Source organism: Macaca nemestrina, chromosome 1 (assembly GCF_043159975.1).
Source record: "Macaca nemestrina isolate mMacNem1 chromosome 1, mMacNem.hap1, whole genome shotgun sequence".
NCBI classification, from domain to species: domain Eukaryota; kingdom Metazoa; phylum Chordata; class Mammalia; order Primates; family Cercopithecidae; genus Macaca; species Macaca nemestrina.
Window position 1 is genome coordinate 84,706,536 of NC_092125.1, and position 60,948 is coordinate 84,767,483.

The 60,948-nt window shown below is 45.0% G+C and overlaps 1 long non-coding RNA gene and 1 pseudogene across 1 annotated transcript; one reads left to right on the forward strand and one right to left on the reverse strand.

Moving 5' to 3' along the window:
• Window positions 1-25,607: 25,607 nt before the first annotated feature.
• On the forward strand, window positions 25,608-56,980 carry LOC139356647 (uncharacterized). Its single transcript, XR_011608831.1, has 2 exons — window positions 25,608-25,704; window positions 56,823-56,980. It is a non-coding gene; the product is annotated as an uncharacterized lncRNA (long non-coding RNA).
• Window positions 38,516-38,963, reverse strand: LOC105478618 (CDKN2AIP N-terminal-like protein pseudogene; annotated as a pseudogene).
• Window positions 56,981-60,948: the final 3,968 nt, after the last annotated feature.

Below are 60,948 nucleotides of genomic sequence, written 5' to 3' on the forward strand. Positions count from 1 at the left end.
AGTCCCGCTCTGTTGCCTGGGCTGGAGTGCAGTGGCCGGATCTCAGCTTTCTGCAAGCTCCGCCTCCCGGGTTTACGCCTTTCTCCTGCCTCAGCCTCCCGAATAGCTGGGACTACAGGCGCCCGCCACCTCGCCCGGCTAGTTTTTTGTATTTTTTTTAGTAGAGACGGGGTTTCACCGTGTTAGCCAGGATGGTCTCGATCTCCTGACCTCGTGATCCGCCCACCTCGGCCTCCCAGAGTGCTGGGATTACAGGCTTGAGCCACCGCGCCCGGCCGGAAAAGTCTTAAATGAGATCAAGAGTTTCTCAGGAGCAGAGGCTGGCAGGGAGGGGAGAGGGTGATTAAGGGTGGGTACCTCTGTGGTCTGCCCAAGGGGCTGTAGTGGTTTCTGTCACTGGTCAGCTACAACTGGGCCATCGGCTGGGCTGGGATGTTTTCTCCTAAAATTTCAGTGTTGGGTTAGTAAAGGCCTATCCGTGTTCTGTTCTGCTTCCCCATTTGGCAGAGCAGCCCTGGCAGGGGAGGCCCCAGGCCAAATGGGCAATAAGGCTCGTGTGTGTGTGTGTGAGAGTGTGTGTGTGTGAGTGTGTGAGTCTGTGTGTGTGAGTGTGTGTGTGTGAGTGTGTGTGTGAGAGTGTGTGTGTGAGAGTGCATGTGCACGCGTGTGGCTATGGTTACAGCCTGGTCTGTACAGCTCTGGTGCCCTGCTTGTTAGGCTGTGCTGAATGGTGAAAAAAGCTCTTACTTAGGAGTCCAAATATGTGGGCTGAAGCCCCAGTACCATCAGAATGGTACTGGGCCAGAATGGGGCTGGCCTTTCTGTTATGAGCCTGAGTGTTTCAGGTAGAAGTAGACACAATGAGTCATTCCTTTCTTTGACAGCATCTTTAAGGGATAAAGACTAAAACTGCCTCCCTTTCCTCTCCAACCCTTTTCCCCAGATGTTAGAGAGCTTTGGGTAATGCATAAGAATACTTGAAGTTCTTGGACAAGCTGTTATTACATTTCCTTTGTCAACTTCATGTCTGCAAAGCACTTTAAGATAATAGTGAAGACAGCAATAACAATTTGTATGTACAGAGGGCTTCTAATTTTAGGGAACCTCTACCCTATTATCTCATTTTAAACAGTCACAGGATTCCACTAGATGACAAGTTTTGGGAGTTTTTTAAACCCACAGTTGATCCATTCAGCAATTTAAGGAGATTTGAGTTGTTTTCAATTTTTTCTTTCTTTTATTATAATTTTAGTTGATACATAATAATTGTACATATTGATGAGGTACAGTGTGATATTTTGATACATGCATACAATGTGTAATGATCAGATCAGGGTACTTAGCACATACATCACCTCAAGCCTTTATCATTTGTTTGTGCTGGGAACAATGGCAAGTTGTTATGGGGAAGGGCCAGCAATTCTGGAGGTTTACTGGGTCCCAGGCACTGTGCTGGTGCTTCGCACGTGTTCTTATGTAATTTCCACAGCCTCACACCTGGTTACCATGACACCTGGACACCTCTCATCTGGTGTCAGGAGCCCAATTTGTCAGAGGAAGAAAAAGATTCAGAGAGATTAAATGTTCTTGCCTCACCTCAAGTCACTTTTTTGCAAAGTGGCAGATATAAATTAATCAATACAAATAAAAGCCACTCACCCAAGGCAACCCTGTAGAATCCTCGACCCCCACAGTTCTGACTTGGAGCTGGGTCGCATCTGAAGACACACTTACAGAAACAGAGTAAATAATTGACGAATAATTTTCAGCTTTGAATCTTCTGAAGAACATGTAGGAGGATCCAATTTCTAATTCCCAGCTGTATCTCTAGTCACTCCCGTTTCACTTTCTAATTCCAGTCGCCTGATACTCTCTGGAACGCCATGTTCACCCCAAAACTGCTACCCTCCTCTGGCCCAGCCACATCTTACTCCCCCTTTTTTCTTTTCTCTTTTGTGTTCTTCTTTTTTAAATATTTATTTATTTATTTATTTATTTATTTATTTATTTATTTAATTTTTTTAGACAGAGTCTCATTCTGTTGCCCAGGCTGGAGTTTAGTGGTGCAATCTTGGCTCACTGCAACCTCTGCCTCCCAGGTTCAAGTGATTCTCCTGCCTCAGTCTTCCAAGTACCTGGGACTACAGGCATGTGCCACCATGCCCGGCCAATTTTTGGCCATGTTGACCAGGCTGGTCTTGAATTCCTGACCTCAGGTGATCCACCTGCCTTGGCCTCCCAAAGTGCTGGGATTACATGGGTGAACCACCGCACCCAGCCAGCTGCAGTGCCTTCATGGAGGTGTTGAACGTACCAACTGTGCGCCTGCTATGGATAGAGTAAGAGGGCCACATGTATCCTCCACTGACCCGCTGCTGAGACACATCCCTCATTCCTTACCCCCAACAGCTGCCCTCCAGGGCACACACATGCGCTACCCCCTGCCACACACATGCGCGTGCACCACACACAGCCTCCACCCCAAGAACCAAGCCTACCTTTGGAGGTCACCTTTTCCTTCTCTTTCTGCAGATTGACTTGGCCTCTCTCTTACCCTCTGTCCCCATCTCCCAGGGCTTGTCTAGACTTTCTGGGTACCTCCTCAGATTCCTTCTGCAGTACGGGAAACCTCATGGTTAGTCTCAGGGCCTGTCACAGAGAATGGCAGATTCCGCTGGCAATTACAGGCTCTCTGGGGCTTAGAGGAGGGGGCCTCTGTGAGGATTTCCCTCATCCATTTCAGTTGAGAGATTCATTCAAATCCAGATGTCTTTGAGTTAACACTGAGAGTCTCCTCATTGTCCTCAGGACCCTTGTATTTATGGAGCAGCTGTGGTATGTTCAGTGCAGGTCTGGGAAGGAAGAAAAGGGAGAAAGCAAGCCCCAAGAAGGACATTGTTTCTTTTCTTTTCTTTCCTTTTTTTTTTTTTTTTTTTTTTGAGACAAGGTCTTGCCCTGTCACCCAGGCTGGAGTGCAGTGGCGTAATCATGGCTTCACAGCTCACTGCAGCCTCGATCTCCTGGGTTCATGGGACCACAGGCGCACGCCATCACAACCGGCTAATTAAGGTTGGTTTTTATTTTTTATTTTTTATTTAGAGATGGGGTCTCATTGTGTTGTCCAGGTTAGTCTCAAATTCCTAGGCTCAAGTGAACCTCCTGCCTCGGTCTCCCAAAATGCTGGGATTACAGGCATGAGCCAACCACACCCGACCAAGACATTGTTTCTGTTCTCAAGAATTTCCCATCTAGCTGGGAACCCAAGGTTAACACAATAATGCGAATATAAATAAAAATAATCTCCTCTATTTGTCTAGCACTGCACAGTCTACAAAGCATTTTAACATAATTCTGTTTTTTCAGCCATTCCCCAGGAGCAGTCCCTAGTAGCCCAGGCACAGGATGGCAGAGGATGGTGATTTTGCTCTCCGGTAGTATTGCCCAGTGTGGCTTGTGTGCAGGTTTCAAATCTCTCTAAAGTCTGCTGTTGTCTTAAATACTCATAGGGATTTCAACCTGTGTTGGCATAAGTATAATAATAATGTACTAAATTGTTTTCCTTGGAGTAAAACTGAAGTTCCTGCTGATCCTTTAGTTTGAGACAGGAAGATACCCCAGCTAACCTCAGCCCAGGGCAGATGCTTACTACTGTTGAGATGCATGTGATCACCCAAAGACTCCCTGGGTGAAGGATAACTCCTCCCATGTAAACAAGACAGCTAGTTCGCAGAGAAGGGACCAACTCAGTGCCCCTGGCTCAGCGGGGATGGGGCTGGCAGCTCAGTCTAGGTCTTCTGGTAGAAGGCTCTTTGCATGTGCAACCCAGCCTGATGGGCAGGGAGCCACAGCTCTGGGCTCAAGAACCTAACTAACCAAGAAAAGCTTTAATGTAAGGTCTGTAGGGGGCCCTGCCAGGGCTGCCATGGAAGAGGGCTCTTTTTTCCTCCGTCTAACACAGTGAGTTGAGCAGGGCAGATTCTTTTGCCGAGTGATGGGGAGTCAGTGACTTTTTCTTCCATGGTTAAGGTACGTTTGCAAAGATAAAAGACAAGCCCTCAGCCATTTGGTTTTGATCATCTCAGGAGCTGCCAATGGGCTTCCAGATGCTTGAGTGGCAGGTTTTGATCATCTCAGGAGCTGCCAATGGGCTTCCAGATGCTTGAGTGGCAGCTTAGAATGGAACCTGTCTCACTTTCCCCCAGTGGCTCTGGCCGCCTGACCTCATCCTCTGCAGTCAGCAACCCTCAGCCACATAAACACAGTCCCAGGCGCTGCTTCACCAGCTGCTGGCTGGGCCCAACAACTGCTTCAGGTGTGCTTTTGTCAAAAGGCAACATTACAGCAAAGTTTAAAGATCTCAGCTGGCTTTATTTGCGATTGTAGAATCCATAAATAGAATAAATGCCCCAATGAGTTGAGCAGAGGGGGTTGGTTTTTATGGACAGAAGAAGGACTGAAGGAAGCAGAAACAGAGAACAAAAAGTGGATTGGCCGTTTCAAGTTATTTTCGTTGTAAGAGAGGCAGAGCCAGACAGAACAATAGAGAAAGAACTGTCTGGTTAATACCAGGTTACTTCAGGTTAAGGACTAGCGCAGAGGGAACTTTGTTTTGCCCACTGAAGATTGAAACTGGCCTGTTTGGGAAATTGGCTGTTCTCTCTCTCTCCTCACTTGTTGAAAGGTTAGATGACAACTTAGTTTAGGCTTGGTGACATGGAACTTTAGCATAGGTGACTCTATTTTGATTTTTAGTCTGATCTGTTGGGGCAAAGTGCAGGAGCTTAGTAAAAAATGATGTCTTCTATAGGAGTTTTTAAATTTTTAATTTTTAAATTTACTCCTAGAGACAGCGTCTTGCTCTGTCTTCCGGGCTGGAGTGCGGTGGTATAATCAGAGCTCACTGCAGCCTCTAACTGCTGGCTTAAGCGATTCTCCCATCTCAGCCTCCAGAGCAGCTGGGACTATAGGCCGTGCCACCATGGCTGGCTTACAGGAGTTTTTGTTTAACATGTTCAAGGCAAATGTTTGGTAGAGGCCCTTTCACTCAACCTCTGCTTAGCACAGTCACCTAACTGACCTTCACTCCCAGACCCTCTGTAAAGGATAACTGCCCACAGCCTACTAGACCTGGCATGCTTTTGCTTCCATAGTTGATATGAATTATTTTTTACCAAGAATTCATTGTTCCCAAACCTGATTATGCCAGTTGGACTTGTTACTACACTTACATAATTTAATTTAATTAATATGTATAACCTGAGTGCAAACATTTTTCTTGGAAAACTAACCTAAAAGCGTTCAGAGGATTTAATAAAGGCAAGTCAAATCACACACACAGACAAATTAGATGTGGATGAGAGAATTTAAAATATTGAGGAAAAGATATTGAAAAACTAGGCTTCTGAACTGGGATTGCCTCACAAGTGTCTTCACCATTGATAGCGAACAGGGCTTATTTCGCTCGTTGCTCAGCGTGCCAATCACTGAGACTGTGAGTTTTGCAGCAGAGAAAGGGTTTATTCACAAGTCATCTGTGATGGTTAATATTAAAGTGTCAACTTACTGGATTGAAGGATGCAAAGTATTGTTTCTGGGTATATCTGGGTGTTTCTGGGTGTTACCAGAGGAGATTAACATTTGAGTTCGTGGACTGGGAGAAAAAGACCCATCTTCAATGTGGGTGGGGACCATCCAATTGGCTGCCAGCACAGCTAGAAAAAGTGGAAAGAAGGTGAAATGAGCTGGCTTGCTGAGTCTCCTGGGCTTCATCTTTCTCCTGGACTGGATGCTTCCTGCTCTTGAACATCAGATCCCAGGTTCTTTGGCCTTTGGACTCTTGGACTTACACCAGTGGTTTTCCAGGGGCTCTTGGGCCTTCAGCTACAGATTGAAGGCTTCCCTACTTTTGAGGCTTTGGAACTTGGGCTGGGCCACTGCTGGCTTTCTTGCTCCTCAGCTTGCAGATGGCTTGCTATGGGACTTCACTTTATGATTGTGTGAGTCAATCTCCTTAATAAACTCCTCTTCATATATACATCTATCCTGTTAACTCTGTCCCTCTGGAGAACCCTGACTAATACAGCATCCAAGCAAGGAGGTGGGAGAACATGTCTCAAATCCATCTCCCCAAAGATGGGTTTTTAGGGATATTTATGGGATGGAGCACCTAGGCCCTCTTAGGCATCAGAAATGGTGATGGGGGTAAGGAAAACAGAGATAATTGGTGACCTCCGTAAGCTCAGTCAGGCTTTGTGGCTCTTCATAGGTTGCATGTTCACAAATGGCATGATGAGCATGGTCTGAGGGTGGGGTTTTGGTCTTCTGGTGTTAAAAGGTCACCCACCGGGCACTCACACAGGCCCAGCTGAAGGGTCAGTGGTCTTAGCTGGTTTGAACTGGACAAGAGCTGACCCCAAGTTTCAGAGAAACAACTTAATTACTGTGGTGACACATATGTCAGAGATGTTATCTATAAGGAAGCTAGCGGGGGTTTAGATATATATTGTTTAGCTACATGACTTTTAATTATATAGGTTTTAAAATAAACTAAAAGCAAGTGACTAAAATCAAAGGAGGCAAGTTTTAAGTTCTGCAGACCCAATCAAGTTAGCCCTTGGTTTCACCATCTCCCTTTACTTTAAAGAAGCAGAGGCTGGAAATCCTCAGGGATAAATAGTAGGTCTGCTTCCCATGAGAAAGAGGACTCTTAACTCCACACTGCAGATCTATGAGCAAGGAAGGTACCCTAGCTCCACACTGAAAGATTGGAGGAATATTTACACACACACACTATATATATATATTTTGGACGGAGTCTTGCTGTCACCCAGGCTGGAGTGCAGGGGTGCAAATCTCAGTTCACTGCAACCTCAACCTCCCGGGTTCAAGCAATTCTCCTGCCTCAGCCTCTTGAGTAGCTGGGATTACAGGCACACACCACCATGCCTGACTACTTTTTGTATTTTTAGTAGAGACAAGGTTTCACCATATTGGCCAGCTGGTCTGGAACTCCTGACCTCACATGATCCTCCTGCCTTGGCCTCCCAAAGTGCTGGGAGTACAGGGGTGAGACAGCACACCCAGCAAAAAATAAAATGTTTTAACAGATATATATATATATGTGTGTGTGTGTGTGTGTGTATGTGTATATATATGTGTGTGTATATAGTATATTTGTATATATATGACACACACATATATAATTTTTAGTGAATTCACTCTTCGACTGTTTTAATTAACATACCAACTTCTGTATATGATTGTGATGGATATGAGAGCTCCATTCACTACAGTTATGGGATGACAGGGTGCCGATCTACTGAATCACTGGACTTCAGAGAGGGAGGTGAATGGGAGCCTGAAAAATCAATGGTATGTAGACTTCTTCTTAAAGGAGGTCAGATCTGGGATTGTAATGTTGATATTACACAACTATAGGCGCCACTATTTTCATATGTGTTTGCTCCCCATTGCATCTCCATAGTGCCTGGCACATAGGAGGCTCTCAACTACTGTTGGCCCAGTGAATGAATAAATGAAAGAGTCTTGTGAACATTAGAGAAGTTCTTGGGTTACCTGTGTTTTAATAAGTCCAGATCTACATTCCCTGAAGGTAGAAGATGGAACAAGAAGAAATGTTCTAAGAATTCTCCCTTGGAGCTGTCTGGGAACTGCATGATAGTGGAATAGCTACTGATGTTTCACTTATCACATCTGGCAAATGGAGATGAAAAAATAAAGTCACTTCCCCTTCCCCGATTTAGCATGTAGAGCATAGGAACTCACGCTGACCGAAGCCCTTTGGTCAACATGAAGTGTTATACAAAAAGGTGGAACAAATATAAAGTATTGATATATTAAGTTATGGTGCAGTCCCTGACTTAAGAAAGCTCATATTTAAAAAAAAAAATCAGAGTTAAGATAGACGAGGGAACAGTTGTTTGTATTACAAAAATGTCTTCACTTTGCAAATAAAGTCAACAGAAGTGATTTAAAATTAATTTTGAGCGCTTTAAAATGCAATGCAATTAAAAATAATACAATGAAAAATATTTTCCAAATTTAGAAATGGTTGTAAGGCCAAATCTAGTCAGGTCAATTGATAGTTGTGTGTGTGTGTGTGGTAGGTGTTCCTGCAAAGGCTTTTGCCTCACCTGACGAAGTAAGCTTCTAGAGGTCATAGACTCGGTCTTACCCATCTAGAGTGTGGATCATCTCCCACATAGCCTAGTATATCTGTAAAATGTGCATAATAGAATGATTTTGCCATGTTCTTGGGAAGGTATATGTGTAGTATGCTGAATAATGGCCTCCAAAATATACAGGTTCCAAGGATTAGGATCTGATATCAGATCTGATCTAATACCTGCAACTTGTAAGCTTTACTTTATTTGGAAAAAAGACCTTTGCAAATGTGATTAAGTTAAAGATGTCAAAATGGGGTGATTATCCTGGATTATCTGGGTAAGCCTTCACACAATCACATGAATCCTCATAAGAGGGAGGCAGAGGGAGATTTGGCCACACACAGAGAAGAAGGTGATGTGAAGATGGAGCAGACAAGATTTGAAGACTCTGGTCTTGAAGATGGGAGTGATGTAGCCACAAGCCAAGGAATGCTGGCTTGTGAATTCTTTCCTAGAAGCTCTGGAGGGAGGGTGGCCCTGCTGACACCTTGATTTTGGCCCAGGGATACTGATTTCAGGTGTCTGGCCTCCAGAAGTATGAGAGAATACATTCATGTTGTTTTGCTTTATTTTTAAAAAGAGAATGTTGTTGTTGTTGTTGCTTTTGTTTTGAGACAGTCTCTCTCTGTTGCCCAGGCTGGATTACAAACCTCTGCCACCCAGGTTCAAGCATTTCTTGTGCCTCAGCTTCCCGCATAGCTGGGATCACAGGTGTGCACCACCATGCCTGGCTAATTTTTGTATTTTTAGTGGAGATGGGGTTTTGCCATATTGGCCAGGCTGGTCTTGAATTCCTGGCCTCAAATGATCTGCCCTACTCGGCCTCCCAAAGTGCTGGGATTACAGGTGTGAGCCACTGTGCCTGGCCTACATTTCTGTTGTTTTAAACAATCAAGTTTGGGGTAATTTGTTGCAGCAGCCATAGGGAACTCTATATGATATGCAAATTAACAGGCACAGTGCCTGGACCCAAAAAGGTTTTAGGAGTCTGACAGATCTTGGTTTGAATTACCACTTCATCTATTGCTCTGTGCTTCAGGTAAATTACTTAATCTCAGTCTAAGCATTAGGTTTTTCACTGTAAAAGAGTAACAACAACTGTTTCATGGGATTGTTGTGAGGATTAAATGAGAAAATGTAAAGTGCCTAGGATAGAGCAGAATTTGCCAACCTTGGCACTATTGACATTTTGGGCTGGATGATTCTTTGTTGTAGAGGGCTGTGCTGGGCATCGTAGGCTGCTCAATAGTATCCTTAGCCTTTACATATTCAATGCCAGTAGGGTTCCTCACTACAGTGCTGATGGTAGGAAAATGTTTTCAGACATTGCCACCTGCTCCCTGGGGGCAACATCACTTTGATTGAGAAGCACTGGTACAGAGTTTGGCTCGTAGAAAGTGCTCAGCAGATAGTAACAATTATTATTTACTGAATGAATGGGAGGCAGTAGAGTATGGTGCTTAGAAGCTTGTGCTTGGGCCTCTGACTGCCTGGATTCTAATCCAATCTCTACCACTTACCAACCCTGTGACCTCAGTTGTGTTATTTAACAACTCTGTGCCTCAATTACTGGTATGTAAAAAAGGAAATATAATAAGATGTACTTCATAGGGTTATTGTAAGGATTAGATGAGATCATCCAGATAAAGCATTTAGAATAGAATCTGCCATATTGGCCGGGTGCAGTGGCTCACACCTGTAATCCCAAAGCTTTGGGAGGCTGAGGCGGGTGCATCATTTGGGGTCAGGAGTTGAAAACCAGCCTGGCCAATATGGTGAAACCTCCTCTCTACTAAAAATACAAAAATTAGCTGGGCGGGGTGGTGCATGCTTGTAATCCCAGCTACTCGGGAGGCTGAGGCACAAGAATCACTTGAACCTGGGAGGCAGAGGTTGTAGTGAGCCAAGATCATGCCTCTGTACTCCAGCCTGGGCGACACAGTGAGATTCAGTTTCAAAAAAAAAAAAAAAAAAGTCTGGATTATATTACTGAGAAGAAGGGGAGCATGGGTGCTGGGAAAGGCAATCAGCAGATCTTGTCCTAGAGGGTTGAGTAAGTTTTCCAAGACAGGGGCAGTTTCTACTACTAAATACTGTGATTTTACAGAAGAATTTTGAAGTCCAAACTTGTGAACCAGAGGAGGTACATCTAGGAGATGACTGGGGAGCAGATGGTAGAAGGAGAGTAAGTGAGGCTGTCAAGCTGTCCATATACTCTCCAGCTAGCCATTAGAAATCGACATTTCCCCCGTCTAACCTCAGACCAATATCAGATTAATACCCTATCCAAGCATCCCTTCCTTAACACTAACCCTAATCGCAATCTCACACCAACCCTAATTTTCTTTCTTTTTTTTTTTTTTTTTTTTTTTTTTTTTTTTAAGACGGAGTTTTGCTCCTGTTGCCCAGGCTGGAGTGCAATGGCGTGAACTTGGCTCACCACAACTTCTGCCTCCCGGGTTCAAGTGATTCTCCTGCCTCCACCTCCTGAATAGCTGGGATTATAGGCATGTGCCACCATGCCTGGCTAGTTTTGTATTTTTAGTGGAGATGGGGTATCTCCATGTTGGTCAGGCTGGTCTCAAACTCCCGATCTCATGTGTTCGACCTGCCTTGGTCTCCCAAAGTGTTGGGATTACAGGTGTGAGCCACCATGCCCAGCACACCAACCCTAATCTTAACCTGATATCCATGCTGCCCCTGGGCCTGTGAAGATAACATCCCTAATGTGGTTTTGTACTCTCCTCCCCATTGTGCCAAGGCAAGGATCCTTCAATCTAATTGGTATCCTAACCTTAACCCTAACCATAGTCCTAACCCCAACACTAACCCTAACATTAACCGTAACTGACTCCAATCCTAATCCTCACCCAGACTCTAACCCAAATCCTGACCTTAACCTTGATACCAACCCTAACCTCTAACTCCCCTTCAATAATAACCCCATCTCTTACCTCAATTTTAACCTTGTTATCCTATTTCCAATCTTAACTGTAATTCCAATGCTAACTGTAACCCCTTCCTTAACCCTAAATTTAACCCTAAATGCAATCACAACTCCAAATTCAGCCCAAATTCCATCACTGATCCAAAAAGAGCCCATTCTCCCTACTAAGGCAACTTTACTTCCACAGATGGGGTGTCTAAAAGGGCCCAATTGGGTGGTGGAGAGAGTCTAGACCTTGGGCCTCATCCAGCCACCCTGCCTTGGCTCACTGGGGTTAACAACATTGGCCATGCAGGAATCATATTGGAATGTTATCATCTCAGACCCAAGACTGAAGCGTGAACACTGGTGGGAATTGCTCTATAAGATGGCAAAAACCTGGAATGCCATTTCACCAATTTGGTCTTCCCATTGAGTTTAAATATAATTGCAGCAAATTGTGCTGATTTGTATTTCACAGGCTTGGATTTACTGGCTTTTGAATTCATCATCTAAATGTGTGTAAATTATCCACTCTGGCCCAGAATCCAACAATTTTTATAAGAGGACTGTAATTTTTGTAGGAGGGCTTTAAGCCACCTCCTACTAGCACTGACTAACTGGGCATGAGGCCAACTGAAGATTAAAATGAAGCATGAAAGAGCATTACTGAAATTCATAGGAACAAGGACCGCTTTTTAGAGAGCAGAAGAAAAGCAATAGATGCTCTTGATTCTATACAATGCAACAAATGTTGCAGTGTAAGGCACTGGGATTGGCACTGCAGGAAATCAAACACAGGAAAAGATTGTTATTAGGCATCCGGCATGGGAAACATGGGGAGGGGAAGCAAGACCCACGCAAACCATGTCTCACTCCATCAGCTCTCTGGCTTAATGTTACAGTACAAGAAAGGCCATCTTGTGCACCTCATAAAAAACGACCACCGTGCTGCCTGAGTCACGGTCCCACAGGAAACAGAAGGTACGTTCCATAGGGATTTTGAAGAGCATTCACGAAGAGGTGGGAGAAGGAAAAGGCAACTAACTAGGGACACTGAGGCTCCCAGGAACCAGCATCATTGAGAAGTCATTCCCAATCCTGGGCCGGAAGGGTAGGAGAAGGGCATGGTGTATGTGCATCTAGTTGCAACTGAATGACAGAAGAGGCTCTTCTGGATAGAGCTGTAATCCTAGAGGGATGCAGCCCTGCCTGAACTGAGGGTGGGAGTAAGTAGGGAAGACACTCCTGGATCTCCCTCTCCTCTCACCAGTGGTGTATTGGAACTGACCCATACTGGTTTATGAGGACTGATTGTATGCAGCGCATTCTAACTCCAGTGTCAAGTTGGCAGTTTGGAGTCTCTCATAGTGGGAGTATTTGCACCACAGAAATGGGCAAATACTACAAATCAGGACATTTTTTTCCCTGGAGAGCTGGCTGATAAGCATTGACTAGTGCACCACTGTGTCCAATTCACTCATCTCCTCTTCCTGCCTCTCACTGGCTGAATCCAACAGGAAGTTAGAGGGCAGGGGAGCTTCAGCTAAAGTCATTATGGGTCAGCACCTGCGGTCACAGAGCTCAGAGGCAGGAGAATGGATGGGAAGGAGGGGCAGCAGATGGAGAATAACCAACACGCCCCATTGGCACTTTTTAATTTTCTTGCTCTGCTTTAATTTTTTTAGGAACTTATCACCTTCTGCCATATTGCAGAGTTAATTGCTTACCATCTCTCTTCCTCACTAGAGTGGAAGCTCCATGAGAGAAGGGATTCTTCTCTAAGGTGTCCCTGGCACTTGGAGCAGTGTCTCACAGCTAGCAGATGCTCGGTAACCTGTTGAATGAAAGACTACAAGGCAGAATTTGTTGAATGGCTTCAGCAAAATTGGAAGTGCTGGGTTATGTGGGGGAGATATTCCCTGCAGTGTGGAATGTGAGGTTCCCGTGGAACACCCAGAGATAAATGTCTAGCAGACAGTTGGAAATGCAGAGATTGGGGCTGAAGATACAAGCTTGAGCAGCTGATTGTAGAGGACACCAGTCTGCTAGATGAAGGGACTGTTGGAAGAGGAGACAAATGACAAGGATAGAGACTTCAAGAATTCCTATACCCAGGAGGGAGCAGGAGAAGACCCAAGGCAGCACACAGAGAAAAAGGAGAATGAGGATGAGGTGCGGAAGTTAAGGAAGGAACATCTCAGGGAGAGGAGGTGAGTAATGCCAATGGGAATTGGCATTCAGTCAACACTCGGCTGTTTGTGCTGAATGAGGTTGAAATGAAGCTTGAGAAATGGCCACTAGACTGTACGATGACTGGTGGCCAACACCAGGGTCATTTCAGATGGCTTAGGTGTGTTCAGGGTGGCATGGCTGTAGACAGGGTCATTTCAATCAAGTGGTGGGTTCAGAAGCATGATTCCAGTGAGCTGAGGAGTGAATGGACTACTTGAAAAAACATGATGCTGAGTGTCAGCAGCAGATGAGAAAGATCACATATTGTATGATTTATTTACATGAAACTTCCAGAATAGGCAAATCTAAAGAGACAGGGAGTAGAGGAGTGGTTGCCCAGAGCTGGGAGCATGGGGTGAGAAGAAATGGGGAGTGACTGCTAATGGGCAAAGGGTTTCTTGTTGGGGTGATGAAAATGTTCTAAAATTGATTGTGGGATGGTTGTACAACTCTGTGAATATACTAAAAACCATCAAATTTTTACTATATTCACACTTTAAATGGGTGAATTGCATGGTATGTTAACCTCAATAAAGCTTTTATTTAAAAATTAATTATGAAGTACTTTGTATATATAAATATATACCCTGTATGTAGTCTTCTCTAAGCTACCATTGACTGAGTGTCAGAAGTATCATTATTTTATGTACCACAAAAAGAGATAACACTCTACGAAATAAACTAAGGCTATTTTTTTTCTTATCACGTTGATGTGAGATGCATCCCAATTTCAGAGAGGTTAAATTTAAAAAATGTGTACCTTAGAACAGATGAAATAAGGTGCATAGCATATATGTATGGTTATGGAGGGGAAGGTGGGGCTGGATATAGGCGGTGAACTAAGCAAATATCAAAGAATGAGCACCCAGGATACCAATAGAATGTGCAGCAGTATAGCTGTAGCCCTTCATGTGTCCTTCCCAGTTCTATCCCTCCCCTGTGGTGGCCACCATTCTTGATTTTGTTTCCTTAAATGTGGCATAAGTATGCATAACAGAAAATTCACCATTTTAATCATTTTTAATTGTGTAGTTCAGTGGCATTAAGTCTATTAATATTGTTGTACAAGCATCACTCTCATCCATTTCCAGAACTTTTTTAGCTTCCCAAATCAAAACTCTGCACCCATTAAATAGTAACTTCCCCTTCCTCCAGCCCCTGGCAACCATCATTCTACTTTCTTTCTCTGATGTGGTTTGAATGTTTTGTCCCCTCCAAATCTCATTTTGAAATGTGACCTCCAATGTTGGAGGTGGGGCCTGGTGGGGAGTGTTTTGTCACGGAAGCAGATCCCTCATGAATAGCTTGGTGCTGTCCTATGAGTTCATGCGAGATCCAGTTGTTTAAAGAGGCTGGCACCTCCTTGCCCTCTGTCTTGCTCCTTCTCTGTTGCTGGCTCTCACTGTGTCATATGCAGGCTCCTCTTATGCCTTCTACCGTGATTGTAAGTTTCCTGGGGTCTCACCAGAAGCAGATGCCAGCATCATACTGCTTGTACAGCCTGCAGAACTGTGAGCCAAATAAACCTCTTTTCTTTATAAATTACCACGTTTCAGATTTTTTTTTTATAGCAACACAAAGTAATAGTTTCTATGAATTCGACTATTCTAGGAACCTCAGATAAGTGGAATCATATAACACCTGTATTTGTCCTTCTGTGTCTGCCTTACTTCACTTAGCATAATGTCTTCATCACAGTTTATCCATGTTGCATTATGTGACAGAATCTCCTCCCTTTTTAAGGCAGAATAATATTCCATTGTATGTATAGACCACATTTTGTTCATCCATTCGTATAGTGATGGACGTCTGGGTTGCTTCCACCTTTTGCCTGCTATGACATTGTGTAAGGCTGGGCACAGTGGCTCATGCCTGTAATCCCAGCACTTTGGGAGGCTGAGGTGAGTGGATCATTTGAGGTCAGGAGTTCGAGACCAGCCTGTCCAACATGGTGAAATCCCATCTCTACTAAAAACACAAAAATTAGCCGGGTGTGGTAATCCCAGCGGGTGCCTGTAATCCCTGCTACTCAGGAGGCTGAGGCAGGAGAATTGCTTGAACCTGGGAGGTGGAGGTTGTAGTGAGCTGAGATCATGCCACTGCACTCTAGCTTGGGTGACAGAGCGAGACTCCATCTAAAAAAAAACCAAACAACAACGACAAACAAACAAAAAAAGACATTGGTGTACAAATAACTGTTTAAGTTACTGCTTTCAATTTTTAAAAATTATTATTTTTTATAGAGACAGGGCCTTGCCATGTTGACTAGGCTGGTCTCAAACTCCTGGTCTCAAGTGACCCTCCCACCTCAGCTTCCCAGAGTTCTAGGACTACAGGTTTACACCACCATGCCGGCTTCAATTTTTTGTGTGTATATACCCAGAAGTGGAATTGTTGGAGCAAATGTAATTCTACATTTAATATTTTAAGGAACTGCCATTCAGTTTTCCATACGGCTGCACTATCTTGCATTCCCACCAGCAATGCACAAGGGTTCCAACTCCTCCACATTCTCTCCAACACTTTTATTTTCAATGAGTGTTCTTTAAAATACTAGTCATCCTAATGGGTGTGACTGCCATTTTGAACACACAGTTCCTTTGTTCTTCTTCATGATTTTACTAAATATACGTACCTCTAAATAATACATTGTTTAATTTCACAAGTTTTTGAACTTTATTCCAAGAACTCAATTCAACAAATATTCACAGAGCGTTTGCTGGATGAAGGCAATGGCAGTGAATAGGATGGGTGGGCAAGTCCCTGCCCTACGGGGCTGGTGGCCTGGTGAGGACAGTGTTGTTCCTATAGGGAATTACGAGAAGGATGCAGTTCCAAAGGAGGTTTGCAGGAAAGAGTTGCTGGGGGTTTAACTTAGTTCACAGGGTCAGAGAAGGCTTTGGAAGAGTCACATTAAGTTTGATGATAAAGAATAGGAACCGAATAGAGAACAGCTGTGTGGAGGGGAGGCTGGATCAAGAGGTCTTTGTTTTTGGAAGAGGAAATCTGCCCAAAAGAACAAGAGAGGGGGGGTGTGAACACACCCTTGTGTTGCCCAGGTCCAGAGGAGACAGGCAGGTGGAATGTAAGTCACTGACCACATGGCCGGCTGCCACCTTTCTGCAGGGCTCTTAGAGGAGTTGGAGAGGTCGCCTCCCAGAGACACTGATTCTAAGGCCTGAAGGGACAAGCTCACCCCATAGCCTCACTCCCAGAGGCCTTTGCAGGATCTCTGGGAACATGGAAAAGCCAGATTCTGAATGAAGCAACTCTGTTCAAGTGGGCTGAGGGGTTGGGAGGAGGGAAGGGGAAGTGGGGTGCCGACAGCAGCAGAGTCTCTCACAACCACCCAAAGCACGATTGAGAGCCACTCCACCACCCCCTGCAATCTGCCGCGGCGGTCACCTTCTGCCTGGTTCTATTGATAGGCCCAGGGCATGTGTTCTCCTTCAGGATAAAAACAAATTGGAGATCATTAAAAGATCCTCTGTGTGCTGTGAATGGGGAGCTGTGGGGTAGGAAGGGCTCATGCCTTGGGGTTCCTGCCCTTTTCCTTTAACCTTTTCTCTTCCATGACCAATGTGCTGGCAGTCTCACAGCGAGTCCAAGGTTCAGGCCCTTTTCCACTGTGCTCCAGAGCCTGTGGGGTGGAGCTGGAAGGGAAGGGAAGGGAAGGTCAAAGATGTCTTGGTGTTGAGGAACCCGGGACACCTCTGGAATGACCAGGACCTCTAAGGGAAAGCCGCACACTGCAGCATCAATTGGTTGAACTGATTTTGCAGCCAGACTTAAGTTCGAATCCTAGCTCTTCCACCTCTCAACTGTGTGACCTCTGGAAAGTTACTTAACTTCTCTGAGTCTTGCTTGCCTCAACTATAAAGTGGAGATCACAGTTCTCTGCAGATCAATTTGAAAATGAAAAGAGATAAGATATGTAAACTAATTGGTATAGTGCCTGGCATGTAGGTAGCACTTAATAAAAAATAGTTATGTTCATATAATAGGATACCACTCAATAATAAGAAGGACTGAATTGCTGATATATGCAGCAATGTCGATGAATCTCAAAATAATTATGATGAGTGAAAGAAGCCAGACCAAGAAAGAATACAAACTGCCTGATTCCATTCATATGAAACTCTAGAAAATGCAAACAGCTCTAGTGACAGAAGGCAGATCAGTGGTTGCCTGAGGATGGGAATATAGGCCTGGGGAGGATTACAAAGGGTCCTTGGGAAGCTCTTGGGGGTGACGGCTATGTTCATTATCTCGATTGTGTTGATGTTTTCATGGTGCGTACATGTGTCAAAACTTACAAAACAGAAGACCTTAAATAAGTGTGGTTTATTGTATGCAAATTATATCTCAATAAACATTTTAAAATCAACTCAAATGTAATGATGAGGGTGATGATCTTGTTGAATTATCCTTCCCCCACCACCCTCTCCACCCTCCATACCTAGAGGATCACCATTCTCAAAAACCACAGAACTTCTCCTGAGAGGAGGGGCTGACATAGAAACATCAGCAGAACTCCTCCAGATTCCTAGCAGGGAAGAGATTTGGAGAGAAAGAGCCCCAGGGGAAATTCTATGGGTTTCTGGGATGTGATCCCTTTTCACTGAGAACTACGGGCAGGAGGAGCCATGAGTAGGGGCTCCTGTACCTCTTGGGAGCTCACTCATCAGTTTATGGGCAAGAGGCTGTTTGGGGGGATGCAAGGGGGGCACTTCTACCCTTTAACTTGGGGGCTGTGGACCCACAGATGACAGCTCTGGAAGTTCCCTGGGCCCCTTTAGAACTGTGCTTCTCTTCTGTTGTTTGTGCTCTACATATTTGTTAGATAATAGTGGCCCACTATGGCCATGATTGTAAGTCTGGAGCTGAACCTCGAGTGAAGGATCATTGGTTCTCATCAGAGAAGGTGTGAAGTGGAAGGACCAGATCCAATTCAAGTGCCGCACCCCCCACCTTTTTTTGAGACAGGGTCTCACTCTGTTGCCCAGGCTGCTGTGCAGTGGCACGATCATAGCTCACTGCATCCTCTCTCTCTCTGACTCACATGATCCTCCCCACTCAGCCTCCAGAGTAGCTGGGACTACAGGTGTGCACCACCATGCCTGGCTAATTTTTTTGATTTTTAGTAGAGATGGGGGTCTCCCTATGTTGCCCAGGCTGATCTTGAACTGAGCTCAAGCAATCCTCTTACCTCAGCCTCCCAAAGTGCTGGGATTATAGGCACGAGCCACCATGCCCAACCAAGCCCATTTTTGCTCAGGGGAGACAGAGCCCCAAGGAAGCCAGGAGATTCTAATTCTCATGACCAGCTCCTCCTGCTCCTCCCTTGTGTAGAGGCTGAGCTGCCCAGTGTCAGGCGCTGTGCTTGGACACAGGCTTCTCCCTGGCAGCCATCTGCGTGGAGCTCCTCGCTCTCAGCTGCCTAGCTCATGTTTGCCACTCTCCTTGCCAGGCTGGAAGGGCAGCCAGCCCATTGTCAGGTTCAAGGACTCAGTCAGGGATGCAATATCCCTGGGGTGCTTCTTGAGCTTGTGTGTGTTCATAAGGGGTGGTGGGACACAAGGAGACCTGGAAGACTCTGCCATGGCCAAGTTTCTAATCCCTGAAGGTGGCGGGATCCTGGTCTCAGAGCTATGCCAGGCCCCAGGCACAGGGTGCAGACTGGTGAGAGGCCCACAGGCTGATACAGACTGATTGGGTCTGGTCCACACATGTGTTTGTTTTTGTTCTAATTACTTTAGCTGCGGCATTAATCAGGGTTTGCCAGAGAAACAGAAGCACTGGAATAGGTAGATGGATGGATGAGAGAGGATTTGCTAAGGGAACTGACTCCTGCAATGATGGAGGCTGAGTGCCGCACACCATAGGCCATCTGCAAGCTGGAGAATCAGAGAAGCTGAGAGTGTGGCTCAATCCAAGTCAGAAGGCCCCATAACCAAGGAAGCCAATGGTGTCACTCTCAGCCCAAGGCTGAAGGCCTAAGAGTCCCTGGGAAGCTGCTGGGGTAAGTCCCAGAGTTCAGAGGCCAAGGACTGGGAGTTCTGATGTCCAAAGGCAGGAGGAAAAGGGCATGTCACTCTGGAAGAGGGAGAAAGCATTCATCCTTCTTCTGCCTTTTTGTTTCTTCCAGGTCCCCGGCTGATTGGGTGATGGCCACCTAAGTTGAGGGAGGATCTTCCCTCTCAGTCCACCCACTCACACTCCAGTCTCCTTTGGAAGCACCCTCACAGACACAGCCAGAAACAGTGCTTCACCAGCCATCCAGGCATCCCTCAGTCCAGCCGAGTTAACACCTAAAATTAACCATCACAGTTACTAATATGGGAAAATTGGGGGACTACTAATAAAACTCAGATTCTCAGCTTCTTTGGATGATTGGAAGATCTGACATCACTGTGCCCAGCCAGCTGAATGACAATAGTTGTCTGGGACCGAGTAACAGCTGCCCTGCTAATAGTAGGAATAATAAGGATGGCAAGAGCTAACACAGAGCTCTGACGATGTGCCAGCATGCTTCCCATGCAATTCACTTACCATGGCCTCCTAGGGCCCACTTCCCTACTTAGGTCTCAGCCCCAGCATGTAGGAGGCTCCAGGTGTTAACCTCTGCCCCAGTTGGCCTCCAGGTTGCTGCCCTGGGCTGAAAGAACAGATCTTCTTACCACTATGCCAGTCACTTTTCAGATCCATTTTAATCTTCTCAGTCCTGCCACTTGGCAGCTGCCGTCATACTTTACTCTCTGCCTGCTGCCTGCTACCACTGCTCCTTGTCACTTCCAAACACCATCAGCCTTTTGATCTGGCTTTCAGGAGGGCAGAGGAGCTCCTTGATTGGGGCCAGACCCATTCACCACATGTGACAGTTTAGGCAGAACTTGGGAGTGAGCTTGCTGGACTCATATTGGTTTATTACTTAGGGAGCTTGGGAGGAAAATCCTTGATGAAATCTCATGCGGGGATGTAGCCTTGATTTTAGCAAGGCATTTGATGAAATGTCTCAAGTCCTGCAGCCAAGCTGAAGAAATGTGAGCCAGCTGGTAGCAGGATTTAAGTGGATTTTTAACTAGTAGAAAAACTGCACCCAGACAGATGAGATGATTGGATGCATGTCAATGTGGCTCACTGGAAAGAAAACAGAAAATATGTTTGCCACATGTTTAGAGAATAAGCCTTGACACACCGAGGTGGAGAGTCTCCATCCAGAGACAGCAAAACCCCCTTGAAATACCAGCTCTGCCACACACTGGCGGTGTGGTTACGGGCAGACTTCCTCTACCTCCTGGGGGCTGGTTTCCTCATCTATACAATAAGGATAATAGCAATACTATCTCCAAGGGGTGCTGTGAGGATTAAATGGTTTAATGCCCAGGGGACGCTCAGAAAGTGTCAGTCACTATGGTAGTGATCACGTTTGCAATGACAGGTTGCTATGGAGAAACTGAGACAGAGAACTAGGCTCTGAGTTCTAATTTTTCTCCTAGTTAAGTTAGGTAGGTATGTGTCTACCCCACTGCTGCAAACGCTAAACTCTGTTGTCCACCTGGGACAAAGGTAAGTGGGAAGGATACTCACAGGTCTCAGACCCTGTTGGGCACACAGCGACATGACTGAAGCCCAGATGATCACTGGGTGAGAGGGAGAAAACAAATTGTAACTAAGAATAAAATGGAAGCTAGGAGAAAGGGGACAGAGAAAGATGAGTGACAGCAAGGGAGGGAGACACAGAGGGGCTCCCTAACTTTGTCTGTTCATGGGGGAAGGTCTTACGGTTTGACAAACAATGACCTTGAGAGGGCTTGGCAGTGTCTCAGAAGGTATTGATGAGGTTCTATTTATTTATTTTTTTTACTTTTTAATTTTAGTATTATTATTTTTTTGAGATAGTCTTGCTTTGTCACCCAGGCTGGAGTGCAGTGGCATGAACATGGCCCACTGCAGCCTGGAACTCCCACTTTCAAGCAGTTCTCCTGCCTCAGCCTTCTGAGTAGCTGGGACCACAGGCGTGTGCTGCCACGCTCGGCTGTTTTTTTTTTTTTTTTTTTTTTTTGAGACAGAGCCTCACTGTCACCCAGGCTGGAGTGCAATGGTGAGATCTTGACTCATTGCAACCTCCACCTTCCAGGCTCAAGCAATCTCTTGCCTCAGCCTCCTGAGTAGCTGGGACCACAGACACGCACCACCGCTAATTTTTTGTATTTTTAGTAGAGATAGAACTTCACTATGTTGTCCAGGCTGGTCTCAAACTCCCGGCCTCAAGCGATCCACCTACCTCAGCCTCCCAAAGTGCTGGGATTACAGGCATGAGTCACCATACCGGGCCCTGATGAGGTTCTAGAAGGGGTGGGTGACTGTGATAAGGTGGGTGCACAGCTGCCACGGCTGCCCCTCACTTAGATCCACTGGAAGGTAGGACTTGAACACCGGATAATTTCCCAAATCCCCAAACTTGGAGGACGCCGCTGCTGCTGAGCTGCCTGTTCTCTGAGGGGGTCAGCAGCCCATTTCTCTGCTGAGTGTCTGGGAGGACTGTGCTCATGTTTGAACTCATACATGAAGAAGGGCAGGTGGACTATTTTGCCTGAAAAGAGAAGTGCTCCTTTTCTCAAAAGCCCCAACTTTCAAGCACCTGACACATAGTAGATGCTGGTTAAACATTGAGAAAAGGAAATAATGAAGCCTAGAATGGAAGTAGGGGTGGCAACTCAAAAGGGACTTGAAAGTCTGTTCTGATGGTGGTGAGGACAAGCGGGGTTCTCAGGTAGCCAGCATCAACCCCTGCAGAGATCACAAAGCCCTTTTTTATAGCTATCAAACTATGATGTACCATGTTTTTTGTTTTTTGTTTTTTTTTTAAATCACAGGGTCCTAAAAGACTTAAAACAAAAGCAGTAGATCCTTGCACTTTCCTGTCCCACTCCATAGAGACGACACTATTATGACTCCCCTCAAAGATACTTATTCCTGCATTGTTTGTAACAGAAGAGGTTTGAAATGAACTAGATGTCCACAAAAAGGTCAATGAATGCTATGCAGCAGCAGAAAAACAATAAAGAATCTATGCACCGATGGAAAATGATCTTGCTATATATTACCTGCAAAAAGCAAGATGCAGACGAGTTTGCAAAATGTGCTACCAGTCATGAGAAAAAGGGGGAGAAAGATATGTGTGTTGCTACTTGTGCGGAGCACTCACAGGAGGCCCAGGCAGCAACGTCACACTTGAGCAACGAGCTGAGAGAGTGCAGAGTGATTCATGTGTATGGGCGTATGCATTATATACATTAAATCATTTTGTTAGATTATGAAAGAAACCCATCATATCTGTTGCCTCCCAGGCGAGAGAACAGGCTAGGAAACAGGGTAGGAGGGACTCATTATACTCTTCTATGTATTTCGGATTACTTAATTATAAAAAATAAAAGGTTAATAATCTCTTTGTGGCCAATAGGCTTTAGGGTGGTCCCAAAGATCCCCCTATCCTGGTGTTTATGCTCCTTGAGTGAGGACAGGATTTACATGGTAAAGGTGATGGGATAGTACTTCCCTGATTATGTTATATTTTACACAACTCCATCTTAGCAGAAGCAGACTGGAGGCTCTCTTGGGTGAGGGTAGGAGGGGGCATGATAAAGTCAGTAGCCATGTTGGAGAAGCAAGGAACTGGGGGTGGCCTTCAGGGACTTTGTGTGGCCCATAGACCTGAGGGAGGCCTCCAGCCCACCGCCAGGAAAAAGCAGGTACCCTCAGTCAAGCAACTACTAAAAAATGAATTCTCGGCTGGACATGGTGGCACACACCCATAGTCCCAGCTACTGGGGAGGCTGAGACAGGAGGATTGCTTGAGCCCAGGAGTTTGAATTCAGCTTGTGCATCACTGTGACACCATCTCTAAAAAACATTAGGTTAGTACTAAAGTAATTGCATTTTTTGCTATTATTATTTAATATTTAAAAAAAGAATTCTGCTAACAATCTGCTGAGCTTGGAATAGGATTCTTCCTCAGTTGAGTTCTAGATTAGAAAGTGGCCAGGCTGATGCTCTGATTTCAGCTGGGGGAGGAACTGTGGAGGACCTCACTTGAGCTGTGCCCAGACTCCTGACCCACAGAAACTGCGAGACACTAACTACGTGCTGTAAGTTGCTAAGTTTGTGATAGAAAACAGATACCCTCTTTGAGCTGTTTCTTCTGGTATTTACCTCTGTATTTCAAAATAATGTGTTTATATTGCTTTTCTTGATTTATCAAGTTTAAAAATTATCTACTGATGTCCTGTTATGGCAAAGAAGGGTGTGTTCTCTTCCCATCCCACTCCCTCTGCTACTGAGCAAAAGAGGCTAGCTGCCTAATGTGCTAGAAGCCAATGCTAAGACACCGGGTTTTTTTTTTGTTTTTTTTTTTTTTTTTTTTTTTTTTGAGACGGAGTCTCGCTCTGTCGCCCAGGCTGGAGTGCAGTGGCCGGATCTCAGCTCACTGCAAGCTCCGCCTCCCGGGTTCCCGCCATTCTCCTGCCTCAGCCTCCCGAGTAGCTGGGACTACAGGCGCCCGCCACCTCGCCCGGCTAGTTTTTTTTTGTATTTTTTTAGTAGAGACGGGGTTTCACCGTGTTAGCCAGGATGGTCTCGATCTCCCGACCTCGTGATCCGCCCGTCTCGGCCTCCCAAAGTGCTGGGATTACAGGCTTGAGCCACCGCGCCCGGCCAAGACACCGGGTTTTTAAGAAAAGCTTTTTATAGCAAGTTGACTAACAAGGAGACAGGAGTCCTGCTCTAATCTGTCTCCCTATGCTGGCTCTAAGGCAGTGATTTTATTCAAAAAGGTTTATGGGTGGGTTTTGGGATTAGCAGTGATTGGATGGAAGGAAAGGGGAGGACTAGAAAGGCATGCATGCTTTAGATAAGCGATCTCCCCTTTCCTCCATTCCACCAATCCCTACCAGTGCAAGGAAAGGGGAGGTCCTCGGATGTGCACAGTTATCTCTTCCTGCTACTTCATGGATTGCATGTGTGAATTTGGGGAGGGTTACTCTGAAACATAGTGAATATTCAGGCTGTGACATCAATAAGTTCATTCTGTGCAAACTCCAGTTGGCCATATTAGTGCCCATCAATTTCAGCCAGTTTTTTTTTTGTTTTTGTTTTTGTTTTTTTTGAGATGGAGTCTCGCTCTGTCACCCAGGCTGGAGTGCAGTGGTGTGATCTCGGCTCACTGCAACCTCCACCTCCCGGGTTCACGCCATTCTCCTGCCTCAGCCTCCCGAGTAGCTGGGACTACATGCGCCCGCCACCACGCCCGGGTAATTTTTTGTATTTTTAGAAGAGACAGGGTTTCACCGTGTTAGCCAGGATGGTCTCCATCTCCTGACCTCATGATTCGCCTGCCTCGGCCTCCCAAAGTGCTGGGATTACAGGCATGAGCCACCTCATCCAGCCAATTTCAGCCAGTTTTAAAATCTCACAAGTAGAGGGAGTTTCAGCGTGTCAGCAAGTTATTTCTTTTTCTTACCTGCCATCCTGCAAACTCAAGAATTTCTGCTGGTCATTGGTTTCCTTAACTCTTTGGGCCTGGTTTCACCTCCTCCTACCCTCCCAGGATAGTGACTTTAATATCTTAATTAAATCAGTGGTCAGTGTTTAACTATTACAACAGTGTACATATTGTTTATGACAGACCAAGTCATGTGCAGTGATTGTATTTCCTTTCTTCCTTTGTTTGTCCTAGGATTAAGAATGGCCTCATCTAAAAGTTTATTTAGTGTTCTCTGTACTTTGCCTTATCTTTTCTCCAGTTGCTCCTGTAGCTTGGGCAGATGCCTGATGATCTTGTTTCTGAATGGCAAGACCTATCACTTCATGTACTGATCCCATATTCCCCCGGTGATCTTCCTCCTGCTCCAAACTGAGCAGCTTGCTTTTGAGGCCTGAGCACAGCTGTCATCCAAGGACTTGAATTCAATGCTCTGCTGACTCCCACCTCCTGTTTCCTGAGACCCACCTCTTCTTTCTTGGTCTACAGCCTAGTTTTAGTGGTGTACAGTCTCCAGCAGTTTCTTAAGACAGAGTGCATGAGAGGTTGGTCGATTTGTTGTGAGTCCCTGCACATCTGAAAAACATCTTTATTCTACCCTTGCACTTGCTGACAGTGGCTGAATGTAGAATCTCAGGTTGAGCAAAACGTTCCCTCCCTTTAGAATGTTGAAGATGTTGTTCCCTAGACTCCTGGCTTCTAGAAAAGCCAATGCCATTCTGATTCCTGGTTTTCTTCCTGTGCCCTATTTCAGCTCCCCAGAAGCTTTTTGGATGTTTTCTTCATCCTCGGTGTTCTGAAATTTCAAAATTGGGGTAGGTCTTTTTAAAATTTGTAGTGATGGGCCCAATTTCCAATTGGGAAATTCATTTCTGTTCTAGGGATACTTTATATATATATTTAAAAATTATTTCCTCCTGTGATGGCTAATTTTAGGTGTCAACTTGACTGGATTATGGAATACCTAGAAAGCCGGTAAGGTATGATTTTGGGGTGTGTCTGTGAGGGTGTTTCCAGAGATTAGCTTGGGAGTCTTAGTGGACGAAGTGGGCAGATCTGCCCTTGATGTGGGCAGGCACCACCCAATCTGCTGTGGGTCAGAGAGAACAAAAACAGACAGAAGGTGAGTGTATGGAGCTGCCTGCTGGAGCTGGGAGGCACTCTTCTCCTCCTGTCCTTAGATAACACTTCCAGGCTCCCTGGCCTTTGGACTCAAGGACTTAAACCAGCACCTCCACTCCCCGACCTCACCCTGGTTCTCAGGCCTTTGGCCTCAGGCTGAGAGTTGTACCATCAGCCTCCCTGGTTCTGAGGCCTTTGGACTTGGACTGAATCATGACACCGACATCCCAGGGTCTCCAGCTTGCGGATGGCCTGAGTGGGATTTCTCAGCCTCTGTAACTGCATGAGCCAATCCCTCTAATAAATCCCTCTCCTGTCTCTCTCTCTACAGACATCCTATTGGGTCTGTCTCTGGAGAATCCTAACTAATATACCTCTCTCTGTTTTATTTTTCCTCCTTGTCTTTTAGTTCTCTTTTCTGGCAGATTTCCTTTTATTGAATGTTTATTTCAATGGTTATGATTTTTAAAATGTCCAAGAGTTCTTTCTTGTTCTCAGATTATTTCCTTTTCTGTAAAGAGCAAAGTCTTCTTTGATTTCTCTGAAGAGTTCTCACTAGAGTTCCTTTTGAAATTTTTTTCTGGTCCTTGCACTGTTTCTGACATCCTTTGACACTCACCCCACTCCTGGCTTTGTTTGGATCTTTTCATGTTGGAGTCCTTCCTCAAATATCTGCTGATCTGTGACTGTTTGTGTTTCAGAGAGACCCGTAAAGCTGATCGGCAGCTCTGAATGCTTTCACAGAGCGTGAGAACTCATAGGGATTTTGACACTGGAAATTGCCAAATGCTAGTAGGTAGAGATCTTGCTCTCTGGGGCATTCATCTACTCAAGAGAAGAACCCTTCTTCTCTTGGGACAGGGTTGATTCCCAACCCTTGCCTCGCGGAAGGTTGCAAGCAGCAGAAGCAAAACACGGGACTTTGGAATCCACTGTGAAATGTCTAGACTGCTGTCCTGAACCTAACTTTCCCCCTACCCTCTCCCCACCCACCCCCTGCCCCCTGACCCCCGCCTCACTTTGCCAGGTGTCCTGAAGTTGGGAGTTCTCTCATCTGCTTCACTGCAGAGCAAGCTTTGGGCTCTTGCCTGGGGCAGGGGGAAGAGAAAAGCCAGCTGCCCATCTGTGTGGGGTGAAGGAGGGAACTGGGGGCGTCTAGCTCAGCACACAGACTTGCACTTGAGCCCCTCTTCTTGGCCCTGCACTTGACCTTAACTTCCCCCTGTACCTGTTGCCTCTGAGTTCCAAGCCTCTCGGGCTTTCTGCGGGGCAAATCAGTTTCCTGCTCATCTGGATCCCCCTTTGCAGGCACTTTAGCTCATATCTTCCTCTGCTAATGTTCCTCCTCCATCTGCTTTCTGTCTTCCAGACTTTGCTGAAATCTCTTATCTATAATCGTCTCCTCTTACATTCTCCTAGTCTTTGGGTTTATGCTGTCAAAAATGCATTTGCTTTCATTTTAGTGGGGTTTTGGGAGAAAGGATAAACACAGGTAGTTACGTTTAGTAGGAATCTGCATTTCTTATTGCTTCAGGCTTCTCCCCCATCTCCTGATGGCTCTGAGCGGAGATTGTGCTCTCAAGGGTTATGGCAGCTGCAGTCTCAATCCTGGAGCCCTCCCAGCACTCCTGATGGTGTTGTATCTTTGGAGTCTCATATCAAAAAGTTAGAACTTGTAAGAAATAAAATGCCACCTTTTCTCCCACCCTGGGGACATTGTGACAGTGATGAGCAGAAGCCAGCAGCCTTTGCCTGTCAGGGCCACTTCCAGAGTGATGATGAGGCTGCTCATGAGTGTCTTTGCCTGGACTTGGTCTGGCCTGGAGGAACCAGACAACAGAAGCTGCCCCCAGAGCAGGTGACGTGAAGGATCCTGGCATCTGATGACAGCAGAGGCTGGGGAGGCAGGGCTGGTGGCCCCCAAACATGCAGCTGTCGTGGAGGTGGAGGTGCAGACAGCAGGCACTGAGCACTGGGTCAGGAACATATGGTAGCAGGCGGGGCTGGTGGGCTGGGCTGACAGGCAGTTGGCCTCGAAGAAGTCCAGCCTCCGGTGGGGGGATTCAGCTCAAGGATTGGGGTCTGAGTCTGGGGAAAGGGAGGATGCCCATTCCCAGGGGATGGCTCAAGGCAGGGATACGCAGGCAGATTGTGGTAATACAGGGGACATTCTGGGGACTGAGACAGGAGCGAAGAGGGACAAAGGGACAGGCAAGGGCCTTGGCATCTGAGCTGGAATAACAGCAAGTTGGAAAAGCAGGCCCCCTGGGAGGGCCTGGGACAGGGTTGATTCCCAAGCACGGGTCAGAATACTATCCTGAGCTGATGTCAGGTGGACACAAGGACTTGGAGGCAGGTGATTGCAAAGGAGCCTCCTCCTCCACCAGTACCTGAACTCGAGCAAACTTGCACCTCACAAGACAGAGGTTGGGGAGAGAATCAACTTTGGCATCTCACTAACTCTGGCAGGATGGGCAGGAGGGAGATGCACCACCCTGTGCTGGGAACCTGATCTGTTTGGTGCTGACACTGATGGTGTTGATGAGTTGAACTCAGGGAATGAGTTTTGTGGAGCAGGCACTTTACAGGCATAATCTCATGGATTCCTCACATCAGGTCTCTGAGATGGTCTTGCCACCCCCGTTGTACAGATGAGGAACCAGGGCTCAGAGAGGTTGATCAGGTTGATCAGGATCACACAGCTAGAGAGCGGCAGAGCCAGGATTCAAACTGTGTCTGCCTGAAGCCAAACACAATCTCTTCTCGATCCATTTTACTGCCTCCCGAGAAGTGACTCACATTCCTTCAAGATATGAGTGGTTTCAGGATCTCTTGTAGAAAGACCCAAAGCAGCCATTGACATTGCACAAGGCCTGGGATCAGCTGGGGGAAGGGTCTGCTTCTCTAATGACACAGCTCACCCTGGAACCCTGGTGTGTCACAGGCAGCTAAGCACAAGTGCTGTGTCTGCCTGAGGGTGTGGGAAGCGCCCTCAGTTCTCTGGAGCCAGTAACAGGATTTAATTTGCAAGCCTGTCCTGAGCTCTCTTACGTCTGCCAAGTTAATTGGGTCTTGGGCATCTGTGAGCTGTAATGAAGTGTCTACATCGTGCAGGGAAGGCTGGTCCTGCTAGTCCTGTTAATGTGTCCAAAGCCCCAAACTCCAATCCATCTCCAGCTGTTGCCTGGAACCACGTCTGCTCAGGCTGTGAGGGAGATTCAGATAGAGGGAAAAGCTATATAGAGAGGTGACGATATAGATGTAGAAATAGAAATAGATATATGGATGTAGATGTAGGTATAGATACAGAGACAGATATAGACATAGGCATGGATATAGATATAGAAATGTGGATGTAGATGTAGTTATAGACATACATGTAGACATAGATACATATATAGATACATAGAGATCACCAGAGACAGCCCAGGCAAAGGTATACTTTGAAAATAGCTACCACTTACTGAGCTCACTTAATCCTCACAGCAACCCTGTGAAGTAGGATTTTGTTTTGTTTGTTTGTTTTTGTAGAGGGGATCTCACTATGTTGCCCAGGTTGGCCTCAAACTCCTGGCCTCAAGTGATCCTCCCACCTTGGTCATGCAAATTGTTGGGACTACAGGTGTGAGCCACCATGCCTGGCCAGATAGGAATTTTTATCCCCTTTTCTACAGATGAGGAGCTAGGGCTCCCAGAGGTTGAGTGACTTGCTGAAATCACACAGGGATGGAGATCAGGAAGGGGATCCCGATGGATCCAGGTGTCATTGCATGAAAGCCTTGTTTGCGGCCACAGCCTCCACTGCCCCCAGACCTCCTGCTCTCAGCCCTGCCAGCCTTGCTTAGCCTTCCGGGGCAGCAGAGAGGCAGCCCAGACTCCATCCTCCATGTAGCCTCAGTGAGGGAAGAAATGAGGTCCAAGGGGGGAATGAGCAAAGTAAACCATGGGGAAAAGAGTTCCCAAAGGAGAGCATGTCCTAGCCCAGTTCTGCTTGTCACCCCTGCCCCTGTTTCCCCTTATTCTTTGGTTAAAGAACTGTTTTTCAGCCAGGTGCAGGAACATTCAGGATAATGGCATTTCCCAGCTTTGCTAGCTGTGCTGTAACTGAGTTTTGGGTTGATGGGGTGTAAGTTGCAGTGGTTTGTGCAAATTCTAGGAAGTATCCTTAAAGGGAAGTGTCTTTTTCTGCCCCCTTGTTCTTTTAGCTGCCTGGCATGTGGATGTGATGGCTGGTGCTCAAGCAACCATGGAAGCCACGTGTTGAGGAGGGCAGAGCAGTAACAGAGGAGGTGCCTGGGTCCCTGGTGATGGTGCGGTGGCATACTGCTCCAGGCTGCCTGTTTCCATGAGAGACAAATACAGTCCTACCTTGTTGAAGCCTCTGGGTTTTCTGGCACAGTCAGGCAAACGAATCCTAATATTCAAACTGTTTAATTCCTTTCACTAAAGCTTACATCCCTCATTACACAGGTCCCACTGTTGTCCTCTAAATTTCAAATTTGTCTGTTTCAGATCTTCTCTACTTTGTAGGTTAAGTGAATGTGTTCAAGGTGGGTAGAGGTGGGTAGGAAGAAGAAAAACGAGTTAATTTTAATTTGGGAAAGCCAATGTGTGCCCTGAGGATGCAAGAGGGGCAGCCAGAAGCAAGGGGTGCTCAAACTCCATCAGCACCTGCCTGATCCCGGGTACACCTATGGCTGCCTCTCAGTGGCGAATCTGCAGGCGCTCTAAAACCTGCCTTGGCTCTGGGCAGGAAGCCTGTGAGGAAGCCTGCCAGCTCAGGACTGAGCTCCGTGCTCCTTGCTGTTGTCCCTTGACTGGTGGCTGAGCTGTGCCTGGCACAGGGTGTGTGCTTGGTGGTTATCTGTTGAATAAATGAATGAATATGAGGCAGCCAAGTAGAAAGGGGTCACTGGAGAACCTCCTACTGGCCCGCGCGCCGGAAGGAGTGCACACTGGGATGGAGCCTCGGGAAGTTCCGCCATTTGCAGAAGGAGGAGCCTGTCCTCCCCTGTTGTGGGGTGGAACCTGGGATTCAATCTGTGAGGCGGGAAGCTTATACTAGCGGCGCTTTCGCTACATGCGCACAATGTGTGGTGAGCAAATCAGGGTAACTGGGATAGCCATTGCCTCAAAATTTTAACTTTTATTTGTTAGGAACATTTGAATTATTTTCTTCTAGCTATTTTTAAGTAGATAATACATTATAATTAATTATAGTCAACCTCCTGTACTATCAAACACTAGATCTTATTCATTTGATCTAACTGTATTTTTGTTCTCTTTAATCAACTTCTCTTAAACCCCACCTTCCCCCAACCCTTCCCAGCCTCTGGTAACCACCAATCTACTATCTCCATGAGATCCTCGTTTTTAGCTCCCACATGAGTGAGAACATGCGATACCTGTCTTTCTGTACCTGGCTTATTTTACTTAACATAACGACCTCCGGTTCCATTCATGTTGCTGCCAATGACAGAATTTCACTCTTTTTTATGGCTGAAAAATATGCCATTGTGAGTAGGTATCACATTGTCTTTATCCATTCATCTATTGAAGGACACTTAGGTTGATTCCATGTCCTGGCTGTTGTGAATAGTGCTGGCAAAAACATGAGGATGCAGTTATCTTTTTGATATATTAATTTCCTTTCTTTTGGATTTATACCCAGCAGTAGGATTGCTGGATCATATGGTAGTTCTATTTTCAGTTTTTTGAGGAACCTCCATACTGTTTTCCACAGTGGCTGTACCAATTTAACATTCCTACCAACAGCGTGTAAGACTTCCCCTTTCTCTGCATCCCTGCCAGCATCTGTTGTTTTTTGTCTTTTTGATAAAAGCCATTTTAACTGCGGTGAGATGATATCTCATTGTGGTTTTGATTTACATTTCTCTGATCACTAGTGATGTTGAGCATTATTTCATATACCTGTGATTCATTTGTATGTTTCACGAAATGTCTATTCAGATCTTTTGCACATTTAAACATCAGATTATTTGTGGTTTTTTGCTGTTAAGTTGTTTGAGTTCCTTATATTTTCTGGTTACTAATCCCTTGCTGGATGGATAGTTTGCAAATATTTTCTCCCATTCTGTAGTTTGTCTCTTCACTTTGTTGTTTCCTTTGCTGTGCAGAAGCTTTTTAGTTTGATGTCATCTCATTTGTCTATTTTTGCTTTCCTTGCCTGTGCTTTTTGAAGTCTTACCCAAAATATCTTTGCCCAGACCAGTGTCCTAAAGTGTTTCCCCAAAGTTTTCTTCTAGTAGTTTTATAGCTTCAGGTCTTAAATTTACATCTTTAATCGATTTTGATTTGATTTTTGTATATAGTGAGAGACAGGGGTTTAGTTTTATTATTCTGTATGTGGATATCCAGTTTTCCCAGCACCATTTATTAAATAAACTGTTATTTCCTTAATGTATATTTTTGATGCTTTTGTCAAAAATAAGTTGGCTGTAAATGCATTGATTTATTTCTGTTTTCTGTATTGGTGTCTGTTTTTATGCCAGGATTATACTGTTTTTGTTACTATATCTTTGTAGTATATTTTGAAGTCAGGCAATATGATACTGCCAGCTTTGTTCTTTTTGCTCAGGTTTGCTTAGGCTATTAGAGGTATTTGTGTTTCTGTACTTATTTTGGAATTGTATTTTCTATTTCCATGAAGAATAGCATTGGTATTTTTATTGGGATTGCACTGAATCTATAGGTCACTTTGGGTAGTATTGACATTTAACAATATTAATTCTTCCCCTTCAAGACCATGGAGTATCTTTCCCTTTTTTTGTTTCCTTTTCAATTTCTCTCATCAGTGTTTCAAATTTTCCTTGTAAAGATCTTTCACTTGTTTGGTTATATTTATTTCTGTGAGCTGGGTGTGGTGGCTCACACCTGTAATCCCAGCACTCTGGGAGGCCAGGATGGGCGGATCACTTGAGGCCAGGAGTTGGAGACCAGCCTGGCCAACATGACAAAACCCTATCTCTACTAAAAATACAAAAAATTAGCCAGGCATAGTGGTGTGTACCTGTAATCCCAGCTACTTGGAAGGCTGAGGCACTAGAATTGCTTGAACCTGGGAGGCAGAGGCTGCAGTGGGCTGAGATTGCACCACTGCACTCCAGCCTGGGTGATGGAGTGAGACTCTGCCTCAAAAAAATATACACATAGTTCTATGTATTTTATATTTGTTGTAGCTTTTGTAAATGGGGTTGCATCTTGACTTTTTTCCAGACTGTTTGCTGTTGGTATATATAAATACTACTGATTTTATTATGTTGACTTGTATCCTGCAACTTTACTGAATTTGTTGATCAGCTCTAAAGGTTTTTTGGTGGAGTCTTCAGGTTTTTCTAAATAAAAGATCATATCACCTGTGAGCAAGGATAATTTGACTTCTTCCTCTCTGATATGAATCCCCTTTATTTCTTTCTCTTGCCTAATTGCTCTGGCTGGGACTTCCAGTCCCCAGCTCTTTATTCCCCATTTGCCTCACTTGGGGCCACTGACTGTACTTCCTCTTCTCCCTTGCCTTCCTGTGTTGACTCAGCCCTACTCGGCCCTTTGCCAACTACTGAATTCAGGCTGAAAGAATTTAAGTAGACTTGTCCCAATATTCTGTGACTCAGTATCAGGCCATTATTGGTGGCAATCAGTCCTGATTTGGGGCCCCACTTCTCATGGGTGGGCTTCACCTTGTTTCCAAGATTCAAACCCTCCTCCAACAGAGTCCCATTTTGGAGCGCTGGACTCCTGTTTTGTTCCTGGGACCTGAGTCCCACCAGGGTGAGTGGCCTAGGCTGGGAGGCCTCTGCAGTTTGTTCCTTCCTTGTTCTTGGCAGGTCCTCCTCCCTTGGGAATGGAGTCCCGCTGCCCCCGGAAGCCCTCCCTGCCCTGGACTCCCTGGCATCTGGCCCTGTCCTTCTCTTGGGGCCTTTCTAACACCAATAGTTTAATTTAAACCATTCCTTTATTAATGTAGCTGAGTCATTTCTACATATCAGGAACTTCTGTGGGCACTGGTGATACAGCAGAGTATAAGACAAGGTGGTCCCGGCCCCTGGGGAGCTTATAGACAGCAGAGCAGAAATAAATTAAACATAATGCTGTATGGTGGTCAGTGCCATGAAAATCCTGAGGGCTGTGTGCATGACCACACTTCAGGTAGCCTTGACAGAACCAGTTCTTCCTCCTTTCTTGCTTGTATTTCTCAAGAATAACTGTGGAAGGTGCTGGGAATGCAACATCCTGAGATAAGGAAGAACTGACCAGAACAGCCCAGGATCTGTTCCTGGCCTTCCTAGAATAGGATGCCCTACAAAACTTTAGCCCAGCAAATCAGGTTGCTGGTGGGGTTTAAATCCGCTTTCTGAGGTTCTGTAGCTGTGGTGCATGTGAGGGATGTGTAGACAAGATTCCATCCACCCTGGACAACTTTCCTGAGCCTCTGGGGACTGGTTCACCACAAATCTCAGGTTCCTACTGTCCCTTGCTGCTTGTGAGTGATAAACTTGCTTTATTTAACTTGCTGTGTGAGTAGTCTATTTCACTTGACTCATGCAAGTGGTAGAAATTGCGGCCCAAAACGTGGTGGGCTGAAGTGGTAACCAGAGCACAGCAAGCCTGCTTTGCATGGTGAGAGTGTTTTACAGGGGAACCTGGGCAGGTCTGAGGGGATCAGGGAAGGCTTCTCAGAGGAAACGATGTGAAAGTTGAGGTCTGAAAGAAGAGCAGAGGCTAGCTAGGTGGAAGGGGAAGGTGTTCTCAGGAGAGGTAATGGCATGGGCAAGGTTCTGAGGCAGGAAGGTGGGTGGCAGAAAACCTGAGAGTTTGAGCACAATCATTGAGGGGAAGAAGGGTGCATGGAAAGGCTGGAACCTGGGCAGGGCCTTCTGATGGCCCACAGGGCATGCCTGTCCAGGCCTCCCCCTGGTGTGGGCCTGAGCCTTGCCCCTGCACACCCAGGTAGATCCTATCCAGGTCTTGCCACTTCCAGTTGCCCACAGGTAAGGGGCCATGCCTTGCTGGGTCCCAAGTTCTCACATCTTATCTCTCCCTCCTCATAGACCCTTTCCTGTTGCCACACAAATCTTGGCCACCCTCAACACTGCAGGATCCTGGGCCATTTTTTAGAATCTCTTTTAGGAGGGTCAGCTGCTTGCCCTTAGAACCTCAGGACGAGAGAAAAAAAAAACCAAAAAACAAAAAAGGGCAATCCCCTTCAGCTATACTTCAATGATAGGGACAGAAATTCTGGGTTTGATCTTCCCTGAGTTTTGTGGTGGCCCAAAGACTTGGCTGTGACTCAGCCCACTGCCTCTGCTACCTGTGAGCTGCCCACACTGAGGGGTGAGTCACCTGAAGCCCCCTCGTGGGCGCAAGCCTCGTGGGGAGAAAAGCTCAAAGAGAAAACATGAGAGGGACGTCATCACCAGGCCCTGCTGGGAGCTTCAGTACATCCTGCAATTCTGGAACCAGATCGGCTCTGTTACTTCCTTTGATTTAAACTTCTGTTTTCCCTCAACCCACTGGATCCATCTTTGAGTTATTTAATTCCAACTGTAATAAAAAATCCATTGAACCGCACACTAATGCAATATGAGGCTGGGAAGCAAACAGCAGGCCTGGGAGGGTGGAGCTGAGCAGAGCGGAGTCTACAGGGCTTTGTCCTTTTTATGGGATCTGCTACATAAAATCTGATCGCATTTTGACTCAGAATGTGGGGATGGGAGACATACTCTATTTAAACTGGAGACTTTATGGGTGGGAGGAGAGATCTGTGCTGTCCTTGCTGATAGCAAAGATTTGTCCTTTTCCTCAGACACAGCTACTCTCCTTGTAGCTTTTCAGGGTGTGCCGGGTCCTAGGCCTCCACCCACCTGTGTCTTAGGGACTGCTGGCTGTGTACCAGGCACTCTTACACTATTTACATCTTTAAATTGGAATCACAGGCTCTGACCTACTTCCCAAAAGTCAAATTGTTCTTACTGTCCTAGCTTCTGCCTTTGAGGCTCACTTCCCTCTCTCTGGCCTTGCTGCATGCCACAGACAGCTTTGACTTCTGACTTTTTGACTTCTGATCCCTTCCATCCACTGTAGAACTCTCCTCTGGACCTTTCTTCCAGCCAGTCTGGTTCACCAGAGTCCTGTTACTCGCTGTAGGCACGAGTGGTGTTGCCTGGCCTGGTTACAGGAGTCACTGAAAGAGAAAAGGCTGCCCCATTGAACCACCTGCTTTGGGGCCCACTGCTTCTGTGCCTGTAGAGCCTGACCTCACAGCCTAGCCCAGATGCAACTTTCTTCTGGGGTCTGGTTAAGGAGGACTGCCTCATCCAGGGTCCCAGGAGCTGCTTTCAGACCAGAAGTTTCCATGAGAGGGCTGGACCCAAAAGGAATTTCAAAACAATGAAAAACTGGCATGCCTGGGAGTGGGCCAAGCTCTGGGCCATCTCGCGAGCCCCTTGCAGGGCCAAGCGTTAACTCTTGAATGTGGGACTGGGGAAGCTCCTGGATTCCACTGGAGGGTCCTGAGTGGTCAGGTTGATGGGGCCTAGGAGGGGAGATGTTAGGGTAGCAGCTACTTGCTAACTTGTGGGAATATACTTCAACATTTTATCCACAGGTCAGCTGTACAGGTGCACACCAGCCTATGGGCAGTCCTGGTTGGTTCTGCTGAGTGTTCGTTGAGTAGAAAAACAGGTCTCATTTCTAGAGCTGCTTTCTCATTGGAACTGCATCCTCTTGAGGCTTCCCAGGGGCTTGTCAGGTCGCTGACCTCAGATTCCTGTCCTTATTTGTTCTTTCTTTTTTTCTTTCTTTCTTTTTTTTGTGGTTATAAGGAGCGGAGAGTTTAATAGGCAAGAAAGATGGGAGAAGGCAGAAGATAGAAGCTCCCCCATACAGAGACAGAGGGAGGGGGCCTCCAAAGCCAAGAGAGGGAACCCCAAGTGAGGCAGAAACCAGCCAGGTGTGTATATATAGAGACGGGAGGAGGTGGTGTCTGATTTGCATAGGGCCCAGGGGATTGGTTTGACCAGGCATGGCATTCATGTAGCCTGCAAAAAAGCTGGACCTCCCACCCTAGCCTTTTAATATGCAAATGCAGGGCACCAAGATGTTCTACACATGTGGGGCTATGTGGGGGTGGCCATGTTGCCAGGAACATGTGGGGCAAGAAGGCGGAGGGAATTGCTATGTTGGGTGGACTCAGTTTCTAATGGACTGCATTTGCATATCAAAGGTTGCCAGCCTGGCCATAAGAGCTGCTGCTTTACAAGAAACTTTTCTGGAAATGCTTTAAAAAATGAAAACTTCCCAAGGACTCCTTTCCCTTTCTATCCGCTTAAAATAATTTCTTAATAACTCCTACCACATTCCTCCCTGTGGCCATATCACACTAACTGCTGTTACAGGGTTTTGGATGATGACTCTTTCTGGCTACTTCCTGCTGAAAAGGGGTGTTGAATGGGGAACAGCAGCTAGGGCTTCTCCTGGGGTGGATCTAAGGGTCCTCGAAGAATGGCATGTCCATGTGTGGTTCAGTTTGCAGCACCATTTGGAGTTTGATTGCTTCTGTGAGTTGGGTGATCCTCAACTCTTGAGGTCCCCAGATAAACTCAGAGCTTCCAGAGCTGTGAGAAAGTGACATTCTTTACTGACCACAGGTTAGGAACCCTGTGCAGGGATTTGTAGACAAGGTATGAGGCCAGTTCTCCCCAAGGGGCTTTTATTGGCTCTGCATGTCCGGCTTTATTCCTTAAAGGGAAACACACCCTTTCAGTCAAAGCCTTGGTAAAATAGCCAGTTTTTCCAATTGTGTCCTGTTGACAAACAAAAATGATTTTTTTTTAAATTAAAATTAAAATTAAAATTTTTATTTTTTTGAGACGGTGTTTCACTTTTGTCACTCAGGATGGAGTGCAATGGAGCGATTTCGGCTCACTGCAACCTCTGCCTCCCAGGTTCAAGCAATTTTCCTACTGCAGCCTCCCAAGCAGCTGGGACCACTGATGTTCACCACCATGCCCAGCTAATTTTTTCTGTGTTTTTAGTAGAGACAGGATTTCACCATGCTGGCCAGATTGGTCTCGAACTCCTGACCTTGGGTGATCCACTCACCTTGGCCTCCTGAAGTGCTGGGATTATTACAAGCATAAGCCACTGTGCCCGTCCCAAAAAGGCATTTTAAACAAAAATTCTGACATTTAAAAACTGAAAATATGAGCCCAGGAGTTCAAGGCTGCAATGAGCCAATACTGCACATTTGTACTCCTGCCTGGGAGACAGAGTGAGACTTGTCAGTAAGAAAAAAAAAAAAAAACTGAAAATAGAAAAGAGAGCTTTTACAGTGTTGATGAACTCATCTTAGAGTGCATGATTTATAAATACGTAAATATCCATGTATACTTTCACAGTGATAACTACTGGAAAAATGAGAATGTTAAAAAAAGCCAGTCTAAACAGAATCCTTCTAATTCTACCTGCCTCTTTATGTTGGTAATACCAGGAGTCTTAAGAGAGCTGCTGTGGTCTATGTCACATTCATCCCAGCCTCCTTTCTAATCCTGTAGCTGATGATAAAAATGTGATAAATCCTCTGGCTTAGCTTTGATGTTTTTTCATTAATTCACTTCTGGTAACAAATTGTGGCAGGTCTTCCACTTTCATCCCACCAGCCATTTCCATCACCTTCTAAAAGGGCTTTATTGTAACTATAGCCCAGGAAGAGGTGGTTGGCCCAGACCATGGAGAGGGACAGCAGCTGATCCAGGCAGCCACCACCATTGGGCGGGTCATGGTAGTCGGGCAGGTGGAGCAGGATGAATTCCATGAGGGCCTTCCATTGCTTCTAACTCTCTAAGTAGGAGCGAAACTGTTCCATGAAGTTGGCTGCCTGCCGTATCCCCGAGACCAAGTCCTCCACCGCAGCAGCTGCCTCGCCACCAATCATGGTGTCCACCACGCCAAGGACTGGATAGCCTGCCGCCGTCAGAAAAATGGATTTTTATTGCACTGATGCAAACAGCTATATTGCCATAAGTTAAGAGTACTCACAAATAGTTTCCAAATTCTAGAGGAACCAGGCAGAGAAAAATAAGCATCCTCCAAATTTTGTAAATAGTTTAAAACAATTTTCCTTGACTCTGAAAAACAAAACAAGGATCAGCAATATTCCAAACAAAAGTCAAAAAGTTTGCTTTCACTTTCTGAATGCAGTCCACTTAGTTAATTCTTGTTTTGCTTGATATTTGTGAACATGTTAGTTCTTTATGAGTCCTGTACATTCTTTCTCTATTCCAATGTTACAACCTTCAAAGCTATTAAAAACTTGCATTTGAGAGCACCTGTTAAAGTCCTTAATATAGCTTGATTATAAATCGTCTTTTGAGAAGGAACAAAACAAGACAACAATTATCTGCCAATGGCAAAATTCCCGGCTAGTTACAGTTAAAAACAAGACTGACAAAGTTTATTTCCGTGGTTTACAATAACTTTACCCTTAATTATGATTGATAGCACATACTTAGACATTAGCATTTTAGAAATCACATACAATTTTGGAACATATATTAGTATTATTCACCAAAATATAACTTAAAGAAGATTGGAAATCATTTTGGCAATCTAATGTGACTAAACATGTCAAATAATCCTGTTTACCTCTTTTCTGAATGTTTCAGGGGCCCTCTGAACCATCCAAAATCCAGGCATCAGGAAGGACAATTTCCAGATTGTCATAAGTTATTTTGCCAAAATGATGACTCAAAAGGCAAACACCTTTCATTAGCCTTTACTATGACATGAAAGTTCTGTTCAAAGCCAAATTTTACCCTTGCTTTAGTTTGTTAATGTTAACCTCAATTAGTTAAAATGAAAGCAATTTGACCAGGAGGTGAAGTCTTTACAAACCTTTTATGACCCTTTTACTAAACAGCAGATTAGTGTCTTAAGACCTCCTTGCTATGCTTTTATTTCAATGCTCAATTTATGAAAAGATCATATAGATACTATGGGAGAAAACAGTGTAGTGCTTCTACCACGCGTTTCATTACAAGGCAACCCAAAGCCAATTGGCTTATTTTGTAATCAGCCCATCCCTGATGACAGTCTCATCTCCCAGTGAGGGGTGGGCATGTTTCCTTATCTTCCAGGTGGCCAAGAGCATGCTTCTCTCATTTATAACTACTATTAGCCATAGGTTACAGTGCATTTTCTACCTAGTTATTACACACCAAAGCTCTCATAATGTGAAGTAATTTCTGATACCCCCAAACTCAAAACCATCAGTGCAAAACAGAACAGAGCCTTCGATTTTGAGAGAGATCCTTTTAAATCCTGGGGTTTCATGAGGAAAACAGAGGTTTTTTTCCCCAAATGGGGTCTGTGGTGCCTCCTCTGTTTTTTCCTAAGGAGTCCCATGCTACCAGAAGTTATCTTAGGGCCTCTCATGCATGCATTAAGAGTGGTAAGACAAAAAAAAAACCAAAAAACAAAAAACTGGAGAAAAATCATTCAGTCGACTGAGAAGAAAAGAGCCTTTTTCCAGAAAAACAAGATCGAAGAAGAAGGCCTTTTAAATATACCTGTAACTTGAATATCCACTTTTAATTAAACTGACCGCTCTTTAAGAAAATCCTTTTAAGTTCCCTTGTTACTTGACTTGAGCCACACCAAGCAGTTAAGATTTTCAGCTTCTGAACTTTACAAAAAATAACCATACAAGTGAAACCAACAAGCCTTTATCGGGTTATGACTTAACGGCGAGTGTACAAGGTATTTTTAAAGGAGTGATAGGCAGCTTTTGAAACTGTTATTGCAAAATTGTGACTGAGACAGTGAAAGAGATTTGACCCAAACAGCTCCATTTTGTTTCTAGCCCTCAAGTTCTCCTTGGCCATCCCTGGGCGTAGGCTGAACCAGCTTTGGGAGGAGCCAGGTTTACAGTCTATATTCGAAAACAAAGACGATAACAGCCACTTCCCAAGGTATACTTTCCTCTTGCCTGGGGACCAGGCCAAGAAACTAGCCACAGGATTAGAAACCGTGGCCCAGGAGCCATGCAGCCAAAGGCTGCAAGATTTTGACCCTCCCTAAACTGCTCTCAAGATCAATGCTTAAGATATTTTGTAAACCCTGCCCTTGAAGGATTAGCTGGAGTCATCCATATTGACAAACTGGCTTGTTTGATTTTTGTGGCCTTCACTCAGGAACTGACTTAGCACAAGAAGACAGTCACCATTGTAAAATGGCAGAGACTAAAACAAAGTATTGCCACGTGGTTACAGGTCATGTTCCCAAGGACATGAAACAAGATGGAGGCCTGTAGCTAAGATTGTTACTGACAGTTTTGTTGGGCTGGCTTGAACAGCAGGCTTATGGGGTCTTGGGCATGCATCCTAATCTAAGATACTCTTTCTTTGACAGAACCATACGGAAAGACATGCAAAGCACACCAGATTGTTTACGGCTTAAGATCAACCTCACAAATCCTTTTTCATTAATTATAAATTTACAGAGAATATAAGCAATAATCCTTATTATTCCTTTTACTGGTTTGCACAGGGAGAGAGAAGTCAAAAGCCCAACTGGTAAGAAATGTTTACCCTTTTGCCGGCATATCAGGCTTCTGGGTTCCCTTCCCCTTAGCTCAACTCTAAGCCAAACATTTTAAGGTTTGGAAAATTAACTTTCCCGAGGTTGGAAGAACATTACAAAAGAGATAGAAGCCATTTTAAACCGCAAAAGAAGGAAAAACACTACAGAAAGGAATTCCAATTAGGGTTCTCAAGAGGTATTGCCTCTCCTCCTGTTGGGAATGGGGTTTCCCCTATTTCTTTGCCTTCCCTATTTTTTCTTTTCTTTTCCCTTTTGGACTATTATAGGAGATATATTGTTTATCTCCAAAATTCTCTTCTGCTTGCAGAGCTACCTGTTTTAGCTGCAGTGAGGGTTTGACTTACCAGCAACATAACATCCCTCCGTGTGAGGTCAAATACCTGAGTTAAATGTTGGAAAGCTTCTACATACCTATCAGGGTCATCAGAAAATTGGCCTTAGTTTCCCTTTACTTGCCTAAGGTCCCGCAATGAGAAGGGAATTTGAAGGGCCCCAAATAAGGAGGACTGTCAGATGATTTCCCTGAAAGCTACTGTTTTTAATTTTGGGGAACTACTTTCCCTGGACCTGCCCGACGTGTTGCTAAAACAGCTGAGTCGATCTTAAAACGCTTGCAGAGGTTTAGTAGAAATGCTATGCTCTTGTGCAAAATAAAATGAGTAGTTTTCTTTAAAGTTCTGAGGTTAAGGAAGTTCCAGTGTTTCAGAGTGCACTCCAGAGGGGTGCAAACTGAAGATAATTTATTATCCATTTAGAAAAAGAAGTGAAAATAAAAGCATCCTCTTAGTCTCCTTCCTTTCCGTATGACCCAGAGTAGAGGAGAAGACGGGGAGCATCTTCCGAATGTCTTACCTACTCAGTTTCTGGATTCTGGAACTTTTAAAAATATGCCCCCGCCATGGTTGTAGGCGTGGCCCTCCAAGTCATGGAACCAATGAACTAAGTGATGGGGCTAACCATGTGTGCCCACGCAGCCTTAATTTATCTGCCTTGTGTGATTTCCCTTTGCATTCCTAGAACCCATGTGATTTGCCTGGCTTCCTCCAGAGAGACTGTGCTGCCTTTGGGCAACACTCCTTTAACGGAGGCAATGTGCTAGATTGCCTGCTATTACAGCCTGTGCTAAAGCACTTACCCTTAAAACAGTTCTGGTTAACTTCTGAACTTAAAATTCCCTGGCTAATTAAGTACTATCTTAATCCGAGACAAAATAGATGCCTTAAAACAACGTAGGAATCAAATGGCCGTTTTCCCACTGATGGGACAATATGGGGACTAAAATCTGGTTGCCAAAGACATTTTACTCGTAACTGTTAAAAGCAGAAACTTCCCATTTTCGGAAGAGGCCTAGAACCTGATTTCTACTATGTGGCTTAAAAATACCATGTGCTCGCCAGAGAAAATGTAGAGAGAGTTACTGAGTTACTGCCTGCCACGATTCGCGATCTTTTCTAACAGAGCTGTTTCCCTGAACTGTAAAGATTCCTGCACATTAGACACATAGAGAGAGGGTAAGAGACCGTGGATAAAAAGAGAAAGAAAGTTTGGTGACAGGGTAGCTGGCAGAGAGCCTTGAGATTAAAGGACAGATTTAATGTTGAAATCCGCTCCATATTCACCAGTCTGATGACTGAATTTCCTTTCCCAGCCAATGCACCAAAATGATACGGCTCTGATGAGTGGAGGAACACCAGGGCTCTTGTCTCACATTGAACTGGAAAAAATGACACGGACACACGTGGAGTGGTTTTAAGGAGCAGAGAGTTTAATAGGCAAGAAAGATGCGAGAAGGCAGAAGATAGAAGCTCCCCCATACAGAGACAGAGGGAGGGGGGCTCCAAAGCAGAGAGAGAACACCCCCCATTTGCTCTTTCTTTTCTTTCTTTCTTTTTTTTTTTTTTGAGACATAGTCTCACTTTATTGCCCAGGTTGGAGTGCAATGGCATGATCCCAGTTCACTGCAACCTCCGCCTCCCATATTCAAGAGATTCTCCTGGTTCAGCTTCCTGAGTAGCTGAGATTACAGGCATGCACCACCATGCCTGGCTAATTTTTGTGTTTTTAGTACAGATGGGGTTTCACTGTGTTGGCCAGGTTGGTCTCAAACTCCTGACCTCATGATTTGCCTGCCTTGGCCTCCCAAAGTGCTGAGATTACAGGCGTGAGCCACCATGTCCAGCCCCTATGTGCTCCTTCTAAGAGGAGGGGAAGGGAAGGAAGAGAAGTATATGATGGTCAAGAACTCAGGTGTTGGGGTCAGACTATTCTGAGTTTGACAACTGGCTGTGTCACAAGCTGCGTGACCTTGGGAATGCTGCTGAACCTCTCTGAGCCTTGGTTTTCCCATCTGAAATGTGGCACTGATAATGCTTCTTTCACTGGGGGCCTATAAGGGTTCAGCTGTTCAAAATCTGTAAAACACCTGGCATAAAGGATGCCCTTAATTAATGGCAACTAATAATATTGTAATTAGTTTGACTCTGATGGCCCAACCTGACTGGTTTTTTCCCTCACCTGCCTGACCATGCTCATATTCAGCCCCAGCTCCTCCTGGGACTTACCCTATGCCACACAGTGTGCTAGACACAGGTTCGGAAATGAATACCACCAGTTACACATTAAATGCTACATGGAGCTTTAATAAATGAACAAGGTATTTGCAGATTACCACCCCCCTCCCCTCTCATATACCAACACCTCATCTGTCTTACATGCAGACGCTCCTAATCATAATGACCCATTTCCTATATTTCCATAGAGAACCCAAGAGAAAGAAGGGCCTGTGCCACACCAGGCCTGTGCCCACACGAAGGCAAGAGTCTGCTAGCACAGGGAGAGGCCTTTGGGGCAGAAGCAGCAAACAGTGTGGAGTGGGACAGCAGGGTTCCCTGAGTCAGGATCTGGAACAGGACTCCCAGTGACCAGGGCAAGGCAAGATCCAGCCCAGACAGGGAGGATTGGAGGGCGCGCTCTCTGGGCCCTGGGCATAAGGTGCTTACTTGTGGTTTCTTTTTTTTTTTTTTTTTTTTTTGAGACGGAGTCTTGCTCTGTCACCCGGGCTGGAGTGCAGTGGCCGGATCTCAGCTCCCTGCAAGCTCCGCCTCCCGGGTTTATGCCATTCTCCTGCCTCAGCCTCCCGAGTAGCTGGGACTACAGGCGCCCGCCACCTCGCCCGGCTAGTTTTTTTGTATTTTTTAGTACAGACGGGGTTTCACCATGTTAGCCAGGATGGTCTCGATCTCCTGACCTCGTGATCCGCCCGTCTCGGCCTCCCAAAGTGCTGGGATTACAGGCTTGAGCCACCGTGCCCGGCCACTTGTGGTTTCTTTCTCAAGGTGAGTCAGACATTTACTGCACTGAACAGGGCTTGTTTCAAATAATCCACCTATATTAGAGTAGATATGCTTTATTTAATAGTTCTTCAAAGGTATGTAGTTTAATAGACTATCCAGTTAATCTGAGTTTCCATCGAACAACCTATCTTGTGTTGAATCAGAGATCATGTCTCAAATCTGGTCTCCCAGCTAAAACTGACAGCATACAATCTGCCAAGCCTGGAAGGAGAAAGAATAGAAACCTTATTACTGGAAGCATTGTTTACACTTATAAACTCAATGCTACGAATAAGAATGGTGAAGAGTCCTCACGCTTTTGAAATGGAGATAATTGATTGATTTTCTAATATTGATCATTTGCAAAACAATACTCATATATATTGCCTGAGACTGATGCCGCAAGTCAACGTGATAGTTGGCCACATCGCTTTAGAGATACCCCTCATCATGCCCAGTACTGTTCCCTGTTACCTGCGCATTTGCCATGCCCTTGGTGTGACGCACCTGCAGGAAGGCGAGCAAGATGGCGCAGATGCAGAGCCCATATGTTTCTCACATTAGGAACACAAAGAGGTGAGGCTGCATTTCCTACTTGTCAAGCACTCAAGCTTAATTGGGCCAGAAATACTCTCTGGTTCCTGCTTCTGCAAGACAGATCTCGGCTGTCACTAAGCATCTGTGGTACCCAGAAGGGACAAATGGAGTTCTGTGGGCTGGAGGCTTTGAGAAAGAGCAGATTTTTCCCTCCATGCCAATTATGTGTGTGGGATTTGGTTTTCTTTGTGTATCCCAATCTTTGGCCCTAGGGCTGACATTCTGAGCATGCCTGTGTCCCTGGCACTCTGCTCCCACCACGATGCGTGGGAGGCCAGCTGAACCCCTGGCACTGCAGGTGTTAGAGCAAGAGGGTTCCAAGCAGGGAGGTGGCTGCTCAGGGAAGTTTCCAGAGGCAAGGGAAGTGGAACCTGAAGGGGTGAAGAGCATGGATGGAAGGGAAGAAGGGAGGGCAGGCAGGGGAGCAGTGGGAGCAAAGACAGGGTGGTAGCACATTAGTGCATTCACTTGTGCAATAGTATTTATTGAGCACTTACTGTGTGCGGCAGCGATCAAAGCAGACCCTGTTCCTGCTGTCAGGGAGAGAGAGGCAGACAACAAGCAAATGACCAGGTTTGATAATATCTGCAGGGAAATGTGCTCTGAAGAAAAATGGTGCAGAGTAAAGGGTGAGGAAAGGAACAGGGGGTTGGTTATGGATGGGGCAGGTGGGGCAGAGTAAACCAGACCAGCAGGGCATTTGGAGGACCAGGCAAGGGAGTGGCTGGCGAGATGCAGGCTTAGGGACCATGATGTAGGTTAAAGAGCGTTGGTGGGACCTGATGGGCAGTCATTCTTGATGGTGCCCCCAGGGGCGGGGAAGGGGACTACTAGATGTTTGGGCTAAGCCCTCTGCTCTCTGAAATAATTCATTACCTTACTCCACGCAAGTCCTTCAAGCCAGCACAGAGGTGTCAGTATGTGGGAGCAACCAGTGATCCCACCACCATTTAACAGAGATGGGAACCAAACCCAGAGCAGGGATGTGACTCACCCAAGTTCACTCACCCAGAGCGGAGGCAGGAACTCGGGTCTCCTGACAGAGCTTTCTCTTCCCAGGGAGTGGGAGGGAAGGGTAGCACTGGCCTGGCTGGCCTTGCTCAAGAAGGTAGAAGGTGAGGGGAACAGGCAGGCCCCGGAACCTCCTGTGGAGGCATGGTGTGGCATTGCCACCTGATCAGAGAGCAGAGGCGCTGCCCTGGTTCCCTCCCCATCTCCCATTTGCCTTCCCTCTATTGTTGCCTTTCTCTTCTCTCTAAAGCCCTTCGTGTATTTTCCAGGCAGGGCCATACGTGTGTGATGCAGGGGCTCAGACACGGGACTGGGCTCCCTAGGCCACCTCTGATGGAAACTCCAAGATGCTATGACTTCCCTGAGAGCTCGTCTGCCAGGAAATGCCAGCCTCAGCCTAGAGCAAAGAGGAGCCTGACCCTGTGGGGGCAAGTCTGCGAGGAGCCTGACCCAACATGCGTGGGTGCTGCAAGGGGCGCTCCTGAGGCCAGAGGTTGTGCATTTTCCAGGCGGGTGCATGACTTGACTTTCTCTGCTCATTGAGCCAAGGCCTGGCTCTGGTGGAAACTGCCCGCGTCATGAAGGGCTTACTTATTTCATCACAGGCCCGAGCCAGGCCAACACTGGCACTGTAGCTGCCTGCTGGAGTGATTCTTCAATCCACATGAAAGCCTGAAAGCCTCTCCTTAGAGACATTAATTAGCCCCCGATTAATGCTGGGCAGAAGCTTACCCTGATAGAGAGCAGGATTAGCTCCAGCTCTGGAGGCTGCCACCCATCTATCTGTAAATTGCCCAGCAAACCATGAAGAGGCTTCGGTCCTTTCTTATCAAAGCAATAAAACAGCTCAGTGTGGAAATTACAGGGTCTTTGGAGGTTTGCTGATTTCCTTGGCCTTTCATTGAGGACTGTCCCCAGTCTGGCGTCCCCAGCTGTGTCTCTGGCTCTCTCCCATTCCTCACCAGGGCCTAATCGCAATGCCCAGAAAACTCTCTCAAGAGCATCTTTGGAATGCTCAGGAGGGTGCCTCCATCAATGGAGATGCCAAGGTTTCCCTAAGACGTCTTCTCAGCAGGCTGTGCAGGAGTTTCTGAGGTGTGTGATGCTGTCATGGTGACCCCTCATCCCTCTGTCCCCAAGAAGAGGACCTTGTTGTTCAGGCAGCAGGGATTTGAGTGGGGGTTGGGGGTGGAGCAAAGAGAGGCAGGAGAGGAAAGCAGGATGTGTGTGGTTCAGTGAGTGTGGGTGTCATGCCACAAGCAGCTCCCAGACACCCACACTTACTGCCCGAGTACTTCGAGGATGAAATGTTGTGTATGGCATGTGCCTGGTCCTAAGGCTAACAGCAGAGGATGGCGGCCAGCCCCTCACACTGCAGGCAGAGAACCACAGCCGAGCCACAAGCTGTCTCCACCCCAGGAGGAAAGCTGGACATTGGCCAGATCACTTCGCCTTCCTTTTCTTTATTTCAGCCCCAGGCACGTGCTTTCAGGAGGCCAGTATCCCAGGGTCTGTCCAGGGAAGAGAAGCAGGGGCAAAGGGCCCTCTACATTGTGGGCAGATGGTGCGAGCTGATGTGGGTCCCATGCATTCCGCCCCAGCAAACCCCAGACCAGGAAGATTCTCTTGAGTAGGGCAGGGCGGGGTGGGGCAGGGCAGGGCAGGGGTATCTTTTTTTTTTTTTTATATATACTTTAAGTTCTAGGGTACATGTGCACAACGTGTAGGTTTGTTACATATGTATCCATGTGCCATGTTGGTGTGCTGCACCCATTAACTGGTCATTTACATTAGGTATGTCTCCTAATGCTATCCCTCCCCACTCTCCCGACCCCATAATAGGTCCCAGTGTGTGATATTCCCCACCCTGTGTCCAATTGTTTTCATTGTTCAATTCCCACCTATGAGTGAGAACATGCAGTGTTTGGTTTTCTGTCCTTGCGACAGATTGCTCAGAATGATGGTTTCCAGCTTCATCCATGTCCCTACAAAGGATGTGAACTCATCCTTTTTTATGGCTGCATAGTATTTCATGGTGTATATGTGCCACATTTTCTTAATCCAGTCTGTCATTGATGGACATTTGGGTTGGTTCAAAGTCTTTGCTATTGTGAATAGTGCCGTGATAAACAGATGTGTGCATGTGTCTTTATAGTAGCATGATTTACATTCCTTTGGGTATATACCCAGTAATGGGATTGCTGGGTCAAATGGTATTTCTAGTTCTAGATCCTTGAGGAATTGCCACATTGTCTTCCACAATAGTTGAACTAGTTTACACTCCCACCAACAGTGTAAAAGTGTTCCTATTTCTCCATATCCTCTCCAGCACCTGTTGTTTCCTGACTTTTTAATAGTTGCCATTCTAACTGGTGTGAGATGGTATCTCATTGTGGCTTTGATTTGCATTTCTCTGATGACCAGTGTTGATGAGCATTTCTTCATGTGTCTGTTGGCTGCACAAATGTCTTCTTTCGAGAAGTGTCTGTTCATATCCTTTGCCCACTTTTTGATGAGGTTGTTTGATTTTTTTCTTGTAAATTTATTTAAGTTCTTTGTAGATTCTGGATATTAGCCTTTTGTCAGATGGGTAGATTACAAAAATTTTCTCCCATTCTGTAGGTTGCCTGTTCACTCTGATGGTAGTTTCTTTTGCTGTGCAGAAGCTCTTTAGTTTAATTAGATCCCATTTGTCTATTTTGGATTTTGTTGCCATTGCTTTTGGTGTTTTAGTCATGAAGTCCTTGCCCATGCCTATGTCCTGAATGGTATTGCCTAGGTTTTCTTCTAGGGTTTTTATGGTTTTAGGTCTAACATTTAAGTCTTTAATCCATCTTGAATTAATTTTTGTACAAAGTGTAAGGAAGGGATCCAGTTTCAGCTTTCTATATATGGCTAGCCAATTATCCCAGCACCATTTATTAAATAGGGAATCCTTTCCCCATTTCTTGTTTTTCTCAGGTTTGTCAAAGATCCGACGGTTGTAGATGTGTGGTGTTATTTCTGAGGGCTCTGTTCTGTTCCATTGGTCTATATCTCTGTTTTGGTACCAGTACCATGCTGTTTTGGTTACTGTAGCCTTGTAGTATAGTTTAAAGTCAGGTAGTGTGATGCCTCCAGCTTTGTTGTTTTTGATAGGATTGTCTTGGCAATGCGGGCTCTTTTTTGGTTCCATATGAACTTTAAAGTAGTTTTTTCCAATTCTGTGAAGAAAGTCATTGGTAGCTTTATGGGGATGGCATTGAATCTATAAATTACCTTGGGCAGTATGGCCATTTTCACCATATTGACTCTTCCTATCCATGAGTATGGAATATTCTTCCATTTGTTTGTGTCCTCTTTCATTTCGTTGAGCAGTGGTTTGTAGTTCTCCATGAAGAGGTCTTTCACATCCCTTGTAAGTTGGATTCCTAGGTATTTTATTCTCTTTGAAACAATTGTGAATGGGAGTACACTCATGATTTGGCTCTCTGTCTGTTATTAGTGTATAGGAATGCTTGTGATTTTTACACATTGATTTTGTATCCTGAGACTTTGCTGAAGTTGCTTCTCAGTTTAAGGAGATTTTGGGCTAAGACGATGGGGTTTTCTAAATATACAATCATGTCATCTGCAAACAGGGACAATTTGACTTCCTCTTTTCCTAATTGAATACCCTTTATTTCTTTCTCCTGCCTGATTGCCTTGGCCAGAACTTCCAACACTATGTTGAATAGGAGTGGTGAGAGAGGGCATCCCTGTCTTGTGCCAGTTTTCAAAGGGAATGCTTCCATTTTTTGCCCATTCAGTATGATATTGGCTGTGGGTTTGTCATAAATAGTTCTTATTATTTTGAGATACGTCCCATCAATACCTAGCTTATGCTTATTTTAGCATGAAGTGCTGTTGAATTTTGTCAAAGGCCTTTTCTGCATCTAATGAGATAATCATGTGGTTTTTGTCTTTGGTTCTGTTTATATGGTGCATTACGTTTATTGATCTGCATATGTTGAACCAACCTTGTATCTCAGGGATGAAGCCAACTTAATCATGGTGGATAAGCTTTTTGATGTGCTGCTAGATTCGGTTTGCCAGTATTTTATTCAGGATTTCTGCATCAATGTTCATCAGGGATATTGGTCTAAAATTCTCTTTTTTGTTGTTGTTGTTGTGTCTCTGCCAGGCTTTGGTATCAGGATGATGCTGGCCTGAAAAAATGAGTTGGGGAGGATTCCGTCTTTTTCTATTGATTGGAATAGTTTCAGAAGGAATGGTACCAGCTCCTCTCCATACCTCTGGTGGAATTCGGCTATGAATCCATCTGGTCCTGGACTTTTTTTGGTTGGTAGGCTATTAATTATTGCCTCAATTTCAGAGCCTGTTATTGGTCTATTCAGCAATTCAACATCTTCCTGGTTTAGTCTTGGGAGGGTGTATGTGTCCAGGAATGTATCCACTTCTTATAGATTTTCTAGTTTATTTGAGTAGCAGTGTTTATAGTATTTTCTGATGGTAGTTTGTATTTCTGTGGGATTGGTGGTGATATCCCCTTTATCATTTTTTATTGCATCTATTTGATTCTTCTCTCTTTTCCTCTTTATTAGTCTTGTTAGCAGTCTATCTATTTTGTTGATTTTTTCAAAAAGCTAGCTCCTGGATACATTTATTTTTTGAAGGATTTTTGTGTCTCTGTCTCCTTCAGTTCTGCTCTGATCTTAGTTATTTCTTGCCTTCTGCTTGCTTTTGAATGTGCTTGCTCTGGCTTCTCTAGCTCTTTTAATTGTGATGTTAGGGTGTTGATTTTAGATCTTTCCTGCTTTCTCTTGTGGGCATTTAGTTCTATAAATTTGCCTCTACACATTGCTTTAAATATGTCCCAGAGATTCTGGTATGTTGTGTCTTTGTTCTCATTGGTTTCAAAGAACATCTTTATTTCTGCCTTCATTTAGTTATTTACCAAGTAGTCATTCAGGAGCGGGTTGTTCAGTTTCCATGTGGTTGTGCGGTTTTGAGTGAGTTTCTTAATCCTAGTTCTAATTTGATTGCACTGTGGTCTGAGAGACAGTTTGTTAAGATTTCTGTTCTTTTACATTTGCTGAGGAGTGCTTTACTTCTAACTATGTGGTCAATTTTGGTATAAGTGCGATGTGGTGCTGAGAAGAATGTATATTCTGTTGATTTAGGGTGGAGAATTCTGTAGATGTCTATTAGGTCCACTTGGTGAAGAGCTGAGTTCAAGTTCTGGATATCCTTGTTAACTTTCTGTCTCGTTGATCTGTCTAGTGTTGACAGTGGGGTGTTAAAGTCTCCCATTGTTATTGTATGGGAGTCTAAGTCTCTGTGTAGATTTCTAAGTACTTGCTTTATGAATCTGGGTGCTCCTGTATTGGGTGCATATAGATTTAGGATAGTTAGCTCTTCTTGTTGAATTGATCCCTTTACCATTATGTAATGGCCTTCTTTGTCTCTTTTGATCTTTGTTGGTTTAAAGTCTGTTTTATCAGAGACTAGGATTACAACCTCTGCTTTTTTTTTGTTTTGTTTTCCATTTGCTTGGTAGATCTTCCTCCATCCCTTTATTTTGAGCCTATGTGTGTCTTTGCACTTGAGATGGGTCTCCTGAATGTGGCACACTGATGGGTCTTGACTCTTTATCCAATTTGCCAGTCTGTGTGTTTTAACTGGGGCATTTAGCCTATTTACACTTAAGGTTAATATTGTTATGTGTGAATTTGATCCTGTCATTATGATGTTAGCTGGTTATTCCGCTCATTAGTTGATGCATTTTATTCCTAGATTCAACGGTCTTTACAATTTGGCATATTTTTGCAATGGCTGGTACCTGCTGTTCCTTTCCATGTTTAGTGCTTCCTTCAGGAGCTCTTGTAAGGCAGGCCTGGTGGTGAGAAAATGTCTCAGCATTTGCTTGTCTGTAAAGGATTTTATTTCTCCTTCACTTATGAAGCTTAGTTTGGCTGGATATGAAATTCTGGGTTGAAAATTCTTTTCTTTAAGGATGTTGAATATTGGCCCGCACTCTCTTCTGGCTTGTAGAGTTTCTGCTGAGAGATCTGCTGTTAGTCTAATGGGCTTCCCTTTGTGGGTAACCCGACCTTTCTCTCTGGCTGCCCTTAACACTTTTTCCTTCATTTCAACCTTGGTGAATCTGACAATTATGTGTCTTGGGGTTGCTCTTCTCAAGGAGTGTCTTTGTGGCATTCTCTATATTTCCTGAATTTGAATGTTGGCCTGCCTTGCTAGGGTGGGAAAGTTCTCCTTGATAATACCCTGCAAAGTGTTTTCCAACTTGGTTCTATCCTCCCTGTTACTTTCAGGTACACCAATCAAACGTAGATTTGGTCTTTTCACATAGTCCTAGATTTCTTGGAGGCTTTATTTGTTTCTTTTTACTCTTTTTTCTCTAAACTTCTCTTCTCGCTTCATTTCATTCATTTGATCTCCACTCACTGATACCCTTTCTTCTACTTGATCGAATCAGCTACTGAAGCTTGTGCATGTGTCATGTAGTTCTCGTGCCATGGTTTTCAGTTCCATCAGGTCATTTAAGGTCTTCTCTACACTGTTTATTCTAGTTAGCCATTCTTCTAATCTTTTTTCAAGGTTTTTAGCTTTCTTCGATGGGTTTTAACATCTTCCTTTGGCTCAGAGAAATTTGTTATTACCCATCTTCTGAAGCTTACTTCAAAGTCATTCTCCATCCAGTTTTGTTCCATTGCTGGCGAGGAGCTGCAATCCTTTGGAGGAGAAGAAGTGCTCTGGTTTTTAGAATTTTCAGCTTTTCTGCTCTGGTTTCTCCCCATCTTTGTGGTTTTATCTACCTTTGGTCTTTGATGATGGTGACCCACAGATAAGGTTTTGGTGTGGATTTCCTTTTTGTTGATGTTGATGCTATTCCTTTCTGTTTGTTAGTTTCCTTCTAACAGTCAGGACCCTCAGTTGCAGGTCTGTTGGACTTTGCTGGAGGTTCCCTCCAGACTCTGTTTGCCTGGGTATTGCCACCAGAGGCTGCAGAACAGCAAATATTGCAGAACCACATGTGTTGCTGCCTGATCTTTCCTCTGAAAGCTTCATCTCAGAGGGGCACCCGGCTGTATGAGGTGTCAGTCAGCCCCTACTTGGAGGTGTCTCCCAGTTAGGCTACTCGGGGATCAGGGACCCACTTGAGGAGTCAGTCTGTCTGTTCTCAGATCTCAAACTCCGTGCTGGGAGAACCACTGCTCTCTTCAAAGCTGTCAGACAGGGACATTTAAGTCTGCAGAAGTTTCTGCTGCCTTTTGTTCAGCTATGCCCAGGCAGGGGTATCTTTTACTACAGTTTAAGGAGACAGAAGTGGGAATAGGAAAGAAGAAAAGGTAAGGGCAGTGAAAAAAAGGGTATGTGAGGTGGACATCCTTCCTCTCCTGACTCCCATCACCAGACATAGATACAGACAGAGGAAAAGGAAGGAGAGAGGGATCCTGGAGGAGGATGGAAAGATGCATGTCAGGATAAACACTCATTCCTTAATAATCACTCAAGCTTGAACCACAAAGCAAACTGTGGTCCCTTATCACCGCTTTTGAAATACCATGATCATCAACAAACATTGAGAGTCTTCTCTGCTGGCTGTTCTACTAAATGCTGCAGAAGCAAAAGCTGCCTTGGGCACACAGGCCATCTCTTTGGGAGAGAACTGTGCTCAAGTCAGTCCACATCCATGGTGAGAGGTGCACAAGGGACAAATTAGCCAACCAAGAACATGACTTTCATGATGATAAATGAATTGTCAGTATTACAATATTTTGGCGTTTAAAAAAAAATGAGCTCTATTTTCCAACTGAAGTCTGAAAAAAGGTTTAGGTTTAGGTAGTTTCTTTGGGCTGGAAGGAACAGGATCATTTCCCAATCCATCATGACACAGCAGGTGCCTCAGGTCAAGAACCGGAGAGGGCTGGTGTGAGCATTCCCTGTCACCACCTTTAGGGTTCATAGTAGCCCCAAAGTTTGAATAGGCAAAGGGAACCACTTCATTTAGAGTGACCTAGGTTGTCTCTCATCTTGTAGCTGGGCAATTTAAGTCCCCACATTATTTCATCTCTTACGATATTGTCAGCATGTGAGGCATGTCCAAACCAGCTTCTTATGCTACACATTCTGGTCCCCAACACTTAGACCACCAGCCTTGCTGCTCAGAAGATGTAGGGTGCTGAGCCATGTGCCTCTTTTCCTGGCTGGATGCATTTCTACTTTTAAAAAGCTGGGAGCATATCATGTTGTTAGAAGCTATGCAAACAGATTGTTAAGTGAACACAGATTACTAATGGAACTTTAAGACCCATATATAACAAATTTATTCGAATACATATTCAAAGATATAAGAAGTCATTTAAAACATAGTGTAGAATATTGTGAATAAGAAAGTTCATGCAAGTGGCTAGTCTTCATTGCTTTAACTCTTACCCTGGATATTGCTCTGTCCCCGTCATAGGCTCCTGCCCGCCCTGCCCTCTGGAATTAGTTGGTCTGTCCTGCATTCAGGGATGTCCAGAGCATAGCCCAGCCTTTGGGGTGCCAGTGCAGTAGGGGCCCCTTCAACCTGAATCTAGAGTCTGGAGCCTGTTCCTGCTGTTCCAGAGCCCGGGGCTCCCCTTGCAACCTGATTTAGTGAAGAAATCTTTATGACCTGTTGACTATCAGTCGTTCTAGGGAGGAGGACTTTCCTAACTATTGGCAGCTTCCTGTTTTGTCCCAAACCCCTCTTCCCCTCTATATTAGTCAGGGTTCTCTAGAGGGACAGAACTAATAATATATATATGTATATGTGTATATATATATACACACACACACATGTTTATATATATATAAAAATATAAATAAATATATATAAAGGAAAGTTTATTAAGTAGTATTAACTCACATGATCACAAGGTCCCACAATAGGCTGTCTTCAAGCTGAGGAGCAGGGAAGCCAGTCCAAGTTCCAAAGCTGAAGAACTTGGAGTCCGATATTTGAGGGCAGGAAGCATCCAGCATGGGAGAAAGATGTAGGCTGGGAGGCTAAGCCAGTCTAGCCTTTTCACATTTTTCTGTCTGTTTTATATTCTGGCCATGCTGGCAGCTGATTAAACAGTGCCCACCCAGATTAAGGGTGGGTCTGCCTTTCCCAGCCCACTGACTCAAATGTTAATCTCCTTGGCAGCACCTTCACAGACACACCTAGGATCAATACTTTGCATTCTTCAATCCAATCAAGTTGACACTCAGTATTAACCATCACACCCTCCCCTCTCCCCTCAGGGCTGAGATCCTTGGCCAGTGGAGGACAGGTTCTCTTCCCCAAGGATGTCCAAGTGTTGCTTGGTGTTAGGCTCTGTCTCTTGCCAGAACCCCACTTACCTCCTGATTCTAATCCCATGACTGGATTACCTACCACCTGTTTGCAGTGACATTGCCTTCAGCTTCTTGGGATCCACCTGCTAGGCTGGGCTTCTATCTGTGGCCGGCCACTGAGCTGGTCTCCTTTCTCTTTCTGTGTCCAGCCACTGGGCCTAGAGCCTGGCTCTCTTGACTGGCATCTGACCTGGCTTTTGGAGAATAAGATGCCACCTGCCTTACTCCTGAGCCCTCAACCAGGGTCCGATCATGATGATGATGATAATGATGACAATGATAGCTACCACTTGTATACACATTGCCTTTACTAACTTTTCTTTTTAAACTTTTTGTGATGAAAAAATATCAAGCATATACAAAGAAAGAGAGAATAGTAAGGAGCCCTCATGTATCTATCCATCACCCAGCTTCAACTATTATCAACTTTTAGCCCATCTTGTTTTCTTTATTCTACCCATTTTTGTTGCTCATTCATTTGTTTACTGGAGCATTTTAAAGCAAATTCTAGATATCTCACATTTTGGTTATAAATGCACAAATATCTTCAGGTCATTTTGAATTGATAATAAACATATATATATATAAACCACCAAGCCATGATCACACCTAGCATAAACTCATTTTATTGTCTTTATGGAATTATCTTTTGTCAGTCAGTTTGTCCAAATCAGGTGTCAAAGTCTATAGGTCCATTTAATTAAGTCTCTTAAGACTCCTTCATTCTTTCAGTCTGTAGTAGCCTGCTCTCTTCTTTTTCATGCCTATAATTTGCTAGAGAACCTGAGTGATTTGTCCAGTAGAATGCTCCACATTCTGGACTGGGATAAATGCTTTCTTGTGATGTCATTTAAGTTGTTCTGTATTCTGTATTTTCTTTTTAGCTGTTATTTAGGTCAAGAAACTTGATCAGATCCAGGCAGTCGTATCAAGGATGGAGAAGCACTGGAAACTGACATCCTGGAGGGAAGGGGTATTTTATCACTGACATTGTCTAGAACTGCTGGTGCACAGCGATGATAAAAAGCAGACTGACGTTGAATTGGTTTCGTTATTGCTGTAGAATTCTCTACAAAATACCCTGCTATTGCCTATATACAACTGGATCAGTATCTCCCCTAACCCCTCCTTGGTAGGCTGCTGGATTCAGACTCCATGTTTAGGCAAGAATGCCGTGTAGGTGGTGCTGTGTACCTCTTACTGCATTACAGCATGAGACACAGGATGTCTGCTTTGTCTCTCTTTTTGTGATCAGGTGGGTTCAGGTCCTGCCAACCTGATGGTTTTAGCAGCTCAGATTCATTATTTTCTTAGGGATTGCAAGGTAGTGATATTTCAATTCTTTTAAGACAAGGTTTTACTCTGTTGCACAGGCTGGTGTGCAGTGGTGCAAACACGGCTCACTGCAGCCTCAAACTCCTGAGCTCAAGGGATCCTCTTGCCTCAGCCTCTCAGGTAGCTGGGATCATAGGTGCATGTCACTACTCCTGGCTCATTTTTTGATTTTTTTGTAAAGACGAGGTCTTGCTATGTTGTCCAGACTGGTCTCAAATTCCTGGCCTCAAGCAATCCTCCTGCCTCAACCTCCCAAAATGCTAGGATTACAGGCATGAGCCACCAGTCTTCTGACTTATTACCTGACCATTATTTTCTATAAAGAATAAGTTTCTCTGCCGGGTGAGGTGGCTCACGCCTGTAATCCCAGGACTTTGGGCAGCTGAGGTGGGCATATCACAAGGTCAGGAGATCGAGACCATCCTGGCTAACGCAGTGAAACCCCGTCTCTACTAAAAATACAAAAAATTAGCCAGGCGTGGTGGCGGCGCCTGTAGTCCCAGCTACTCAAGAGGCTGAGGCAGGAGAATGGCGTGAACCCGAGAGGCTGAGGTTGCCGTGAGCTGAGATCGCGCCACTGCACTCCAGCCTGGGCGACAGAGCAAGACTCCATCTCAAAAAACAAACAAACAAACAAACAAACAAAAAAACTTTCTCTCCTTGCAGGCATTAGCTTGCTTGCTTTCTCTCTTTTCCTTCTTTCTCTTTGTTTGTTTCTTTCTTTCTTTTTCTTTTTCTTCCTTCCTTCCTTCCTTCCTTCCTTCCTTCCTTCCTTCCTTCCTTCCTTCTTTCCTTCCTTTCTCTTTCTCTCTTTCTCTCTTTCTTGTCTCTCCTTTTCCTTTCCTTTCCTCTTTATTTCTTTTCAGATGGGAGTCTCACTATGTTGACCAGGTTGGTCTTGAACTCCTGGTCTTAAGCAATCCTCTCACCTTGGCCTCCCAAAATGCTGGGATTACAGGCATGAGCCGCCAGGCAATAGCTTCCAGAGAAGGAGTTGGTACCCTAGCAACCTAAAATATTGACCTATGCATTGTATTGCTTTTAATATCATTGGGCACACAGACTTTTATGTTTGATTATGCTATATGTACTCTCACATTTTTTAAAGTGAAAAAAATTATAGGTTTGTACCAATGCTTCCAATTCAAATTTAAGATTACAGGGTTTTCACTTAACTTGGTTGGGTATACACTTTCATTTTTTTTTTCTTTGCTGAAAAGCGTGGTTTTTAACAGTTGTTACATAATTACTTATTTACCTTATTCTATAACTATAATAGTTTCAAAATAGCTAAACGAATATTGCTGCTAACAGTAAGATTACTGAATACAGTGTAAGATTTATTTATTTATTTATTTATTTATTTTTTTTTTTTTGAGACGGAGTCTTGCTCTGTTGCCCAGGCTGGACTGCAGTGGCCGGATCTCAGCTCACTGCAAGCTCTGCCTCCCGGGTTTACGCCATTCTCCTGCCTCAGCCTCCCGAGCAGCTGGGACTACAGGCGCCCGCCACCTCGCCCGGCTAGATTTTTGTATTTTTTAGTAGAGACGGGGTTTCACCGTGTTCGCCAGGATGGTCTCGATCTCCTGACCTCGTGATCCGCCCGTCTCGGCCTCCCAAAGTGCTGGGATTACAGGCTTGAGCCACCGCGCCCGGCCGTGTAAGATTTATTTGCGACTCATTTTGTCCTTAGAACATACCCTGCTAGGATTGTGTAATCGAAATTTTTAATTTTAAAGTCATGTGAAGTGATTATTTTCTTCATGTTGTTGTGCCATTGACTTGATGTGCAGTTAGGTACATTTCTTTCCTCTTACTTTCAATTTTTAAGACTTCTTTTCTGCCTTTTTGATTTTTTAAAAATTTGTATTCAAAGTCAAAACTATCTAACAAGATATATTCAGAGAAGTCTAGCTCCTATTCATATCTTCTCCATCCTTTTCTCTCTCCCTTAATAGGTGGCCATTTTATGAGTTTTTGGCTTATTCATTTAGCAATTTTAAAAATGTAAGCAATTTTGTATATATTCCCATTCTTTCCTCCCGTTTTGTAGCTAATGATGGTAACAATTTTTTGTCACTCTTTCCAATGAGAGATGCAGTTTCTTTTCTTTTCTTTTCTTTTCCTTTTTCCCTTCCCTCCCCTCCCCTCTTCTCTCTTCTCCTCTCCTTTTCTTTGTTTTCTTTTCTTTCGACAGACTCTCAATTTGTCACCCAGACTGAAGTGCAGTGGCACAATGACAGCCCACTGCAGTCTCGACCTCCTGGCCTCAAGTGATCTTCCCACCTCAGCCTCCAGAATAGCTGGAACTACAGGTGCCTGGCACAATGCCCAGCTAATTAAAAAAAAAAAAAGTTGTGGAGATGGGGTCTCACTATGTTGCCCAGGTCTCAAACTTCTGGCCCCAAGCAGTACTCCCGCCTCAGCCTCCCAAAGTGCTGGGATTATAGGTATGAGCCACTGAGTTACAGATGAAGTTTCTTTCTCCTCCCCTTAAACTGGGTTGGTCCCAACTGTTTTAACCACTAGAATGCAACAGAAACAGTACTCTGCCTGTTCTAGGCCTAAGAGGACTGGCAGCTTTTGTTTCCTCCATGTTATGCTCACCCTTGAGATTCAGGATTCATTTGCCAAAAAATAAAGCCCAAGCCATGTGGAGACAGAGCAGTCCTAGCCTCTCAGCCATGCCTGCCAAGGCACCAGACATACAAGTGAGTCATCTTGGATGGTTCAGACCAGCCACCATTTGACTGCAGCAGCATGTTATGTGATAGATAAGAATTCAAACAACAAATTAAGAACTGATTTTAAAAGCATAGGAAAAGAGAGTGAGAACTGACTCCCCAACATTAAAATAGTTCAGGAGAATAATTTTTAGAGGAGACTTTGCTGGAGGATGAGAAGGACAGCTCTTTTACCAAGAATGCTTTGTTTAACAGCTTTTTATCTCTATCTTCCTAAATTGGGAAAAATTAAAATATGTTAAGTGAGGGCATAGGTGTTTGCCAAAATATAACATCAGTTGTCGCTGAGTAGTGAAACTATGGGTAATTTCTCTCTTTTAAAATCTTTTCTATACTTTTCTATGCTTTCTCTGAGTATTTATTGCTTTTATCATGGAAAAGAGAAACATTACAGAAATGTTTAGGGATATACTGGGTCATTCTCTTTCCCACCCTTTGTTTTTGTTCTGATGAAGTCTGGTCAAAGAGACCACAAAATAGCACCCAGAAAGGAAAGAGAGATCCTCAGGGGCAAAATAAAATCCAAGGCCATAGGGTGGTTGGGGTAACAGGACAGAGCATCAGCCAGGGTCTATCCAGGAAACTAGGGCCCGTTAAAAAATATTCCATAGAAAAAACTCGTCCAGCTCATCAAACACAAAACAGCCATAGGGACCGTGCATTCAGCCATCCCTGGGATGTGTGCATGGGGCCCATGGCTTGGCAGTGGCTTGGTGTAGCTCCCATCTCAGGGATGGAGTGTTCCCAGTTAGCTGCTGACTGTTACTGGCTTCAACCCACATGCTCAGTTTGCCTGGCTCTCAGGGCTTTCCCCATTTCCTCATGTTAACCTGGTCAACTACTGAATCCATTTCCTATTTTCAAGGAAATTGAAAGATGTGTGGCTCCCTCCCACCTCCTCTCTCTCCTCTTTCTCCTTGCCTTTCTTCTT